This window comes from Myotis daubentonii, chromosome 15, assembly GCF_963259705.1.
Source record: "Myotis daubentonii chromosome 15, mMyoDau2.1, whole genome shotgun sequence".
Lineage (NCBI taxonomy): Eukaryota > Metazoa > Chordata > Mammalia > Chiroptera > Vespertilionidae > Myotis > Myotis daubentonii.
This window is the reverse complement of record NC_081854.1, coordinates 56,401,961-56,472,015: the sequence shown is the minus strand read 5'-3', so window position 1 is coordinate 56,472,015 and position 70,055 is coordinate 56,401,961. Positions and strand designations below refer to the sequence as shown.

Genomic DNA, 70,055 nt, shown 5'->3' with positions numbered 1-70,055 from the left:
TCGTTTCTTCCCCCTTTCCTGAGCTCCCTTTTCCAGTTGATTTGCTTGGTGTTTTGCAGCCTGAGAGATAATAACATCTCGGACCGCGGCCTGTGCACGCTCGCCGAGCACGCCCTGCACTGTGAGGAGCTGCAGAAGCTCGCGTGAGTCGGGCTGGGCCACGGGCTGGGCTAAGTCCCAGGAGCGGCTGTGAGCTGGGGCGGGCTGGGTGGGCGTTTGCGTGGCTGAAGGGTGCAGGTGCCTCCCGTCCTGGGGGAATGGGCTGCCCTGGGTTTGGGGGGGTCACTGTCTGCCGTGTCCGGTCTCCATGTCTCTCTTTTGAACTTTCCAGTTTATTCAACAACAAGCTGACGGACGGCTGTGCCCAGGCCCTGGCGCGGCTCCTGGAGTGCCGGCAGAACTTCCTGGCACTGAGGTGAGCCTGGCTCCCCCCACAGCTCCGTCCTTCTGGGCTCGGCCCCTGCTAGGTGCGTGACTCCTGCCGAATACAGAGGGAGGGGAGCAGGGTTTTCCTAGTGCTGTGACCTCCCAGCAAACCCTGGGCCTGCTGGGCTGAGGACTGACCCGGGAGGAAAGTGTGACAGTGAGTCACCTCGCTTCCCTGGGAAACCACCCGCTGGGACCTCTGCCTCCTGTGGCTCCTGCCCATGCCCATCTCCCCCCCGCCCCCCGCTCTGCCCCTCCCGCTCTGCCCCTCCTGTCCCTGTGCTGGTGGAGAATGGAGTCTCAGAAGCCATAGGCAGGCCCCCAGCACGGATAGCACACACGCATCCTGCAGGCGGGGCAGGCTCCCACATGGAGAGCACACACGCATCCTGCAGGCAGGGCAGGCTCCCACACGGATAGCACACACGCATCCTGTAGGCAGGGCAGGCTCCCACACGGATAGCACACACGCATCCTGCAGGCAGGGCAGGCTCCCACACGGATAGCACACACATATCCTGCAGGCAGGGCAGGCTCCCACATGGATAGCACACATGCATCCTGCAGGCAGTGCCCAAGGCGTCTGTCCAGGCTGCACTGTCCCCAGCAGACCCCCCTCCCCGTGCCTTGCTCTCCCAGCCTCCGCTCCTTCCCTCCAGGCTGGGGAACAACCACATCACCGAGGCGGGGGCCCAGGTGCTGGCCCGGGGGCTCAGGGCCAACACGTCGCTGCAGTTCCTGGGGTAGGTTGGGGTCTGGGCTTGGGGCCTGCAGAGGCGTGTGGGGCCGGGGAAGCTCCTGAGCCTGAAGGCCCATGGGCAGCCCGGGCTCTGGTGGGGGGGCGGGGGGCGAGTGGGGAGCCAGTAGCGTCCTTGGCTGCCTGGCACTTGCTTTCCCCCCAGTAAACAGGAAGCTGAGGACAGCAGGGAGGGGGAGGGCAGTGCCCACGAGGTGGCAGGAAGCTCAGGTCCTTGCTTCTCACCTCAGTCTGTGCCTGGGAACCAGCGGGGCTTTGAAGCAGCCCTGGCCGGGGCCCCTCCGCAGACCAGTTAGGGGAGCCCCCTAAGGGCAGGGCCCCGGAATCAGTCACGTTCGAAAGCTCCCAGAGGAGGTGCTGATGGAGGAGAGAGAAGGACGCGGGGGAGGCCGGCGGCTGGACCAGGCCCTTCGGAGCTCCTGCTGGGAGGCTCGCCAGGCCTGCGGCGAGGGGAGGGGCGTCTGACAGGCTGGGGTGCACAGCTCCACAGGCCCCGGGCCCCGGAGTGGAGCCGCCTGTGTGCGGGACGGGGCCACACCCCCCGGCAGGTCCAGGCACTCGTGGGCACAGCTCCCAGGAAGCTGATCTGACCTAAATGCCAACCATGGGGACTGCCGTGGGGAGTGAGTTCCCCGGCCCCGGGGTGTGCGTGGGGTGGGCCTCTGCGGTCCTGTAAGTCTAACGTGAAGCAGCCGAAAAGTCAGAGGGAAAAGTTTGGCCGTCCCGTGGGAACAACGGAGGCAGGCCCGCCTGGCTGGGAGCCGGGAGCCCCACTGAGACCCTTCTGGGATTGGGGGGCTGGTGCTGCCCCCGGGCGGCTGCAGAGAGGGAGGAGCCACTGGGGCACACAGCCTGGCTGGAGCACACGGCGTCCACCCTGACACTGCTGACTCTCTGGCCTTTTCAGGTTCTGGGGCAACGAGGTGGGGGACAAGGGGGCGCAGGCCTTGGCGGAAGCCCTGAGCGACCACCAGAGCTTGCGGTGGCTCAGGTAAGCTTCCGTGTCTGTCCCGCCGTCCTCCTGGGGAGCCGGCATGAGGAGGGGGGAGCCGGGCCAGTTCCGAAGGTCTCGGAACTTCATTTTTACCCCCACCCCCCACCCCCCGGTGCTGGGCAGAGGGATGAGAGGGAGAGGCCAGAGGGTTTGGAGTCTGGACACTGCAGTCTTTCTGGGTGACTTTGGAGCGGCCCCTTCTCCTCTCAAGGGTCTTGCTTCCCTGTCTGTAAGTTGGAGGTCTTGGGATGGATCAAATATTAAAAAAAAATTCTCACCAGAGGATATTTTTTCAATTGATTTCTGGAGAGAGAGTGGAAGGGAGGGAGGAAGGAAGGACAGAGAGAGAGAGAGAGAGAGAGAGAGAGAGAGAGAGAGAGAGAGAGGGAGAAACATTGATGTGAGAGACACATCGATTGGTTGCCTCGGCTTGGTGGAAAAGAATGCGATAATCAATTATTGATTGATGTCTGGAATGGAGCAGAGCGGGAAGTGGGGCTGTGTGTGGTGTGTGTGTGTGTGTGTGTATGTGTGTGTGTGTGTATATGTGTGGGGTGTGTGTATGTATGTATGTGTGTATGTGTGGGGTGTGTGTGTGGTGTGTGTATGTATGTGTGTATATGTATATGTGTGGTGTGTGTGTGGTGTGTGTATGTATGTATATGTGTGGTGTGTGTATATATGTGTGGGTATGTATATGTTGTGTGTGGGGTGTGTGTATGTGTATGTATGTATATGTGGTGTGTGTGTGGTGTGTGTGGTGTGTGTATGTATGTGTGTATATGTATATGTGTGGTGTGTGTGGTGTGTGTATGTATGTATATGTGTGGTGTGTGTATATATGTGTGGGTATGTATATGTTGTGTGTGGGGTGTGTGTGTGTATGTGTATGTATGTATATGTGGTGTGTGTGGTGTGTGTATGTGTATGTATGTATATGTGGTGTGTGTATGTGTGTGTATGTGTGAGGGGTGTGTGTATGTATATGTGTGTGTGTGTATACGTGGTGTGTGTGTGTGTGTGGTGTGTGTGTATGTGTGTGTGTGTGTGGTGTGTGTGTATGTGTGTGTGTGTATGTGTGTGTGTGTATGTGTGTGCCACGCATCCTGGCTTAGCTCATCTCCCAGGCCCCTCCCCGCTCTGACCCGTTCTTGTTCCTGATGGCATCCAGCCTGGTGGGGAACCGCATTGGCAGTGTGGGTGCCCGAGCCTTAGCCTCGATGCTGGAGAAGAACATGGCACTGGAGGAACTCTGGTGAGTTTGGGGGAGTCTCGGCTCTGGGGGGCAGAGGCCAGCCTCTCTTCCTTCCCTGGCCTCGTTGGGGAAGCAGCCGTGTGGACGAGACAAAGGTCTCTGATGGAGTGATTGCTTGATCGCACTCATCTCTCAGTGTCCTGGCGAACGAAGCTTACCGAGTCAGCATAGAGGTGCTCGTCTCCCCTTTTTTTAAAAAAAAAAAAATTAAATATATTTTTATTGATTTCAGAGAGAGAGAAGCATCAATGATGAGAGAGAATCATCCATCGGCTGCCTCCCCCTCACCCCCCTACTGGGGATGGAGCCCGCAACCCGGGAATTGAACTGTGACCTCCTGGTTCATAGGTCGATGCTCAACCCCTGAGCCACGCAGGCCGGGTGGCGTGCTCGCTCTCCTTACTGAACTGCACCGTGGGTCCCTTGGTGTGTGTACTGCCTCCGGGCGGCCTCCTGGGTGAGAGCACGGATTCCGGAATCAAGGGGCTGAGCTGCTAGGCCAGCTGTGATCAGAGGCCAGTTCAGTGCAGAGTTCGTTTTCTCCAACTAGAAACACGTTTGTAAGAATTACACGAGGCGATGCCCGGGACGCTTAGTAAGTGCTTCACACACGTTCTCCCGTCACAGTGCCGGTGTGGCCGCTGCTGTCGCCGCTGCCGCACCCGCCGTAGCCACCTGTAGCCACTACTGACAGCGGCCCATCAGGTCAGTGTGGCCGGAGCTCAGCGGCCGTGAGAGGCAGGGCCGCCCTGGCAGGCGGGGGGCAGGGGTATGTGTGTGTGGAGTTGAAAGATGGACCGTGAATCGTACAGGCAGGGCCCATCTGAGGTGGATACCAGGCTTTCCATCCGTCAGTTGCCACCAGCTTAGCCTCCTTATGACGCACGCTGGGCGGCCCCGTGTTCTCTCGGGCAGATGAGTCGCTGATTCATCCAGGAAGCAGAAGGGACCGGGACCTCAGGCAGCGCCACGGAGTGGAGGTGGGGTGGGCCCTGGCTGTCCGTAGGGCTCGCTGGCTCCGCCCACGGACCAGGGATTCTGTCCTGCCGGGGTTTGGCCACCTGGAACTTCTTGGGAGAGGGGTGCCTCGCTGCCAGTGCGCCAGTTATGACTTCCGTGGGCTGCAGGTGAGGGAGAGCCTCCCCTACGGTGGCTTCAACCAGGAGAGGACTCCGTTTTCCACCTGCAGGCGTCCTGGAGGCAGGCGGCACAGGGCCGGTGGGTGGCCACGGCCAGCGGGGCTCTGGACTCTCTCTCTGTCCCATCACATCCTCCGCCTGTGGCTTCACCCTCACAGTCGGTTGCCTCATGACCACAAGAGGGCTGCAGCACCTCCAACATTCCGTGTGCATTCCAGGGTGCAGTCTACTTTTCCAGGGAGGGCCAAGGCACGGGCCGGCTGGGTCTCTCCCCTTTTGAGAGCGTTCCCAGGGGCCCATCGGCCATGGCCACGGGGAGGTCTCTTGGCCGGCCCTGGCTGCAGTGCAGAGTGGGAAATTGGGGGGTTTGTTGTTGTTTGTTTGACCAAGCACATGGCTGCCCCTAATGAAATGAGGCTTCCATTCATAAGAAAGAAAGAGAAGGCCAGCTGGTGTTGCTCAGTGGTTGAGCATCAGCCTATGAACCAGGAGGTCATGATTCGATTCCCGGTCAGGGCACAGGCCCGGGTTGAGGGCTCGATCCCCAGTGTGGGGCGTGCAGGAGGCAGCCGATCCATGATTCTCTCTCATTGTTGATGTTTCTCTCTCTCTCTCTCTCTCTCTCTCTCTCTCTCTCTCTCCCTCTCCCTTCCTCTCTGAAACCAATAAAAATATATTTAAAAAAAAAAAAAGAAAAAAGAAAGAGGAAATGGATATTGAGTCCCTGGGACAGGAGGGGATCTCTTACGTCCTGGAGAATTTGGGGACATTCTCTCCCCAAAATGTCCCTGGGACGGAGCCCCCCACACCTGCCTTCTCTGCTCTTACTTTATTTGCAAGTGTGGATTGGGGGTGTTGGCCTTGCTAAGTGGGGGGACCCGGCTCCTCTCCAGCGACCTCCCCTTCCATGACGACTGTTCCCGCCTCGACAGAGCCCTCTCTCTTGTCCGCAGCCTGGAGGAGAACCAGCTCGGAGACGAAGGCGTCTGCTCTCTCGCCGAAGGGCTCAGGAGAAATCCCAGCTTGAAAGTCCTCAAGTAAGGGGCCCGCACAGGCCTGAGCGGCGGGGAGGGGCGCTCTGAACCAGAGACCCGGGCAGGGGCCCCGCCTGGCTACCTCCCAGCAGGCGGCCTGGCGGAACCAGCTGGTATTGCTGGGGGTGTCCCCCAAAACGCAGGCAGGGATTGCAAGGCCAGGCGGGCCCAGCAAACCCTGGTGACAGAGCCGTGAAGGGAGGCGGGGAAGGGAAAGGAAGATAACGGTGACGGCGTGTCCCCAAGTCTGGTATCCCCAAGGCGTCTCGGGCTCCATCCGCTGGTGCCGGGCTGTGGGGTGCTGCCCGTCCACCTCATGTTGACGTGAGCATCTTCCGCGGTCGGCAGCAAGGCCTCGGGCGGGGACGGGGCCTTCCCAGCGAGCAGCCGTCGGAGCGGGAGGTGGGAGCTGAGGGGACACGGCTGGTTGCTGGCAGCAGGTGCCACGGCCCCTCATCTCCAGGCCTCTCTGGCCCAGGCGAGAGGCGTCTCATGATGTCACCTCCAGGGTGTCTCTCATGTGAGGCGGGCAGGCGCGCTTGGTCTTTCGTGGGTGCGTGCGCCCGTGCCTGTGTGGACACGAGAATGTTCCGCCTCCCCCCCTCCCCGGTGCCAGGCGCTCGCTGAGGCACGGAGGGCATCGCGATGGCTCCTTTCGCTGGAGGAGGGGCGCTTTCCCTGGAAGCGAGGCCGAGGGAAGCAGAGCGCTGCTTTGCCCACATGCCCGCCGCTCTGGGGACGCTGTGTGTGTCGCTTTGAGGGGCCGGGCAGTTGCCAAATATTTGGGGAAATCGCTTCCGCTCATTACGGGGGAAGTGGCTGGGAGCCCAGTGCAGCCGGGATGTGCCTGGCGGGACACCTGGCCTCAAGGACAGGGAGACCGGTGGCCTTGCCCCCTCCATCCCGGACCCGGTGTGCGGGAGGGGGTGCTGTGCTCTCTCATGGCCACGGACTTGCCCGGTCGGCCCCGAGGGAGGCCAGGCCGTGCACCAGGGGCTGTCCCACCCTGCCTTGGCGTGGCTTATCATTCAGCGTCTCTAAGCGATACCCCCCTCTCGGTTTCCCATAGAAAGACGCCTACATCTTTCTTGTAACCAAACTGACAAGCGTTGGTTGAGTGTGGGCCGTGGACCAATGCCTGGGTTTGGACCCGCCCCACCAGCCCCGGCTCAGCCCCGGCTCTGCCCCTTGGACCAGGGCCCGGCCACGCAGGGGTGAACGGGGATGACCATCGGGCCTGCCCCTCGGGGTCTGAGCGGGAGAGGGTGGAGGTAACAGCGGGCACACAGTAGGACTCCACCCGATGGGCTGTTATTACTCATGGCATGGCCTCGGCGTCCGTTTCTGAGAAGTCGCCGCCGTGGTGGAGGGCATGGAGGCCGGGGGGGAGGTGATTTGACTAGCTGAGCTATGAGAAGGGCAGGGTTATGAGAAGGACAGGATGGGGAACGCGTGCCTCTTCCCCCCCCCACCCCCCGGCCCTGACAGCCTGACACCTCCCTTCCCCATCCCTAACCTGTCTCCCAAGACCCCCGAGATGAAATGTCCCTGTTCATTGATTCTTTTTTTATGAATTCTCCCCCAAGGATGTTTTCCCACTGATTTTTAGAGAGAGTGGAAGAGAGAGGGAGAGACAGAGAGAAACATTGATGTGAGAGAGAGACACATCGATTGGTTGCCTCCTGCACGAGCTCCGACCAGGACCAGGGCCCGGTCCGGGGAGGAGCCTGCAACCAAGGCACATGCTCTTGATGGGAATCGAACCCGGGACCCTTGGGTCCGCAGGCCGACGCTCTATCCCCTGAGCCAAACTGGCTGGGGCCATTGATTCTTTTCCACCCGTTAAGTACGGTGCCACGCGGTTCAGAACAAACCGTCCTTTAATTCTGATCCCTTGTGAGGGGGACACTCCTTTAGGCCCATGTCAGAGGGGAGGAAGGTGGGACTCATGTGCTTGAGATCAGAAAGGAAGTTGGACCGGGACCCAGGAAGTCTGGCACTGAGATGCTTGTACTAGCCACCGTGCTTAGCACCTTCCCGAGGGCGCAGCCCGAGTCAGATCAACGAACCTGGCGTGCGGGGGAGAGAGCCGCCGTCTCACCGTTGGCCCCGCGCCTCTATGGGGAGCTCCCTGGGCATCTCAGCAGGAGAGGGGCGTGAGGAGGGGTGGCGGGCGGCATTAGCAGGCCGGCCAGCTCCCAACGCCTCCTGCGACAGGACAGGCCCACGGGGACAACCGAGCATCCGGGAAGCTCACCGGTGCCTCTTCCTCTGCAGGCTGTCCAACAACTGCGTCACCTACCGAGGCGCGGAAGCCCTCCTGCGGGCCCTGGAAAGGAATGACACCGTCCAGGAAGTCTGGTGAGCGCCCCGGGCAGGCCTCTCTCCCTCTCCGAGCCTCGGTTTTCCAATCTGTGAAATGGGGCGAGGGGAGAGGGGAGCTTGAGACTTTCTAAGTTCTCACATTCGGTGGCTTTCTGCACGTGGCGGATGTCGTTCTTTGTCTGGGAGAGACGCCTTCACGTCTCTGAGGAGGGACCCATTTTTTTATTTTAAAACCATGAGTATTTATTTGGAACAGCTGTGTTGTAGGCAGGAGTATGGGAAGAGTAACAGAGGAGTCAGGCCGGTGTGGCTCAGCGGTTGAGCATCGACCTAGGAACCGGGAGGTCAGGGTTCAATTCCCGGCTGGGTCCCATGCCTGGGTTGCAGCCTCAGGCCCCTCCCTGTAGGGAGCATGTGGCAGGCAACTGATCAATGATCCTCTCTCATCACTCATGTTTCACTCTCTCTCTCCTTCTCTCTTCCTCTCTGAGATCAATAAAAACATATATTTTTTAAAAAGTGCATGGGATATACTGACCATGACAGCTTAGCCCAGACCGCCTTAAACATGCTCAGGACACGTCCACTAGCCTCCAGGCAGGCACGCTCCTCCCACTGCCCAGCATCCCGCGAGGCCATCGAGCCACAGCCACTGGCCCCGGAGAAGATCGCATTCAGAGTGCGGCTTCCCCTGAACGCCTGTCGCGTTTGCACCGTCGTGAAGTCGAAAAATCATGTCGAGCCGTTCTAAGGTGGGGCCTGTCTGTATTTTACAACTAGGAGATTCCCCCCTAAAAGTCTATACTTCAGCCCTAGCCAGTCTGGCTCCGTGGTTGGAGTGTCAGCCCGAGGACTGAAAGGTTCTGGGTTCGATTCCGGTTAAGGGCCCGTACCTCCATCTCCAGCCCTGGTTGGGGCGTGTGTGGGAGGCAACCAATCAATGTGTCTCTCTCACATCGATGTTTCTCTCTCTGTCTCTCCCCCTCTCTTCCACTCTCTCTAAAAGTCAATAGAAAAAATATCCTCAGATGAGGATGAACAAAATTAACATATCTATACTTCAGGGTTTTCTCTAAAAAAAAAAAAAAAAGGAAAAAAAAACAGAAGCTGGTCGGTACCTCTGAACCCCCAGTGAAAGTGCCAGGAATGAAACAGTAGGGGAAGGACAGACCCCACTTCGCCGGCCCTGCTGACTCACGCCCGCCACGCCTGCCCGCACCAGGGCCCCGGCCTGCGGTCCCTCACCCGCCTCCTCCCCGGGAGCTGGCGGCCCTGCTCTCAAGGGGCAGACTCTCCCCTCCCTCGAAACCCACGGCAAGGCGGCAGCCACGGCAGGTATCAAATGGCGAAGTTAAAAATAACGATCCTCAAAGCGGCCTGTGGTGGAGAGCGTGCCTCTGTCCGAGCGGGTCATCCCTGGGGCCGTGAGGTCCGCAGCGCCCGGGCGCACGCAAGGAGGGGCGTGCGTTGTTTTTGTTTTGAAGTCATTGCACAGCCCTCGGGAATGTCACGCTCTGTGTCCGGGACGAGCAGGCCCGCGTCAGGCGGATATTTTAAGGGTTCTGATGCGATTTGCTTCCTGCTGCTGCAGCTGGGGACGTGCTCCCTGCGCCTGGACTGATCTGCTGCCGCCTTACGGAGAGCGGCGGGCCGGCCAGGGCCAGCGGGGACTCCGAGCCGCCCCCCGAGCGCTGTGCCATCACCCCCAGGGACGCGGGGCAAAACCAGCAGACTTCCCTCCCCGGGAGCCAGCGTTACCAGCTTTTAAAAAAAGTTTATTTTATTTAAAAACCCTGAAGTATAGACTTTTAGGGGGGAATCTCCTAGTTGTAAAATACAGACTGGCCCCACCTTACAACGGCTCCACATGATTTTTCGACTTCACGACGGTGCAAAGGTGACAGGCGTTCAGGGGAAGCCGCACTCTGAATGCGATCTTCTCCCGGGCCAGTGGCTGTGGCGCGACGCCCTCGCGGGATGCTGGGCAGTGGGGAGAGGGTGCCCGCCCGGAGGCTGTGGGGCCGCGGGGGCAGGCCGTGGCTTTAGGGGTTCCGCTTCCATCGTCGTGGGAAAGTGATGCCGGGGTTCCGCCCTCACTCCGCCCTCTCTTTGCTTTGTCCCCCGAAGGCTCCGGGGAAACGCCTTCTCTCGGGAGGAAATGGAGACGCTGGGCCCCAGGGATGCCAGGCTCCTGCTGTGATGTTTCCCGCCCGAGGATCCCCTCGGTGTGTGTGAGAGCAGCCGGGCGGGCCCCAGGGGCTGGATGACACCTGCGCCCACCCGCCCGCCCGTCCGGACGGAGCCCTGTCCTGCCCAGGCCAGCTCAGCAGCGACCTTTGTTCTGGCACAGAAGGGGCATCCGTGCCCTCGGAGTGGACGTCTCCACGGTCCCCGTGGGCCACCGAGTTCTTCCCACGCTTCACAGCTGCAGAGAGGAGCAGCCCCTCCGTGTGGCGGGGAGGCCTCCGGCGGATGCAGCGCGTCAGGGGGCCCGCGAAGGCTCCCGAGAGCCTATTGGTGGGGACCTGGATCCCCGTGAGGAGCCCCTTCCCACGCCTCTCACAATGGGGGCCGGGGGCGTTCGGGGAGAAACTCTCTCTTTTTGGTATATGTTGTTGTTGATTAAAGAGAGAGGAAGGGAGAGGGAGAGAGAAACATCAATGATGAGAGAGAATCATGGACCGGCTGCCTCCTGCACACCCCACGCTGGGGATCGAGCCCGCCACCCAGGCATGTGCCCTGACCGGGAATCGAACCGTGACCTCCTGGTTCATAGGTCGACGCTCAACCCCTGAGCCCTGAGGGCCGGGCAGGAAGGAACTTTATGCTGTGGGCCAACCATCCAGGCTGCTCCCCCATCCGGTCCCTCCACCCACCCTGGACGCGCACGTGGCGTTTCCTCTGGGGCCAAGGACTGCGGAGACCAGTGTCCTCCGCTCTGCTATCCTCACCTCCCGGCCCCACCATGGGAGGGGCTGCCATTCGCCCTGCGCTCCTTTCCGGTCCTTAAGACGTTAATGGAGGGGACACACGGCAGCTATTGAGTCCCCGGGATCGTCTAGATCTGCGGGAAGAATGTGACCACACGGCAGCTGGTGCCACACGCGGACTTTCATTTCCTGTGACGTCCGGTCCTCCAGGGAAGCCGGTGGCATCACCTCGCCATCCGGAGGCAGCTTTGAAAGAATCCGTCCGCGCCAGGATTTGGAACGCCCTCCCCAGGTCTCCCTCCGGGGGCTGCCTGTGAGCTGGACTCGGACATCAGACTCCCAACTATCCTCCTGAGAGACGATTGATTTTTAAAAGAATTGATTTCAGAGAGGAAGGAAGAGGGAGAGAGAGAGAGAGAAGCATCAATGATGAGAATCACTCATCGGCTGCCTCTTGCACGCCCCCTACTGGGGGCACAGCGCAACCGGACATGCGCCTGGCTGGGAAATGGAACTGGTGACCTGTTGGTTCCTGGGTCAGCGCTCAACCACTGAGCCACACCGGCTGGGCGAGGCAATTGGTTTTTGCCAGATGGTCCGGGATGTAAAGTCACGGATGAAAAGTTTACAGAAGCAAATCAGAGCCCCTTCCTCACCAAGCCGACGCTCTCCGCTCTCCGGGGTTTCCCGAAGGGCGCACAGAGCCTTTGTGAGCCAGCAGGTGCCGTGCACGCGTGATTATGCTCAACAGCGTTGCTCGTGGAAACTGGTTACTATTTATACACCTCTTTATTTTATTCTCCCAAGTTTATATTTTTATTAAAAAAAGACGCATGAGAAAACTCTGGTTTCCCCCAAGCTGTCTTCGTCGCGACCGAACGTGGTTTTTGTCCTGTCCCTGCAGCTTGTCAAGGATTAAAGCAACGCTATGTTTCCGACCAGGTGAGTTATTGCTGCAGGCGAGAGCAAGTCTTAGAAACAGCCTCGCCATCCAAGCAGACTGGGCCCCGGCCTGGCAGAGCCTAACCCGGCGTGACGTGCTGAGCTGTGCCGGACCCTCCGGGGCCGCGGCGAAAGGCCCCCGGGCCCCCCTCCGTGCCCTCCACGTGGCTCCGGGCGCCTTTTAACCGGAGAAGGAGGGAGACGACTGGGCACAGCAGTCCCCTGCCAGCCTCCGCCGGGTGGGCCGAGGGGGAAGAATTCTGAGCTGCGGTTAATGAGCAGGGGCGCAGGTGGCTGCTCACCAGCGAGAAACCCGCTCCTTTGGAAGGTTCCGTGCGCCTGGCTCGTTAGCCAGGCGGCACCCCGCGGGACTCCTGTGTGTGAGCGTGTCTGCGGTTCTCCAGGTGGGTGGCCGTGGCTCTGTCCAGACAGTGGTTGCTGACAGAGGAGACCAGGAGGGAGAGAGGATGGGCCTGCTTCCTCTCGACCAGCGCACACAGCAGCCTCTTCACGCATCTTGGGTTGGGAATGCATCTTCCTGTTTTTCTTTTGTTGTTAATCCTCACCCGAGGATATTTTTTCCACGGATTTTTCTTAGAGAGAGAGAGAGGGAGAGAGGGAAGGAAGGAGGGAGGGAGGAAGAGAGAAACATCCATGTGAGAGACACACATCGATTGGTTGCCTCCTGCACACACCCCAACCGGGGCCTGGGATGGAGGTATAGGCCCTTGACCTGGAATTGAGCCCGTGACCTTTTGGGGTGTGAGTTGATGCTTTAACCACTGAGCACACCAGTGCATCTGAGTGTCTCTCCCTCCCCGCTCCCTCCCAGATAGGGAGAGCAGGGCCTAATGCATCTTCCCTCATTTCAGTTTGCAATCATATCAGCCAGGCATCTTGGGACGATCGGTGGGTGGGCAAAGGAGACACGGTTCCCGCCTCCCAGGCGGTTGTGGGGAGGAGCGGGGAAGGGGAGGGAGAGGCAGGGAACAGGTGGCCAGGCGACAAGCAGTACAGAGACCCTGTCGTGGGAAGGAGCTTGGTCTGTGTGGTTGGCTAAGTCATGGCCCCTGAAGGTCCTAATCCCGGGGCACGTGAATGTTGCTTAGATGGCGAACGGGACTGTAACGATGCGATGAAGTTAGGGGTCTTGCGATGAGGAGAGCCTCTTGGATGATCTGGACAGACCCCCAAACGCAGCCAGAGAGAGAGGCCAAGGGAGTCTGACCCAGGAGAACAAGGCAGTGTGGCCGCTGACGTAAGATGCTCCCCGGCTGGCCTTGAAGGTGGAGGAAGGGCCGAGGGATGCAGCTCTAGAGGCCGGAAAAGGCCAGGACACACTTGTCCCTGGAATCGCTGGGCACGTCCAGCCTTGCCACCCTTTCGGGACTGTGGCCTCCGGGACTGCAAGAAAATAAATCCGTGCCATGGTAAGCCACCGCGTTCATGGCAATCTGTTGCAGCAGCCACGGGAAACTCACACCGCACGTCTGAGACGAGCTGAAGGCGGAGTGTAGCCAGATGGGATTGAAGAGGTGGGTAGGACCAGTCGCGAAGGACCTCGCTGGCCAAGGTCAGGGGCTGGGGCTTGACCTTAGAATAACCGCAGGCCACTGGAGAGTTCTAAGCAGGGGAGAAGTGACCCAGTGATATTTAAAGAGGACCTCCCTTGCCCCTGGGTGGAGTACGGGCTGGAATGCATGGGGCTGAGGAAGTGGGGAGACCGCCTGGGAGCTATTGCAGGTAAGCGGTGGTGGGCCTGCCGGAGGTGGCCTCCGTGGGGATGGAGAGGAGATGGATTTCAGAGGTAGACGGCCAAGGGTTTACAAATGGACTGGATGAGGAGGAGGAGGAGGGAAAGGGAGGAATCCAGATGACTCCTAGGTTTTGGACTGGGAGATGGGAGGCCACAGGTCGGAAACAAACATGGAAGTAGGCGGGGCTTGCGCTTGGAACTGTCAAGTCTGAGACACCCGAGGGGAGAGGTCAGGTGAAGACCTCAGGTCACGTGCAGGTCTGGACCCTGTGGGAGAGGTCACGGCCACGTCGGACAGCCGGGGCGTCCTCAGCATCAAGAGGGGCGAGGGGTCCTTGGGCCTGGAGGGGTGACCCAGGGGAGACTGTGGAGAAAGAGGAGCCGGAGAGGGCTCAGGGAAGACGGGTCCTGAGAACCGGGTGTGCGATTGCTGTCAGGGCTCCGAGCAGAAGGTTCCTAACTTTGAAAAATCCAGCAGGTCCACGCACAGCGTTCTGGGCCCGTGCAGGTCGCTCATGAGGGAGGACTCCTCGTCTTAGAGTTCTCGGATTGGGAGGTCACCTGAAAGGCGGGTGCCGGGGGCCAGTGGCTTACCCAGGGGCAGGCAGAGGCCTCCTTGTGGCTAAGGAGACATCATTCTTACGTGTAGAAAACAAGGTAGCAGACAGGAGAATTTTTTTAGTGTATATTTTAAAAATATATATTTTTATTGATTTCAGAGAGGAAGGGAGCAGGAGAGAGAGACAGACACATCAACGATGAGAGAGAATCATGGATCCACTGCCTCCTGCACGCCCCTACTGGGGACCCAGCCTGCCACTGGGCATGTGCCCTGACCCTGAATCAAACCAGGACCTCCTGGGCTCCTGGGTCATAGGCTGATGCTCAACCACTGAGCCACGCCGGCCAAGATGGAGAATGTTTTAAAAGAGCTTTAGACTTTCATCATGTTCACCATCATCCTAGAGCGGGGAAAAAAAAAGTGAATCTGCGTGTCTTCTCCCCCCGCACCCCCCACCGCCCCCCCAGCACCAAAAACAGATGCCGCAATGAATACACCCCCAGAAGGGTGGGCGGTAGCCTCGGGTTCCAAGCGGGCTGAGTTGAGACCACAGCGTCATTTCACTATTGCACCAACACGTCTGCGGGAGCCTCCCTCCCCACGCGGGATGCTGCAGCCCAGTGGGCGAAGCGCACAGCCATCGGACACAGCCATCGGGCACGCACCTGGCAAGGGAACGCGGGGCCTCAGGCCCGGGCTGGCAGGTCCCAGGGGAAGGGCAAGGTCACCAACGCCATTGGGGACCGGCCTGGGCAGTTTCCCCTGGAGAATTACGTGGGGGCGGGCCTACCGCTGTGCAGACTGGCAACCCGAGATCTGTGGCTTCCCCCTTTTGGCTCTAAGTTTAACCCCCTCTATCATCATTTCTGGAACAACCCACAAATCCTATCTCCTAAGCATTGCTGCTCCCCCATCAGCCACCCTGAAAATCCTTCTGACAAGAGCTCCACACCCCCCCTTTTTTTTTTAAAACTTGGAATAACTTCTTTCTTGACATTTTCAGCCTCACACCCCCCTCCTCTCAAATGCTCTCCCCACCCCCAGGAAACCAGGGGCTCCTTGGCGGGGGGTCCCTTGACCCCATGGCTGCATTGGTCTCCTCACGTGTCCAGTCAGCCATTACCAGTGGGGAGGAGATGGTGATTAAGATAAGCCCCGGCTATCGGCCTGGCTTGGAAGAATAGCTCTCCGCTGAAGCCAACACCGGATACCCTGTGATTCAGGGGACGTGCGACAGGAGGACTGACCCCCAGCTGGTAGGAAGAAAGCCCAGCGGCTCCAAACACCACCATCACCGAGGAAGCCAAGATGCCCTCAAGATGCCCTCGTCCAGGCATGGCCAACTCAAGTGCCTCAGAGCCAGTAATGAATGTCAATGGCAGAAGTGTGCCAGGGGGAACAATAGGGAGTGGTGAGGGGTGTGGCAAAGGGAGGAAGGGGGAGTGTCGCCCTGTCTAAAGGGACTTAACATCTTTCGCTCCCACTCCACGTCCTCTTTGGCCCCACTCTGTGGGTCAGGCAAAAAAGGTCTTCAGGCAGAATTTTTCTTTTCTTTTTTAAAATCTTTATTGATGTCAGGGAGGAAGGGAGAGGAAGAGAGAGAGATAGAAACATCAATGATGAGAGAGAATCATTGATGGGCTGCCTCCTGTACATCCCCAACTGAGGATCGAGCCCGAAACCCAGGCATGTGCCCTGATGGGAATCGAAGGGCAACCTCCCGGTTCATAGGTTGATGCTTAACCACTGAGCAACACGGGCCGGGCCGAGCAGAACTTCTCTCGTAGACAGCCAGACTGTGACCTCTGACACCTCCGACTCTATGGAAGAATCTGGACCTAGAAGGAGAATGGTGTCACCTAAGGCCACACTGCAAGCAGGACTGTGGCTTCCTATTTCATTGTTTTCTAGGCAGTGTGGTCATGAAGCTTGGGAAACAGGATAAGGGTGGACTAGGGAGGCACGAGCGTGGATTGAGGCTTAGGTTTTCAAAAGACGTCCATTTCATTCTAGTTGCTTATGTCAAGGAACATGGGAGGCCTGTGTACTGGGACTGTGAGTAATCACTCGTGTGACTTCTTTTATGTACTCACTGGTTTCAACCCCCTCGATCTTCAGAGAGATCACTTTCCACGGGGGAAATTTCCCCTCTCACAATTAAACACACACACACACACACACACACACACACACACACCTCTTCCTCCCTCACTATTAATCACCTTCTCCTATAATTGGTACTTAGAATGTCAAAGGAGAAGGAATTAATTAACAGGAGTATCCAGTGCCGCAAAGCATGCTGCAAGGCCCTGGGACTGATTATAAAAAGCACTTCCTTAAATATTTTGAGCGCTTTTGGGAATCACAAACCTCCCTTGTAATTGAGAGATCCTTAACTACACCCCAAGTCCTGGCTGGTGGCCAGAGGGCGCAGAGCTGAGTGAGGCGGCATGCGGATACCCCGTCCTCAGCACCTCAGGGAGAACTCTTTCCCACCTGGGAGAGGTGGCCACCCGGGTTCAGAAGCGGCACAGGTCCCAGGAAGAGGTCTGACATGACTGAGCGCCTGCTGTGCATTTCACAACACTCCTTGCAAGACAGGTGTTACGATGATCTCCACTTTACAGATGCGGACATGGAGGCTCAGCGTGGTTGTGAGTTCCCCCTGCCACGCGTCTCCTTATTGAAAGCGCAAAGGATTCACACTTCGGTTTGATTCCAAAGCTTTGCTTTTCCCCGGAACCCTGAGATGCTATTCCCAGCCCTCCTCTGGACTGCTCTCTACCCACAGCCCCAAACTCAGCCTGCAAGTGTTTTGACAGCTAAGCCTACTGCCAGAACCCGGGCATGGGAGGTGGAGCCCGGGAAGCACGACGCCCCGCCCCCGCTCAGGTGTCAGCCAATGGGGACGCGGAACCCAGAGTCTTCCGTCCAATCCCCGCCCTCATCCTCCGGGGCCCCTCCCCTTCCCTCCACTTTCCCTTTGGCTCCACCGAGCTTGATGGAGCGGAAAGTCCCGACAGACCGCTCCGGGTCTGCAGCCATTGGAGGAAGGTCTGTCACTGGGAGACCCAATCAGAGCGTGCGCAAGAACGCACCTCGGGCTGTGATTGGTCAGCGCGGCGGTTGCGCCCTCCGCCCCCGCTCTCTCCCGCCTCCTCCAGTGCTTCGGAGGCGGGGCAGGTGGGGGCGGGCCCAGGTAGCAGGTTCGGCTGCGCGGGGGCCGGGCGTCGGAGGTAAATACTGGGGCGGTGGGCGCTGGGCGTCGGGGCCGGTCCGGGACGCGGGCGAACCAGGCCGGGGAAGAGGCGCCGTCCCGCTGTCCGAGGTGAGTGAGCGAGGGGGCGGGTGAACCGGCGAGCGGTGGGCAGCCGGGGCCTCTCGGGCGCCCCTCCCCGGCCCCTGGACGCCTCCGGCCGTGGCCGTGACCATTGGGCCCTCGGCGCCAGCCCGTTAGCTGCCCCGGCCCCGAGCCGGTCCGGCCAGCGGGACACCGAGCCCGCTGACGTCAGCCCGGCTTCCCCTCGCCCGGGGCTTCCCCACCCCCCGGGCCTTCCCGAGAAGGCTCCCGAGTGGTGGTGGGCGCCTGGCCGCCCCGCCGGGACCCCCGGGGAAGACAGGACTTGGAGCGGGAGCCGCGCAGGAACCCCTCTCCCCCTTGGACCCCGTGTTTACAAATGGGGAAACCGAGGCACGGGCCGCCGGCCGGCTCCTGACCGCCCGGGCTGGCCTCGGGAGCCCCCCGGCTGTGCCATCTCCCCTCGGCGGGGTGGCGCGTCTGGCATCCGTCGGTCCATGGGTGTCGGGGTGTCTGTGGCTTCCGTCCAGGAAGAGCAGCCGGGGTTCGGGCCTCGCTGATGGCGTGTTCTGCTTTTCCTTTCAGTTTCCCCGTTCCCAGGGAGAGGATGGTCTCTGCCCGGCCCCGGGTTCTTCGGCTGACAGGTGCACCCCGTTGAATGAAACAAGGTACACTTTCCTTTTCCTTCCTGTTTACTATCGTTTTTTTTCAACCATCTGCTGAGCTGGGTCAGCTGCCCGGTTATTCACGTCCTTGGCATCTTTTCTGTCCCACCCCGTGGCCCTGGCATGATTTAGAGCGGTTGTCACCTTCCAGCCACCAAGCCTCACAGCCTCCCGGTCCCCATCATCCCTGCCCCCCAGGAGGCGCATCCCCCCACCTTGCTGTCCAGTTCGGGCTAATGGGGATCTTCATAAGGTTGTCCCTTTTGCAGCCCTCGGCTCCCGGAGAAAACCCCAGGCCTCGAGAGCGGGTGGGTGTTCATTCACGTCTTGGTTTTTCCGTCCACCCCCTCATGTCCCAAGTAGACTGAATGGCCCTAAGAATGCAGCTGCCAAGTTCCCACTGGGTAGTGGGTGGATTGGAACTAGAATATTAGTACTGGGACAAGATGGTTGGCTGGAAATCCTGGCGGAAGTTCAGGTACTGTGAACGCCGACTACACCCAGAACGTCCTCTGACGTTCGGCGACAGATTTTTACGGAGTTCTGGCGAAGGAGCCGCCTCCGGGCGGTGGTGACTCTTGTGAAGAGCCGCGAAGACCCGGGCCCTGGTCGTATAAACCATCAGACGCTCAGCCTCAGCCGCAGCGGTTGCGTGTGGCTGCGTCCTGCCTAGGTTGTGATTTCGTTTGATTTGAGGAAGTCTTCCGTGCAAGACGAGAGAAAGGAGTAATTATCTTACTCATCAAACTGTTAATGTTTTGTTCTGACTGTCACACCACGGTTTTCAGTCTGTCGAGGTCTTTTCAATCGTTACAGGGAATCCATAGGCACCAGTCACGGCGCGAGAATCTAGGAAGCCAGTTTCAAATGAACCCCAAACGAGTGGTTTTCGTAATTGTGAAATAGTCCTTTTTTTTTTTTTTATAATATAACTAACAACGAGGAGGTGTAAACATTGGCCGTGACTTCATTATGAATTAGAGCTATTTTCCAGAGAATTAGGTAAAAATCATTAAAATACTCCCAGCTCCAGAATCTTTTTCTTTCTTTCTTTTAACCTGGAACAATAGTAAAAGGAGGGAATGGAATTTTGGTTTTCACTGTTATCATTTGAGTTAACCAAGTCATTCATTCATTTTGCACGCCCTCAACGCCTGCCATATTGTCAGGCGCGGGTTGGGGGATCAGAAATATAAACGTGAAGGACCTGGGGAATTCACAGTCTGGAAGTTCACTCCAGTGCAAGCATGTCAGAGTTGAGGCCCGCGGGCCGCGTGCCTCCTTTACTTGGCCCGAGGTAGACTTTGAGTTTGACATGCTTGCTCTAGTGACCACAGGAGTCCTTGTTTTTCTGCCACGAATTTCCAGGTGCGGGGGCCAGGTGTGTTTTTAACCTTATAAATCCCAGTTGTTTTAGGGACTGAACACTTGCCTGCTTGGGCCACAAGCTCATCCATGAGGAAGAGTAAAGCTGACCGTCTCTTTTCTCATCATCAAATCTCTCTATTTCAGTTCTTTAGCTGTTTGGGAATATAACAGCTTGTTGTTTTAACGAGAGATATTCTTTCTTAAAATGGTCATTATTCTAGCTATCCAGAAGCCTTTGGAAAACGTCCCATGGTCTTTCCTTTCTTTGGTCTTCACCCTGACCTTCTTCCCTCGGCCTTGTACGTTAGGGGCAGTATTTCAGCGTGGCCATTTTTATTCTGGCTTAGAGAGCCTCCTGAGGTTTTAGAGCAAGTCCCGATGGCTCAGGAGATGCAAACTGGTCTTGAATGAGATCTGTCTTTGTTTTCTTTAGTGAAGTTCTCTGAACAATTATAACTTGATAACCTGAGAATCAAAGTGGCGCAGTATGTTCTGGAGAGTTAACCACTATCAGTTTTTTGTTGCTAAGGCTGTTCAGTTGTACTAGGATTATCTTTAGAACAAGGTACTTCTGACCTGTAATATTTGCGTATAAAACTTCTTGATCACCTTTTTATTGCACTGATAGGAGACTGGTAAATATTTGCATCTCCCAACCCTCATCTCAGTTTAATGACTTTGTTTTAATATAATTAAATTCTCCTTTACTCAGGACTCAGACTGTCAGCAAGCTCAGATAACCAGATATAGTTTCCAATCTTTGTGACCTTGAACTGTTTCTCATCTCGAATGTTGTCAAAAGCAAGGCCTTCTGTTCAATAGGGTTTTGAGCTTAACTACATTTTGTATTCCAGTTCTTTGGTGATCTTCATTTAGTACCTACAGTAATTATCAGGCTGCTTGCAATCCCTCAGTTCTTCAGCCTGAAATCAGTGCCATGGTATTTAGATGAACCAGTTGTGGCCTATTAACCCTCAAAGTGAAGTGTCCTATTAGAGGCAGTTAAGCAATGAGACCTGAAAGGAAGGAAGAGAACGCAAGTGAAGGCAGCCATCCTACCTTACAAAGTCTGTATTTTTCAGGGTCCAACACTGAAAATACTAAAACACTAAAAATACTAAACAAATGGACAGACCTCCTTCAGTGATAAAGAACTCATGGACAATATGACGTAAATCTTTCCCACATCATCTGCAGTCAGTTTTCCCTGCTGGGGTGTCTTAAGACTTGATTGCTGTTCTACATACACCAGTGAAAGGAGAATGTTGGCATTATATTCTTTCTGACGAGACAGAAAGTCTCTTTATTGACAGATTTCTGCAGTAATGCCGTTATATTGATCCGTTCAAGATCAAGAAGCTCATCAGCGTGTATAACTCTAGACCGCAGCTAAGGTTCCCCATTCAACTCTCTCTGATGATCAGTTGCAATGAAGAGAATCAATTTTTAATATGATAGTTCCTAACCTATTCTTAATGTATTCTCTCTGAAAGAAGAAAGACCACATGCTTTGTGGTTTTGGAGGATGCTTCTTAAATGTTTTATAACTTTTGCTTTGGCAATCTTCTGCTATGGAGTCTCGGCTGACGCGCACTGGTGCTAACGCAAGTTAGAAAGGCGGTACTGCCCCTTCTGGAGTTCGCTGTGAAACATGGTTCGTGGTAACTCTTGTTAGATTGTCCTCAGCCTTTTTAAACCAAAGCATTATGTCCAATTTTACCAGGGACTGTGTCTTAAATGATTTGTAGAAAATACTTTAAATAAAATTCACTTAAAATATAGTATCCTAATGCAGTCACATAGTAATTTAGTTCAGTCTTAGTAATAGTTCATTGGCACTGATGGTTTTATTTTAAATTGGGACATGAATTGTTAAGCTAGGGAGCCAGTAGAGTAGGTGCTGTTGGCATATAGTAATTATTACGACTCAAGAAGTCCTTAATTTTACTATTTGAAGGTATAATTTTTAGAAATTAAAAAATTTCTTTTCAAAATAGAATTGCCATACTTAAAAAGTTTTTGTGTGTTGTGGGGTGTGCCAAAATATTTGGATCCCTGGTACAGAGAACAGAAGAAGGGCTCACATTTCAAAGGTTGCTGTTCGACCATCTCAGCCCCTGGGAGCCACCCAGTGCCCATGCAGGTTAATATCCCACCACCTGGCTTCCAAGAAGTGACTGGAAGCAGCAAGGCCGTGGAAGGAGGCCTGTGCACGCTGCAGGAGGCCGCGGGAGGTGGCTGAGGGCAAGGGACAACGGCCGTCTGTCCGTCTGTGGAAGCAGGCACAGGGCTCAGGCGCATGGTCTGAATAGGGCCTGCTCACAAGGCAGCAGACACCTCTGCCCTTTGAGAGTCTCAGATAACCCTTTATGCTCATATGGGTAATTCGATGGGCAAGGAAAATAGTGCTATTTCCTTGTTGAATGAAGGCTTTGGGTGGCTGCTGGGGTCGCCCCTAGAGGTTTTGTTTATTTGGTGCTGAGATCCGGTGTCCACAGGTGTCTTACGTAAGTGGCAGATATAAATGGACGCTGTTCCTGCTGAAGTAGACAGCGCCCTCAAGTGGAATAAAGACAAACACATGATCAAAAAAGAAAAGGAAAAGGGAGAGAAGCAGCCATGCTCCCGGCCCGGCCCTCACCTTGTTGCGCAGACAGCTCAGTGCTGCTGGTGAGGGTGCGGACTCCCTGCCTCGTCCGTGCGGACTCCCTGCCTCGTCTGACGGGCTTTTGAATACTTATCGTTATAGATGCCTCGTTACCCTGCAGCGCATCCTAAAGGAAATGCTGTCCTGTGCATAGATGTGCCAGATCCCTTAATCATTAAGTGATGAAACCTAAAATCCGGTTCTTTAGTTTTAGGAGGGTTTGCGTTTTAATTCCAAGAACAAAAGGGTGAATATGATAGTGCTATCAGCTGCCACTGTTACCTGGGACAATGGTAATGGATACCTGTCAGAGGGGAGGGAGTAAATACCGTATGTAGACACCACAGAGCCCATTCATGCGACAGGGAATAGATCGGAACTATTGTTGGCAGTAAGACAATGAATTAAAATGACAGATTAAAGTCCTAATTTGAATTAATGAAATTGTATAGTTTTTAATCATCAATTAGAGTTGAGTAGGCTATTTTAATTTCAAAAGATTAGTATACTTGAAACATTTAAAATGAAAATTGGAAGCTGAAAATTATCTTTTGTGTATTCCTTTCTAGTATACATAGTTAGGTATACAAACATGTATATTTGCTACTATACGGCTATATTTCCTTGGTATGTAGTCCAAGTTTTGATGTCTGCAGAACTGATTTTTTTCAGATATCTTTAATATAATCAGAGTTACTGTATCTTGATGATTTTGATTGTGAGAAATTAAATGATAGCTATGATTAATATGATTAACATTTGCCTATCGAATGTACAAGATAAGGAAATGAAACAGTCAGAGATAAAATGTTCCGTTATCAAAATATGGTACATAGATAAATGAATTGTGGCTCAGGATGTGATTTTATGATACTTGATTGAGAAAAGATGTTGAACATAATAGTTATGATGGATAACTTTTTACATAAACTAGGTATACATACAGAAATAATAGTTTATTTGATTTATGTTATTTTTTTCTTTTTTAAATTAAATCTTTATTGTTCAGATTATTACATTTGTTCCTCTTTTTTCCCCCCATAACTCCCCTCCTCCCAGTTCCCGCCCCACCCTCCGCCCTCACTCCCCACCCACTGTCCTCATCCATAGGTGCACGATTTTTGTCCAGTCTCTTCCTGCATCTCCCACACCCCTTTCCCCCCCAAGAATAGTCAGTCCATTCCCTTTCTATGTCCCTGATTCTATTATGATCACCAGAATATTTATTCACTTGATTCTTAGATTCACTTGTTGATAGATGCATATTTGTTGTTCATAATATGTATCTTTACCTTTTTCTTCTTCTTCCTCTTCTTAAAGGATACCTTTCAGCATTTCATATAATCCTGGTTTGGTGGTGATGAACTCCTTTAGCTTTTCCTTATCTGTGAAGCTCTTTATCTGACTTTCAGTTCTGAATGATAGCTTTGCTGGATAAAGTAATCTTGGTTGTAGGTTCTTGGTATTCATAACTTTGAATATTTCTTGCCACTCCCTCCTGGCCTGCAAAGTTTCTATTGAGAAATCAGCTGACAGTCGTATGGGTACACCCTTGTAGGTAACTGACTATCTTTCTCTTGCTGCTTTTAAGATTCTCTCTTTGTCTTTTGCTCTTGGCATTTTAATGATGATGTGTCTTGGTGTGGTCCTCTTTGGATTCCTTTTGTTTGGGGTTCTCTGCGCTTCCTGGACCTGTAAGTCTATTTCTTTCACCAGGTGGGGGGAGTTTTCTGTCATTATTTCTTCAAATAGGTTTTCAATATCTTGCTCTCTCTCTTCTTCTGGCACCCCTATAATTCTGATGTTGGTACGCTTGAAGCTGTCCCAGAGGCTCCTTACACTATCTTCGTATTTTCGGATTCTTTTTTCATTTTGGTTTTCCGGTTGGGTGTTTTTTGCTTCTTTGCATTTCAAATCTTTGCCTTGATTCTTGCGCTCCTCTGGCCTGCTGTTGGGTGTCTGTATAATATTCTTTATTTCAGTCAGTGTATGCTTAATTTCTAGTTGGTTCTTTATCACAACATCGAGGGTCTCATTAGATTTCTTGAGGATCTCACTACATTTATCAGCGGTCTCACCAGTCTTTTCGAGGGCCTTACTAAGTTTATCGGCAGCTTCTAGACAGTTCTTGAGAGACCTTAAAAGTGTGGTTTTGAGCTCTATATCTACCATTTCTGACATTTGCATCCTGTTTCTTTGTCTCTGCATTTTTTTTATCTTTTCTTGGTGCACCCCCTAGTGGTCTTTGTGGGCAGTCTTGTTGTAGTTAAGCCTTGATTGTCAGCAATACCAGGGGTGATTTGACCTCCAGGCTAACTGGCTATGAGAGTCAGCTGTGTCTGCAGTGGGAGAGCTTCTGTGCTGGAAGCTCTCTAGGGCGGTGCTAATCTAGCCTTTGCCTGAGGCTATCTGGCAAATGGCTCTGCACAGGGCTTGGGCGGGGCGGGTCCCTGGGGATCTACAAGGCGGGTGGAACAAGCAGTTATGGCTGCTCTCAGTCCCGTCCACAGAGACTCTGCCTCTCAGAGTCCCAGCAACCGCTGCAAACCTCGGAGAGAAAGCTGCCTTCGAGTTCCGACCAAAGCCAGACAGTCCCGCTTCTCCCGTTTGAGTCTGGGTCCCTAAAGACTCGCCAGGATCTGGAGCTCAGAGTCTGAAACTCCCTCCCGATAGAAAACAACAACCGCGCACTCCGCACCTGAGTATTCACTTCAGCACTGCGCCTCCTCTGAGTCTGGGTATGATATTCTCTTTCCTCCTAGTTGTAGAATTTCCACTCAGCCAGCGTTCCTGTGGTTCTGGATGATGTCTGTTCTGTCCTTTCGTTATATCTCTGAAGTGGTTGTTCGAGGGCAGCAATCTCCGGCGTTAACCTATGCCGCCATCTTGGTTTCTCTGATTTATGTTATTTTTGTCCAAATACAGCAGCTATCCATTTACGTTAGGCATTTTCTATTGAAAGTGCTACTTTTTAAAGTTTAGAAATGTAAGGATATGCCTATAGCATCATCTTTTACTTAGAATTTGCTTTTACAAACACCAGTGCCTTGAAAACAAACATTATTATATTGTCTTTGAAGATGCTTTACAATCGGATCTCTTTAGTGAAATATGTAAAATTACAGTACGTACAAATAATATGTCTTTTAACCTTTTTAGGTATTTTGGGAGGAATTTTATTTGTGTGTGTTTTCCTGGTTGAGTGAGGTTTTAAAGCTTTTAACCTGAGTTCCGGCGCATGCAGAGCGAAGAGCTCCTTTCTGTTCTCCTCCAGGCTTTGTGTTTTCCTGTCATTCTGCAGCATGGACACCACGTCGCCCACACCATGCTTGCGGACGGCCAGTGAATTTATGTTTTGCGGTTTCGCCACAAACATCGTCGTTCCCCTTTTTTTGAGTTAATATTTTGGAGTTAATGTCACAATGAGTTCAGGCTTATGGAGCCAAGAAAAAGTTACTTCACCCTACTGGGAAGAGCGGATTTTCTACCTGCTCATCCAGGAATACAGCGTGACCGACAAGCAAACCCAGAAGGTCCTCAAAGTCCCCAAGGGGGCGATCGGGCAGTACGTCCAAGACCGCGCTGTGGGCCACTCGAGGGTCCCGTCGGCCAAAGGCAAGAAGAATCAGATCGGCTTGAAAATCCTGGAGCAGCCGCACGCGGTGCTCTTCGTGGACGAAAAGGATGTGGTGGAGATCAGTGAGAAGCACACCGAGCTGCTCCTGGCCATCACCAACTGCGAGGAGAGGCTCGTCCTGCTGGACAGCAAAGCCAGGCTGAGCAAGGGCCTCCACGTCGACGTGGGCAGCCGCGTGAAGGTGCAGCTGAGGCCCGGGGAGGAAAAGTTCCCCGGAGTCGTGCGCTTCCGGGGCCCCCTGCTAGCGGAGAGGACCGTGTCCGGAATATTCTTTGGAGTAGAGTTACTGGTGAGTGTGAGAGACCATGCTTGTGGGCCGTGTGTGTGTGTGTGTGTGTGTGTGTGTGTGTGTGTATCTGTATGCATGCATGCACTTTCCCCTTTAAATACCAAATGTCTGCCCAGGAATTTTCCAGAATTTTTACTGTTGATAATCCTGAGAATTTACTTCCTGGTGATAAATTGAGATGATGCCACAACTGATATGTTGGAAGCTTTAAAAACGTCCTCCTGCAGTAGGAAATGCAAACAGATCATGCAGTTGTTGAAGACGTGCATATCTCAGAATTAAAAAAAAAGTTAGTATTGATTTCAGAGGGGAAGGGAGAGAGAGAGAAAACATCAATGATGAGAGAGAATCATGGATCGGCTGCCTCCTGGGGATTGAGCCTGTAACCCTGGGCATGTGTCCTAAACAGGGAATTGAACCGTGACCTCCTGGTTCATGGGTTGATGTTCAACCACTGAGCTATACCAGCAAGGCAGGAATTTTAATATTGTCTGTGTTGAAAGGGAACTCTACTGATTGCACACTAATTAGTCACATCAGAAAATGGTTAGTTATCTTGTGACATTGCCATTTGTAGCTTTCTCAGCTTTTCTTACTGTGTGTTCGTAAGTGATGGAATTTGGAGAAAAGATTTTTTTCTGAATACATTGTGGCAACTTAAACTTGCTGATCGTTGTTCCTGTTAGTTATGTGAAAGTCATCTTGGAACTTCTTTCTACTGAAAAGAGAACCAAGAACTCGTGATAGGTTTTCAAAATGAATATCAATTCTTGAGAACTTAAATGTCGGTACATTCTTGACAGTCTTACAAATAGAATTTCAGGCCTTGTTTCTCCTTGATTTAATGGTCTAAAGCAGTGCGGGTAAAACAGTGGGAGATCTGAATCCCAGCTATGCCGGTTACTAGCTGGGTTACCAGGTTACTAACCAAGCTACTTCTCTAAGTCGGCTTCCTCGCCTATCAAATAGCACCCGACTTACGGGGTTTTAGTGATACCTCAATTCAGGACGTAGCATGCAGCTGGCATATAGTATGTGCTCAATAAATGGAGCTCGCGTTACGGTTATTTTAAAGTCAAATTTTCTTTCTATGACAATATTATTGTTCAAATGACAATGTAGAATTCATCCTGCTCTCTCATAGTAGAATTACAATTTGAAATGAAGTAGTTTTATTTCAGCATCAGATACAGCTTCTTCCTTATTTTCTTAAAAACGCCCTATATCCAGTAGCAACTGCTAATAATTCTATTCCTTATATGTGTCATTTAGAAATTTTTCAGTGATTTCCCGGAACGCGCCAGAGTGGATATATTTTTCTTACGGGTTGTCTCTGTCTGTCTGTTTGTCTATCGATCGATCTATCTTTTTTCCTTTAAAAACGACCACAAAAAACTAGGAAGAAGGTCGTGGCCAGGGCTTCACGGACGGGGTCTACCAAGGGAAGCAGCTCTTCCAGTGTGAGGAAGACTGCGGCGTGTTTGTGGCGTTGGACAAGCTAGAAATCGTAGACGAGGATGACAACGGATTGGAAAGTGACTACGCAGGCCCCGGGGATGCAGCGCAGATGGATTTCCCTCCTCTGGAAATAAACTCGAGGGTTTCTCTGAAAATCGGAGAAGGCTTAGAGTCTGGCACGGTTATCTTCTGTGGCACTTTGCCGGGAAAAGAAAACTTAGGCTATTTCGTTGGTGTGGACATGGTAAGTAAGAAGCTTTTGGGTTACATGATCTCCCTGGATATGGCTGTTAGTTCTGTGACCCATTTAGGTACCGATTAGATGCTTTGAATACCAGGTTTCAAATGGACTAATTTGGAGTAATGTAAAGAGCAGGTTCTAATGGATCGCTGGTAAAGGAGCATTGATATGGGATGGGAGACTAGATAGAGAATTGCATGTCCTCTTTTTATCAGTTTGAATAAACTAAAATGACATTTCCCATCTTTAAATTTGCTGTATGATAGCTGACCAGTAGACAGAAAAACACACCAAAATATATTACATAATACCTTATTTTTCTTTATTTTGAAAAGGTGGTGTTTTTTTTTCGGGGGTGGGGGTTCTATTTCTCTTTCTTTAATATTTTGCAAAATTGTATTGGCTGGCCTGATTTTAATGAGTAGTGTAAAGATCACCCATGGAAAATACCTGGCTAGAGGAATAGCCCTTGCTCTAGAGGAAGAGACAATTAGAGTATTTTCTGACGATATAACTCACTCAAAAAAAAAATTAAACAAAAATTTTTTATCGTGACAAAATACACATGACATACCATTTACCATCTTAACCGTTTTCACGTGTCCAGGTCAGTGGCAGTAAGTACATCCACATTGTGCATACATCGCCCCATCCATCTCCAGAACTTTCTCGTCATCCCAAACTGGAACTCCATCCCCCTTAAACATTAACTCCCCACACTCACTCCCCGCAGCCCGCGTTCCCTTGGTAACCTCTGTTCTACTCCCTGTCTCTGGGAATTTGCCGATTCTAGGTACCTCATAGAAGTGCGTCACACAGTGTTTGGTTTTTGTTTGTCTCACTCATTTTTCATGTCCCCTACCCCGCTATTTGTTAGTAATGGCACATTCCAATTCAGTGAGTTGAATGAGACCCGTGGGATTCAGAGGAGGAGGAGAAAAGGCTGAGAACATTTGTGTCACAGATTGAAAATATGGACAAGAATTTGTTAGATATAAAGGAAGAAATCCATACAGAGTTCTGACACATTAGCCCAGCGATGGGCAAACTACGGCCCGCAGGCCGGATACGGCCCGTTTGAAATGAATAAAACTAAAAAAAAAAAAGACCGTACCCTTTTATGTAATGATGTTTACTTTGCATTTATATTAGTTCCCACAAACACTCCATCCATGCTTTTGTTCCGGCCTCCGGTCCAGTTTAAGAACCCATTGTGGCCCTCAAGTCAAAAAGTTTGCCCACCCCTGCACTAGCCTGAGTGAGGAGCGGATGTGAGGAACAGACTCTGTACTCACGATGCTCGCGGCGATTACTCCTCCCTGTTCAGGTGTGCTTGTTGGTGGGGTATGAATGTTGGGGCCTAAGTTTCTCTTATCCTGTGCTGGGAAATTCTAGGAAATTCCCCTCCACAGCCCTTAGTTAGACAAACATGACTGTGCTGTTTAGACCAACATTTAGTGGATATTTAACATGAACAAAGTTAGAGCCAGATCAAACCCGTGGGTCCCTCGGGAGAGCTAACAGTTAAGCACGCCTTCACACCATTCTTCTTTTTAAAAAAATACATTTTTATTGATTTCAGAGAGAGAGGAAGGGAGAGGGATAGAGAGATAGAAACATCAATGATGAGAAAGACTCATTGATCACCTGCCTCCTGCACGCACCCTACTGGGGATCGAGCCTGCAACCCCTGCATGTGCCCTGACCGGGAATCGACCCGATGACCTCTTGGTTCCTGGTCCACACTCAACCACTGAGCCACATCAGCCGGGCCAAACCATTATTCTTTACATACTGAGTATTAATTTAGAGGAAAGACGGTGAGCTGGGTGAAGGGAGGTTGAGAAGGAGGGCAGCTGGTCAGTGGGTTAGTCTCCCTTTGCTTCAGGTCATTGAGGCCTCAAACTTGGCAAAAGCCGGGGAGGCCTTGCCGTCCTTAGCTGGCAGTCTGGGCCTCGCCTGGCTCACTGGGGCAGGCTGCCTAACGGTTAGACCCTCCCGCCCCCCGCCTCTCCCCTGCCTGTGTCCGTGCTCGGCTGGCTGTGTGAGCATCCTTCTAACCCCTCTCAGGCATTCCTGGAAAGGCGCGTCCTGGCACCGCACTCTCCTCAGTTCCGCCTGTCCCGGTGACATTGAGCGTGCCGTCCACAGGGGTGCTCAGCGCGGTTCTCTGGCCGGCCCAAAGAAACAGTTCACCGTGACAGTGTGAGCGGGTTGGGGAATCTTTTATGGAACCTGCAGGCTGTGATCTTGAAGTTGGTTCTGTCACTTCACTTCCAGGATAACCCCATCGGCAACTGGGACGGCAGGTTCGACGGCGTGCCGCTCTGCAGCTTCGCGAGCGTGGAGAGCACGCTCCTCCTGCACATCAACGACATCATCCCAGGTCTGTGCCTTCCGTTTCCGGAGGAAGTGGGTGGCGCTGGAAGGATGTGCTTTGTTATGAGGATGCAAATACAAGCTTCGAGGTGCATTGTTGGAGCTTTTATAAAATTGGGAATTGCTATTCAATAGACGGTGCCTTCTTACCCCCACATGGAAACAAGACGGACAGCGTTTCTCTCTGAGGATATGTGAGCGCGGGTGCCATTCACCTTTCCTCACCTGTCCATTCTGCGTGTGTGCGTGTGTGTGTGTGTGTGTGTGTGTGTGTGTGTGTGTGTGTGGCAGGCCCTGTCCATTTGAGACGCTGTGATTGATCAGGCTTCCTGCCCCTGCAGTCGGCAATGGCTCACTCAGCTTTACGTCTTTAAAAAATCCCAACAGTCCTTTATTTCACCCAAACAAGTCGAACCTGATGGCTGTTGTCAGCTGTTGGGTACATCCCTCCCGGCGGCTGCCCCGCAGCACCGTCCCGCTCCTGGTAGATTTCCAGGCATCGCCAGCCCGTCTGTCGGTCAGATGCTCACTGTACACTGACAGGCGGCTGGGCGGGCGACTTACTGAGCGCTATGCCATCGGGATAAAATGCCAGGAGGCCTGCGTGCAGCAGCCACAAGTGCCCGAACCCCGAATTAGATGACTTAGACTCTTGCATTCTTGACAGACTTACCAGGTAGGTCTGAATTGTCCCCGTTTTGCTGATAAAAAACACGGGGGCTTAGATCGGGCCCGAGGGGACCACAGTTGACCTGGGTGAAGTCCAGACCGGTCAGATCCGAAAGCTCCGTTCACGTGGCCGCCTCACCCCATCCTGTGTGTACACGTGGGCTGTGGAGACCAGCCTGGAAAAATATACTTCGCGGCCTCGCTCGTGTGCTTGAGATGCTGTTTCCATGGAGATGTATTTTGTCTCTAATTCTATGGAAGCTAAATTTTACTGGAACAAGGATGACAAGTGAGCAAGCGGTTTGTTTGCTCCCAGTGCTTTTCCATCTCTGCTGATTCTGACACAGAACACTGCGAGTCCCCCCTGGTCATCTCAGGCCTCGGCTTCTTCTTCTGTAAACACGGAGGGGCCGATACTGGATGGTCCTGAGGGTCCTTCTGCCTGCACGGCCCGGCCCCTCTCCTGCTGGCTGACGATGTGAAGTGCTTGTTTGGCGGCGTTAGGAAGCGCTTTCTACCTTGGACTGTAGCTTTACGGCGAGAGCACATTGACTTAGTTGGAGGCATTGAAGTGACAGCTGCCTCTCCGTTTTACTTTGGAAAGTCTGACATACCGTGACCTTGATTTCTCTGAAATCAGTTCTCACTTTCCTGTAAATGGGCTTTCTAGCGATTTCCCTGCTTCTCTTTGGAGCCTGGGTTGTGTTCATAGGCGAGCATACATGTGGTCAGACTGTACCCAGGAATATTTAATTGACCTTTTCAAGCCTGTTTATGGAAAGAACATAATTTATGATCTGGTAAATCGCAGTGCTTTTTAATGGCGCGATGCATGCTTATGTTCAGTTTTGTACAAGGCCATTCGTTCCTTCAAACACAGTCAGCCGCACTCAGGCTTCCGGTGGGGGTGGAGGTCTAGTACGAACAAGACATGAAGCCGCCCACACGGAGCTTTCACCCCCGAGGGCGGCCGGACGGACGCAGTAGACACAGGGCCAGTTAGATGTGCGCGGTGGGGAGTGGGAAGCGAGGTGAGGGGAAGGCAGTGCTGGGCCTGGGCGGAGGGGCGGAAGGCGAGTACATTTTCTAGAAGTTGGAGCATTTAGCTGAGTTGTACTTGGGGTGTATTATCGTGTAGTAATTCCGCTTCAGAATACAGCACTGATTCTGACACTTTCGATGGCCTTTAATCGTTTGTAAAACTATTGTGTAAATACTGCTTCTTTGTTGGGAAGAGCCTTCTGCTGCTCTGTCGTTATTTGCTGGTTGTTTACCTTCTGTGAGGATTTGCTTTTACCATTAAAGATCGTGTTTTCCCGTTTCAGATAGCGTGACCCCGGAGAGGAGGCCTCCCAAGCTGGCCTTTGCATCAAGAGGCGCTGGGGACAAAGGTTCCTCCAGTCACAACAAACCAAAGGTGACAGGTATGGGTGACCAGAGCGCAGTGCTCAGCTGTAACTGGGCGGCCGCCTGCCCGTGGCCTTGAGAAGAGGCTCAGGTGTTAGCCGGCCAGGCGGGGAGACTTGCTCCGTTCAGCTGGTTTTAGTCATTTCCTGACATTTTTTATGGATGGTGTTGACCAAGCCAAGGGTTCCAACCCGTTTTGGTTGGAGAAGCGTTTCCGGCGAGGACCTGTGTCTTGCTGGTCCGTATCCGCTGGCTTCTGGAACTCCCTGCTCGCGACATTCGTACCTTGTTTAGAGGTGCAGCTGTACAAACGAATCATTCATGGCGGGCAAACGTAGTTTTGTAGTTGTGAGCGCGTGAAACACAGAGTTTATTCTTCTTTTGTTATTGTTGATTAATGATGGCATTATTTGTCACCTGAACGACAGTGACCTGTCTTTGCCCTCCCTGCATGTGGCTAAGATGCTACATGGGATTAAGTACACTAGAGGCTAGCTGTGTGGCTCTCACTAACTAGATGTGCACAAATGAAATTCCAGACTGCTAAGCAAACAGTTTGTTCCTCTTCCAGAAGCTCCCCCAAAATAGATGCGGAGTTCTTAGCTCTTTCTGTCAGCTGCCACATATTTCATAGATGTATGGATGGTAGTTATATAAGCTGAAGAGCTCATTTAAAAAGCTGTAAGAACTTTTGCTAACTCAGAAGTGAGTTAGGGGAAGAGTATGTTCTCCTCGGTCACCTAGAGAACAAAACTCTTTTGGCTCATTTGAAAGGAAATTGTGCTTGAGAAATATTTTATCTGACGTTGGACCTTGGGATACTTAGAATGAAACAGACTGTGTAGGTGATATATTCTCTGTGCTAACCTTTAGGTCTAGATAGGGTGCCTCAAACACGCGGCCCTCACTTACATAAATAACCTAAGTATTCTCGTAAGATGTGTGTTGCTTATGTTGCAGCAGACCTGGTTGTAGGCATAAGCACGGAGCTGGCTGCTGTGAATGGAGGGAAAGCCAGGTTTTGTCTGGTTGCTAGCGTCTGCAGCAGCCCCCTCGGTGCTGGGGCGGGTCCTGTCTTAAATGTCTGAGGCATAGCAACACCGACCCTTTCTTACGGCGAGTGAACCTACGATGCAGGAAATAGCGCAGCTTCACTCTCTCCGGAACCAAAGACACTCAGCCAGGAATCCAATGCCCAGCGGTTCCAAATGCTTAAACCTTGCATTTTTAAAACTGAATTTGTTCAACGTTTGAAGGTTCCCTCCTTCTGAGAGCAACTCTTCTAAATATTAGAGGCTAAATCTGTGAGCCCACGGGTTTGTCAAATGAAATTGGGGAATGGTGATGTTGACATTCGGATATAAGCCAGTACATGAGATGATTAAAAAAACATTTTCTAAAAGCAGTTTGTTTAAACTTACTTGTTTCCCCTCCTATGTTGAGTCTTGTTTGGAAGAATCTTTCAGGTTCTTCCAAAATGGTTACCAGAGTTTGAAAAGCCGCCGGCGCTGATGAAGCAGGGTCCGTGGGCATCGATGGGCTGTGTACAGAGTTAACACCACGCGCGTGTTTATTTCAGTGATGGGAACGCTTCCACACCAGATTGCCTTTGTGTTTAAAAGTAGCTTTTCCTGTTCCATAGGCTCTACCTCAGACCCTGGAAGTAGAAACCGATCGGAATTATTTTATACCTTAAATGGGTCTTCTGTGGACTCACAGCTGCCACCCAAGTCAAAAAACACGTGGTACATCGATGAAGGTAATCCCAGCCTTAACTCAGCAGAGAGGAATGGCGTCGCCACCCAGAGCTGCAGTTTGGGGAAATTGAATGAGTAATATTGCTGAACTGAAATATTGTGCACAGCTTGAACTGCACGGCTGAGATTGGTAAAACTTTTAGAAAATGTATTAGCAGCTGTTCTCTTGGCCCAGCGGACCTGCGGGTAGAAGGTCTCTAGAATCAGTGAGTCATTTAAAGACCTCTCCGTCGGGGTCTTCGTCTCTTTAACACACGCCCTTTGAAAACCCTTCCTTCCCGTGGTTCTGGGCCATCGTGTTCTCCTGGTTCCTCCTTTTCTTCTTCGTTTGTTCAACACGTGTGTTCGGGTGCTTACTATGTGCCAGGCATTCTTCTTGGCGCCGGGGTTACATGTGAGAAAATAGGCTTGGTCCTCGCCCTGGCTGTGTTTACGATCAGGTTGTTAAAGTAGATCAGGGTGGTCAGTGATCAGACGCAGGTAGAGTTGCAGCGGTGGGGATGGGGGAGGTGCGTGGCCTTGCATGAGGCCTGACTTTACTTGGGGCTCAGGCTGTTTCCCCAGGAAGTGACAGGCGCTAGATTCACCGGAGCAGTGCGGTGGGTGAAGGGAAGGGTGAGGAGGGCCTTGCAGGCGGAGGGAACAGCGTATGGGAAGCTTCGTGGGCAATGGAGCCTGGGGTTCAAGGGCGAAAGAGCCAGAGCAGCTAGAACAGAGGGGCCTAACTCTCCTGGGAAGGCACCAGGCCCAGGGCACGTGAGGCCTGGCCCTAGTGGAAGGCACAGGAAGCCCCAGAAGGGCTTGCAGCGAGGCGTGACCCGACCAAACTTCCGTTTTGAAAGGCTCACCCTTGCTGCAGCGTGGGCAGGGGTCGGAGCAGGCGTGTGTGAACGCCTGGGCCCGGGATGGCTGCTGGGGCTCGGTCCCGGATGGTGGGAGCGGGGACGGGGCTGCTGGGGAAGAGCTGGGAGCGGGTGGCTCTGAGCCATGTGGGAGGGAGTTGACAGGACTCCCGGAGAGTCTGGGCGTGAGAGCTGAGGAGGAGAGGTGTCGTGCCGACTCCGTGGTTTCTGGTTTGCACACTTGGGTGATTGTGGAGGAAGGCGAGGGGTTGCTTTTGACTATGAGGGTTGGAGGGCCTTTTAGACTCCAGGGGTGACTTGTCACACAGGCAGTTGGAGATACAGATCTGGGGCTTCGAAGAGAGGGAAGAGCTGGAGAAAGGGAGTAGGCTGCCTTCATGCATGTGGCGATCGAAGTCCCAGGATAGTGTCGTAAGGAGAGAGTGGATGGAGGGCGCGGGCGAAGGCTGAGCCTCGAGGAACTTAATGGCTGGAAGGTATCATTCTCTCCACTCTCTCCTCTGAGCCTCCAGCATCTTTAATTTAATCTTTCTCTTCTGTTCTTTTTAAAATTAGAGTTCTTTAAGTTTGCATATGTAGACTCCTAGTTCTGCATATTTTGAGCTTTATATACAAGGAATTGGACTGTATGTATCTGTGTAGTTTCCCCACTCAACATTAGGTCCCTAAGATTCCTCCCAGTTCTAGTGATGAGTATAAATTTTCATTGCCGTATAGTATTCCGTCCCATTAGGTTTCTTCTTTTTGCCTTTTTTTTTCTTTCTGATTTATAGACCTTTTCTAACTTCCAATCCTTTGTCAGATACAAGGATGGAAGTAATTTCTCCTTGTTTGGGCTCATATTTTCAGTCTTACTGTGATGCCTCTTACTGAACAAGCAGCTCTTCATTTTCACGTGACCATGTTTGTCCGTTTTTTCCGTTGCTGTGTGTATACTCATGTTTAAGAACTTTCTCTCCAACCTACCGTCGTAAGAACACTCCCCTCTGCTGACTCCCCAAAAGTCACAGGTTTGCCGTTCACGCTGTTTCTGAGCCACTGGGAGTGACTTCGGGCGGAGCGTGGATGACTGGTGGTCCCGCACTACATACTAGAGCAGGGGTGGGCAAACTTTTTGACTCGAGGGCCACAATGGGTTCTTAAACTGGACCGGAGACCGGAACAAAAGCATGGATGGAGTGTTTGTGTGAACTAATATAAATTCACAGTAAACATCATTACATAAAAGGGTACGGTCTTTTTTTTTTTTTTTTTAGTTTTATTCATTTCAAACGGGCCGTAGTTTGCCCACGGCTGTACTAGACGCTCCTCCCTCCCCACCGGCCGCAGTGCTGCCGGCAGCTGTGCTAGTCACTCAGCAAAAGAGCTTTCGGCTTCGGTTCTCTCTACTGTGTTTTCTCCCTCATTCATTTCTGGTTTTATTTAAAATTTCCTTTTGACTACTTTTTGGTTCTAGCTTCTTCAGTTGTATGCTGAGGTCATTAATATCATCTTTCTTTTTTCTAAAATAAACGATTAAGTCCGTACATTTCCTTGAAAGGTATGACTTTAGACATGTTCCACGGATGTTGGTTTTCTCTGTCTTTTTTCTTTACTTTAAACACTTACACCAGTTTTCCTTTGGTCTGTTTGTTACAGAGAAGCATCTTTCTTAAATGTCGTGGCGTCTTTTGTGGTGGTTTCTACCCTCACTGTGCCATGGACAGGGAGGAGAACCCGTCCCACCCTAATCAATACTAGATGTTTATGGATTGGACAGCGGGGTGGTGTTTACTGAGGTGGAAACGGGGAGGTGGGCGGAGGCTGAAGACGTGGTGAGGAGACATCGAGGCTGTGTGCGGTGACGTCCCGCCAGGGGGCGGGCGGGCAGTGGGGCCCCGTGTGCGGGCATCTGCGGGGCGGTGGGGCCTGCCTACCACCCTGCGATGCGTTCCTCTAACGGAGAACGCCTCTCTCTAGTTGCCGAGGACTCTGCCAAGTCGCTTACCGAGCTGCCTCCAGAGCTGGGACAGGCGTCGCCCCCTCTGCAGCCCCCGACCATGAACTCGCTGTCCAGCGAGAACCGATTCCACTCCTTACCCTTCAGCCTGACCAAGATGCCCAATGCCAACGGCACCATCGGCCACAGCCCGCTCTCCCTGTCCGTCCAGTCGGTGATGGGCGAGCTGAACACCACGCCCGTCCCGGACAGCCCGCCGGTGGCCGCGTCCCCCGGGAGCTGCCACGGGCTGGAGGTGGGCTCGCTGGCGGAAGTCAAGGAGAACCCTCCTTTCTACGGGGTGATCCGCTGGATCGGGCAGCCGCCGGGCCTCAGCGAAGTCCTCGCCGGGCTGGAGCTGGTAACGCCCCCCTCTGCTAGCGGGACGGGCGGGTCTCCCCTGCTCCGCGCTTTGCTGAAATGTATGTTCAGTCACGTGAGAGCAGTTTTACTCCCGTGTCGCCTGACTTCCCCTGCCACCCAGTGACCTCTGGTCACCTGTTCCGAAGTGACAGCCGATCAGCGGCCGGGAGTGGAAATGGAGCGCGAGGTTCATGTGTAGGCTCATTGTGTGAAACCCGACGTGAGGGACGCAGCCCCTGGTCAGCCCCTGCTTTCCTTCCCGGCCTCCCTCCCCAGTCAGCGCTAATGTCCGCATCACTGGCTGTAGATTCATCCCCATTTTAAGAAATCTTTTGGGGTCTTCGCCAGAAGGAGAGGTTTTCCCTTTGGAGATTCGGACAGTGTATCGCTTGACATTTCATAATCGGAAGAGGAGAATTGAGCGCGTTGAGCTTTATTTAGATGGGGCCTGTGGTATCTGCATGCTCGTTAATGCTGCTTTGGGGGGGGAATTGGTAAAATGAACAGCCTCTCCCCCCTTCCCCCCTCCCCCCCCACACGCGGAGTTTTAATATTTTAGGAAAAGGTACAGGAAGGTCAGTTAGCCGGGGAAGGTTCCACATGGATTCTGAGGGGACCACTGAGGGCTTCGTGCCGGATTAAGGAGCGAATTTCTGAAATCGTTAGCTGTGGGCCGCAATGCTGATGAGCCAGCCTTTTCCGGAGGGGTCCTCAGTACAGGGGTGCGGGGTTCCGGGAAAGGGTGCAGGCACACAGCCTTAGCTCTTGGCACGCTACCCCTGCACGAGGCAGTGAGGCCTGGGCCCCTCTCTCTCCCAGGAGGACGAGTGCACGGGCTGCACGGACGGCACCTTCCGGGGCACCCGCTACTTCACCTGCGCCCTGAAGAAGGCCCTCTTCGTCAAGCTGAAGAGCTGCCGGCCGGACTCGAGGTTCGCGTCCCTGCAGCCGGTGTCCAACCAGATCGAGCGCTGCAACTCTCTAGGTACCTGCCCTCCCTGCGTCTCTGGGCTCGGTCTGACCTCAGCCGCGGGCAGGGGACGGCGGGGCCGTGGCAGGCGGCGGGGGCCGTGGCAGGCTGCGGGGCCGCGGGCAGGGGACGGCGGGGCCGTGGCAGGCGGCGGGGCCGTGGTTGGCGGCGGGGCCGTGACAGATGTGTGTCTTACAGCCTTCATCAGGCCTCTGAAGCGGTCAGAGTTGTTGCCTGGTGTGTAAGGAAGCTACAGTTATCCTAAGCGGGGACGTTTAAGAAAAGGAAAAGCCAGGCAAATGCGTTGGAGGCTTAGGAAGTGAAAATCGTGGGACTTATATTTGTCTTCCTGTGGACGACAGGCATGTGGTTTTCAACAGCCGGGGAGGTAGATGTGTGCGTTTGGGGCACGACTCCCTGCTCAGCCTCGTTCCGGGGCGTCGGTGAGCGTGTGCTGTCAGCAGTGCCGCCCCTACGTGCCAAGTGCACGAGTCCGCGCCTGGCACGCAGGCAGCGCTCACAGCGGCAGCGCAGCTGGCTCCACGCAGGGCGGAGCGCGTCCCCGTGGCGGCGGCGACTCCCGGGCCGCCCCTCCGGGTGACCGTGGGGAGCATTCCGGGGCCAGGCAGGCCGCGCAGGAAAACCCTCCTGGGAAGACATTTCTCATGCGGCTGAGATAGTACCTCGGAATTTCTGTTTTCTTTTCCAACTTGAAAGGACACATCTTCAGACAAATAGTGAAGTATTTGGGGAACAAAATACCCTGCGTGGCAGGTGCTTTTTCGCATTAACTCCTTCGTATTCCGCAGCGATTTCTATCTTGTGGAGGCAGTTAGGCTGGAAATGCGCAGCAACAGTAACCCCAACCTACCCTTACCTTTGCTTTGAGCTGAGAAACAAATTTTGCCTCAAAATACAAAAGAATATTTTAAGTGAAGACATATGCAGGGATGCCTGTGGTCATAGTTTAAAAGAACGACCGTCTCCACCTCTGTCTTCTTTTCAGCCTTTGGAGGCTACTTGAGTGAAGTTGTGGAGGAAAACACTCCACCGAGAATGGAAAAGGAAGGTCTGGAGATCATGATGGGGAAGAAGAAAGGCATCCAGGGCCATTACAATTCTTGTTACCTGGACTCGACCTTATTCTGGTAAGTTTACAGTGAACCCCGGAGGAAGAGAGCGCCCTGGGTAGTGAGTGTGTGTGAGAGAGAGAGGGAGAGAGGGAGAGAGGGAGAGGGAGAGACTGCTCACTGCCTTTGCGTAGAGCGACTGGGTGTCTCACCTGGGATGGAAGGGAGGCTTGCATTTCATTCTGTGCGGCCTATACTCCTTGGGAGCCGGGCTCTGGGACCCCGCATCATGGACAGCACGGATTTCTCTGGTTTGTTCCCCAGCCGTGGCGGCTTGGTCTGCACATTCCCTTCAGTGTGTGTTTCTCGCAATGGTGACGGGTTTTCCGCCGAGGACAAGTCCTGTCTGTGTTTTGCAGCTTGTTCGCCTTCAGTTCCGTTCTGGACACCGTGCTGCTCAGGCCCAAGGACAAGGGCGACGTGGAGTATTACAGCGAGACGCAGGAGCTGCTGCGGACGGAGATCGTCAACCCGCTGCGGATGTGAGTAGGGCCGTTGTTGCTGCCTGGGCACGGCGTCCTAGCGGCCGTTTCTTGGTAAAGTTATTAGTTTCCGCCTGGTTTTTATTTAATACGAAACGGGTGGGATGTATTCTCTTGATGGAGTTTTAGTGATGTGTTTAGTCTTTGGTCCTGGTACTGCCTCTACTCATTTAATTTTGGATCTGGCCGAGGTGTGGCATGCAGCGTGTGTCCCGGAGCGTGGGCGCAGTGGGGGACGGCGCCACGGGGTGGCAAGGCAGGAGGCGCGGGAGAGCCGAGCCGGCGGGCCCCTCTCTCCTCACAGAACCGAGTGCAGCCGCGGCAGTCACTGTGCCTCTTAGTCCAAATGATACTCCGGCTGCTTAAGCCTGATTTCATTTGGGAGAAAAGGAGCCAAGGAGAGTTTTATTGGTTGGGTAGTGAGTGTTCGTGCATTCTTTATCTCTGCAGCCAACATATAGTGAGCACCTAGCACTTAACATAAAAAATTTAAAAAAGATCAGCCAGTTCTGAGCGGCCCTTGGGCAGCCCACAGCGGCCTCTCGCGTCTCTTCTGCAGCCGCTGGAGAAGAGTTTGTCGCGGGTGGACGGTGTGGAATGTACCCTGTGCTCAGATAGACACGAGCAAAAGTGTCACATGACGATGGCGCGTTTGAGAGCACGTTTTAGATTTTCAGTGTCTTAGCACCACCCTTTGCCCTGCCTCCTGGTGGCTGTCTCATGCTTTAATACTAAAAGGACTCTCTCTCTCTCTCTCAAAGTTACATATTCGGTTCTATAAAGTTAGCTCTGATTTCTTAAGCAAATAGCATTAACCAGTCATCATAAAATCAAAGTATTTTTTCTTGTATTAGTATGTGGTAGTTAATTTTAGGGTATAATAGTGTCTGGGATAATTCTTATTCCAGATACTTAACTTTTCAAACTCACCCCCGTAAAGCAATAAAAAGGAAAAAAAGAAGCCTGTAAGTGTAGTTTTCAAAATAATTGTCTAGCCTATTGATTTATGACCTGCTGAAGTTATATAAGGAATTTGTGATTATCAAAATATGTTCTGTGAATTGAATGTGTGTGCCAGTATTAATTCATATTTTTACTAACATAGATATGGATATGTGTGTGCCACAAAGATTATGAAACTGAGGAAAATACTTGAAAAAGTTGGGGCTGCATCAGGATTTACCTCTGAAGAGAAAGGTGACTGTCTTCCCTCCCAGGACCTGCCCTAAGATGACCTGGCGCCCTGCCACGTGACGGCCCTGCAGCGCGGGGAGGAGGTTTTAAACAGACACGTCCATGCGGTGTACAATTTCCTCCCCTTTTATTTTTAATTTTTATTATTTTTTTAATATATACTTTTATTGATTTCAGAGAGGAAGGGAGAGGAGAGGGAGATAAAAACACCAACGATGAGAGAATCGTTGATCGGCTGCCTCCGGTACATCCCACACTGGGGATCAAGCCCGCAACCCAGCATGTGCCCTGACCAGGAATTGAACCTTGACCTCCTGGTTTGTAGGTCGACGCTCAACCACTGAGCCACGCCGGCCGGACTGCTCCCCCTTTTAAACTGCTGTCTCTCTTCTAAAGGGAGTGGCAATATGGAAGAGAGGGCTCCGTGAGCAGCGGGCGGGCTGTAGGCAGGCGGTGGGTCTCCGGGAGTGTTCCTTCCCAGCGTTCCCATCCAGCGGCCCATTCGACCCCTCTCCCCGGGAGGGTGGTCGGCTCAGCCACACCGTCCCACGGAGCCTCCTGCCGCCAAGGGTGACGTTACGGTCAGAGTCAGCGCTTTGTCTGTTCGTGGCTGCCGGCTTTCCTCCGAGATGCAGCTCCTGACTCTGACCGTGCTCACAGCATGGTGGAACTAGCGGTAATGCTTAGAGACTTGGTAATTATTTAAGTGTCAGGAAAATACAAGGTCGTACGTACTACAGGCTTCATTCCACTGACCTTAAACCCCTCAAAAGAAATTAAAATTATGTCATCATGCGTGAATGATTATACCTTTTCAAATGCAATAATATCATAACAAAGTTAGAACTTAATATTTTATCATATCCTTTGTATTTTTAGTTAGGAAAACATGAGAACTGTGCTTTTAATTGAAATAAGATTGACTATGAAACTGGATTCAGTATAGGTAGATGGCTGTTATAAAAAATAGAATGATTTAAAAGTTTGGCAGGGACTTATTTGATTTTTTATTTTCTCCTAGATCCTGAAGAATTCTTGAATATCTTGTTTCATCATATTTTAAGGGTGGAGCCATTGTTAAAAATAAGGTAACATTCACGTTTTTATAGACACCCTGGAAAAGAAACATCTTGTCCCCTCTGCCATCGGCTGCCGACGAGGCCCTCAGGGGTTACGTCACATCCGTGCGTTAGGGTCTCCCCGGGCTCCGTCCCACAAGCACATTAATTCCCACCGTCGTCTTCTCCGCAGCACTAACTTATTCACTCAGGGACGTATTGAATAAAAACAGAATCCCGAGACCTGGACTAATGGGTGGCTGGGGAGAGAGACGTTTAGTTATTTTATCTAAGTTATTGCCTTTGCCCTGTTGGTCTGATGTCAGAAGTTGCACATCAAATGCGCTGTTTTCTGTTCTCCGACACTGTTGGAGCCATTCACGTTGTGATGTAAGCATTTCACAAGGAAACTCTGGGGTTTTCTTTCAGGTCAGCAGGTCAAAAAGTACAAGATTGTTACTTCTATCAAATTTTTATGGAAAAAAATGAGAAAGTTGGCGTTCCTACAATCCAACAGTTGCTGGAATGGTCTTTCATCAACAGCAGCCTGAAGTTCGCCGAGGTCAGTGGGCATGGCTGGTGTTTTATAGGGAAGTTCTGACCGGGAGTCAAACCCTGACCTGGTTCACAGGTCGGCGCTCGGCCACTGAGCCACGCAGGCCGGGCGCGCAGGGAACGTTTCCCAGCGCTTGGATTCTAAAACACTCCCCTTTCCAGGCCCCGTCATGCCTGATCATCCAGATGCCTCGGTTCGGGAAGGACTTTAAGCTGTTTAAGAAGATCTTCCCTTCCCTGGAGCTGAACATCACAGACCTGCTGGAAGACAGTGAGTGGGAGCGCTGTTCGCTCTGCTGGTTCCACTGCGAGGGGAGCGGGTGCAGGCCTTCCGCAGGCATCCGTGTCTGCGCCGCTGGGAGTGCGCGGCTGAATGCATTCTGAGAACATTGTCAGAGAACACAGGTTCACTGGTGCCTGAGTAAGAGTTAGAAGCAATTTGTATGTGACCAAGGGGCGAGCTGTTAAATGAATTACGGTGTATCCGTCCTGTGTTAGAAGACCCGTAGTGTGAAAGTGATGATGTGACGTTAAGTAAAAGGTCATGTCGATATTTTGTAAAGAGGAGCTATAAACACACACACACACAGCATTGTACACGTGCAGATGTAAAGGCTGGAGAAAGGAGCTGTGGACACACACACACACACACACAGCATTGTACACGTGCAGATAGAAAGGCTGGAGAAAGGAGCTGTGAACACACACACACACACACACAGCATTGTACACGTGCAGATGTAAAGGCTGGAGAAAGGAGCTGTGAACACACACACACACACACACACACACACACAGCATTGTACACGTGCAGATGTAAAGGCTGGAGAAAGGAGCTGTGGACACACACACACACACACACACACACAGCATTGTACACGTGCAGATGTAAAGGCTGGAGAAAGGAGCTGTGGACACACACACACACACACACACACACACACACAGCATTGTACACGTGCAGATGTAAAGGCTGGAGAAAGGAGCTGTGAACACACACACACACACACACACACACACACACAGCATTGTACACGTGCAGATGTAAAGGCTGGAGAAAGGAGCTGTGAACACACACACACACACACACAGCATTGTACACGTGCAGATGTAAAGGCTGGAGAAAGGAGCTGTGGACACACACACACACACACACACACACAGCATTGTACACGTGCAGATGTAAAGGCTGGAGAAAGGAGCTGTGGACACACACACACACACACACACACACACACAGCATTGTACACGTGCAGATGTAAAGGCTGGAGAAAGGAGCTGTGAACACACACACACACACACACACACACACACAGCATTGTACACGTGCAGATGTAAAGGCTGGAGAAAGGAGCTGTGAACACACACACACACACACACACACACACACACACACAGCATTGTACACGTGCAGATGTAAAGGCTGGAGAAAGGAGCTGTGAACACACACACACACACACACAGCATTGTACACGTGCAGATGTAAAGGCTGGAGAAAGGAGCTGTGGACACACACACACACACACAGCATTGTACACGTGCAGATGTAAAGGCTGGAGAAAGGAGCTGTGGACACACACACACACACACACACACACACAGCATTGTACACGTGCAGATGTAAAGGCTGGAGAAAGGAGCTGTGGACACACACACACACACACACACACACACAGCATTGTACACGTGCAGATAGAAAGGCTGGAGAAAGGAGCTGTGGACACACACACACACACACACACAGCATTGTACACGTGCAGATGTAAAGGCTGGAGAAAGGAGCTGTGAACACACACACACACACACAGCATTGTACATGTGCAGATGTAAAGGCTGGAGAAAGGAGCTGTGAACACACACACACACACACACAGCATTGTACATGTGCAGATGTAAAGGCTGGAGAAAGGAGCTGTGGACACACACACACACACACACACACACAGCATTGTACACGTGCAGATGTAAAGGCTGGAGAAAGGAGCTGTGGACACACACACACACACACACACACACAGCATTGTACACGTGCAGATAGAAAGGCTGGAGAAAGGAGCTGTGGACACACACACACACACACACAGCATTGTACACGTGCAGATGTAAAGGCTGGAGAAAGGAGCTGTGGACACACACACACACACACACACACACAGCATTGTACACGTGCAGATGTAAAGGCTGGAGAAAGGAGCTGTGAACACACACACACACACACACAGCATTGTACACGTGCAGATGTAAAGGCTGGAGAAAGGAGCTGTGAACATACACACACACACACACACACACAGCATTGTACACGTGCAGATGTAAAGGCTGGAGAAAGGAGCTGTGGACACACACACACACACACACAGCATTGTACACGTGCAGATGTAAAGGCTGGAGAAAGGAGCTGTGAACACACACACACACACACACAGCATTGTACACGTGCAGATGTAAAGGCTGGAGAAAGGAGCTGTGAACATACACACACACACACACACACACAGCATTGTACACGTGCAGATGTAAAGGCTGGAGAAAGGAGCTGTGGACACACACACACACACACACACAGCATTGTACACGTGCAGATAGAAAGGCTGGAGAAAGGAGCTGTGGACACACACACACACACACACACACACAGCATTGTACACGTGCAGATGTAAAGGCTGGAGAAAGGAGCTGTGGACACACACACACACACACACACACACAGCATTGTACACGTGCAGATGTAAAGGCTGGAGAAAGGAGCTGTGGACACACACACACACACACACACACACACAGCATTGTACACGTGCAGATGTAAAGGCTGGAGAAAGGAGCTGTGGACACACACACACACACACACACACACACAGCATTGTACACGTGCAGATGTAAAGGCTGGAGAAAGGAGCTGTGGACACACACACACACACACAGCATTGTACACGTGCAGATGTAAAGGCTGGAGAAAGGAGCTGTGGACACACACACACACACACACACACACACACAGCATTGTACACGTGTAGATGTAAAGGCTGGAGAAAGGAGCTGTGGACACACACACACACACACACACACACAGCATTGTACACGTGCAGATGTAAAGGCTGGAGAAAGGAGCTGTGGACACACACACACACACACACACACACACACAGCATTGTACACGTGCAGATGTAAAGGCTGGAGAAAGGAGCTGTGGACACACACACACACACACACACACACACAGCATTGTACACGTGCAGATGTAAAGGCTGGAGAAAGGAGCTGTGGACACACACACACACACACACACACACACAGCATTGTACACGTGCAGATGTAAAGGCTGGAGAAAGGAGCTGTGGACACACACACACACACACACACACAGCATTGTACACGTGCAGATGTAAAGGCTGGAGAAAGGAGCTGTGAACACACACACACACACACAGCATTGTACATGTGCAGATAGAAAGGCTGGAGAAAGGAGCTGTGAAAACACACACACACACACACAGCATTGTACACGTGCAGATAGAAAGGCTGGAGAAAGGAGCTGTGAACACACACACACACACACAGCATTGTACATGTGCAGATAGAAAGGCTGGAGAAAGGAGCTGTGAAAACACACACACACACACACAGCATTGTACACGTGCAGATAGAAAGGCTGGAGAAAGGAGCTGTGGACACACACACACACACACACACACACAGCATTGTACACGTGCAGATGTAAAGGCTGGAGAAAGGAGCTGTGGACACACACACACACACACACACACACAGCATTGTACACGTGCAGATGTAAAGGCTGGAGAAAGGAGCTGTGGACACACACACACACACACACACACACACAGCATTGTACACGTGCAGATGTAAAGGCTGGAGAAAGGAGCTGTGGACACACACACACACACACACACACACAGCAATGTACACGTGCAGATGTAAAGGCTGGAGAAAGGAGCTGTGGACACACACACACACACACACACACACACAGCATTGTACACGTGCAGATGTAAAGGCTGGAGAAAGGAGCTGTGGACACACACACACACACACACACACACACACACAGCATTGTACACGTGCAGATGTAAAGGCTGGAGAAAGGAGCTGTGGACACACACACACACACACAGCATTGTACACGTGCAGATGTAAAGGCTGGAGAAAGGAGCTGTGGACACACACACACACACACACACACACACAGCATTGTACACGTGTAGATGTAAAGGCTGGAGAAAGGAGCTGTGGACACACACACACACACACACACACACAGCATTGTACACGTGCAGATGTAAAGGCTGGAGAAAGGAGCTGTGGACACACACACACACACACACACACACACAGCATTGTACACGTGCAGATGTAAAGGCTGGAGAAAGGAGCTGTGGACACACACACACACACACACACACACACAGCATTGTACACGTGCAGATGTAAAGGCTGGAGAAAGGAGCTGTGGACACACACACACACACACAGCATTGTACACGTGCAGATGTAAAGGCTGGAGAAAGGAGCTGTGGACACACACACACACACACACACACACACACAGCATTGTACACGTGCAGATGTAAAGGCTGGAGAAAGGAGCTGTGGACACACACACACACACACAGCATTGTACACGTGCAGATGTAAAGGCTGGAGAAAGGAGCTGTGGACACACACACACACACACACACACACACAGCATTGTACACGTGCAGATGTAAAGGCTGGAGAAAGGAGCTGTGAACACACACACACACACACAGCATTGTACACGTGCAGATGTAAAGGCTGGAGAAAGGAGCTGTGGACACACACACACACACACACACACACACACAGCATTGTACACGTGCAGATGTAAAGGCTGGAGAAAGGAGCTGTGGACACACACACACACACACACACACACACACAGCATTGTACACGTGCAGATGTAAAGGCTGGAGAAAGGAGCTGTGGACACACACACACACACACACACACACACACAGCATTGTACACGTGCAGATGTAAAGGCTGGAGAAAGGAGCTGTGGACACACACACACACACACACACACACACACAGCATTGTACACGTGCAGATGTAAAGGCTGGAGAAAGGAGCTGTGGACACACACACACACACACACACACACACACAGCATTGTACACGTGCAGATGTAAAGGCTGGAGAAAGGAGCTGTGGACACACACACACACACACACACAGCATTGTACACGTGCAGATGTAAAGGCTGGAGAAAGGAGCTGTGGACACAGAGCTGTGTAGACGTGCGAGGCGGGAGGATGGAGGCTGTGCCCGTGCTTTGCCGGTGGCCTCTCTCGCTAACTGAAACGGGGTGCTGTCAGCTTTCCCTGTGCCGCCTGCATCATTGAAAGTCCTTCAATAGACTCTTCATAGTTCGGGGGAAGCGCCCTAGAACATATTAATTTAAAAAATTGTCATTTGGTCAGATAAATTTTTAAAGTTATCCTGAATCCACGGAACTCCAGTTTAAAGCTTGAGGGCGTGTGTGTGGTGGGGGGAGAGCCTGTTTTGAGCCCATGAACATTGTCCTTTTTAGAGCTTAAGGTTTTAATCTTTTTCATGAAAGAGTGCATTTTAAAGGCCCCTCCCCCCCCCGCCCCAGCCCCCCGACAGTGCCGCATCTGCGGAGGGCTGGCCGTGTACGAGTGCCGCGAGTGCTACGAGGACCCCGACATCGCGGCCGGGACCATCAAGCAGTTCTGCAAGGACTGCAACACCCAGGTGAGCCCCCCGCGGCCGCGCGCACTCCGCAGGCGGCGGGCTCGGAGTTCTCCACTCATCATGAACGCCCGCAAGTTCACGGTCAGGGGGCAGGGTTCCTGCCTGTGTGCACCTGGCAGACTCCCGTGAGGACTGCGTTGCGGGCCCGGGAGGAGTCAGGGCGAGGGAGTGGAGCCATCAGCAGCCTCCCTGAGCCTGGCTCGTGCTGCTCCGTGTAGGTCCACCTTCACCCCAAGAGGCTGAACCACAAGTTTAACCCGGTGTCCCTGCCCAAAGACCTGCCCGACCGGGAGTGGAGGCACAGCTGCGTCCCCTGCCAGAAGATGGAGCTGTTCGCCGTGCTCTGCATCGAGACCAGCCACTACGTGGCCTTCGTCAAGTACGGCCGGGATGACTCCGCCTGGCTCTTCTTCGACAGCATGGCCGACCGGGACGGTAACCACTCACTCTCGGCTCCCGTGGGGCCACGTCCCGTCTGCGGGGACAGTGTGGGGAGGCCCCCAGGGACAGCGGGTGACAGCATGGCCGACCGGGACAGTAACCACTCACTCTCGGCTCCCGTGGGGCCGCGTCCCGTCTGCGGGGACAGTGTGGGGAGGCCCCCAGGGACAGCGGGTGACAGCATGGCTGACCGGGACGGTAACCACTCACTCGCAGCTCCTGTGGGGCTGCGTCCCGTCCGCGGGGACAGTGTGGGGAGGCCCCCAGGGACAGCAGGTGACAGCATGGCCAACCGGGACGGTAACCACTCACTCTCAGCTCCCGTGGGGCCACGTCCGTGGGGACAGTGTGGGGAGGCCCCAGGGACAGCGGGTGACAGCATGGCCAACCGGGACGGTAACCACTCACTCTCAGCTCCCGTGGGGCCACGTCCGTGGGGACAGTGTGGGGAGGCCCCAGGGACAGCGGGTGAGGGTCTGAGGCCTGGGCTGCACTCGCGGGCCTGCTGCTAAAGGGCGATGCTGTGCTGCCCCCCAGGCAGGGGGCGCCCCTGATGGAAGACCCTGAGCTTCTGTCAGCTGAGGGGCTTCCTTCGAAGCTTCGTCCCCCCGGGCCCAGGCTCCTCATTTCTGCACGAGCCTGGTCGCCGGGTGTTGAGGACCAGGCTCTGCGGGAAGGATATGGGGGTGCGGGAGCAGTTACATGGAGGAGAGAGAGTGCTCATTCCACTAGATCGCCCCCCGCCCCCTGCAGGGTCATGGCGAGGGGCGTGCGTGTCGGGCAGCTGAGCGCTGTGCATCTGTCTGTATCATTATCGCCCACTGAGCACAGGGGTCGCAGGGAGGCGGGTGAGGGCTTTGCTCAGGCTGTGTCCTCTCGCCAGTTTTCTTCACTCTTGGCCCCAGAATCCCCTCAGAAATAAAACAAAATAACACCGTTGAGAGCAAAAGAGGCTTTAACTTCTAGGAATCAGAAGTGAAGTCAGCCCAGATGCTGGCAGCTCCCCCTCCCTGGGCTGCAGGTGTGAGATGGCGCGGGCGGCGGGCAGCAGCGGGTGGAGAACTTGACCCTGAGCCGCGCTCTTCCTGTCCACAGGTGGTCAGAACGGCTTCAACATCCCTCAGGTGACCCCGTGCCCCGAGGTCCGGGAGTACCTGAAGATGTCGCCGGAGGACCTGCACTCCCTGGACACGCGGCGCATCCAGGGCTGTGCGCGCAGGCTGCTGTGCGACGCGTACATGTGCATGTACCAGAGCCCCACCATGAGCCTGTACAAGTAGCGGCGGGTGCAGAGCCGCCCCGACGGCCTGCCCTGCGCCCGGGGCTCCGCCCGCGTCCTGGCGGCAGGGGGGTCGCTGTGGGAGGACCCGTCAGAGAAGAGCTGCTCTGTGTTCCTGGAGTCTCTGATGAGAAGCGTGTGCACTCTGGCGTTTAAGATCTACATGCAGTTATTAAAGCGGAAGCTTTAAGTCCAGGGCGGTGATCACGTGATCTCTTTGGAACACATCGTCCTACTCGTGCCCGGGTCAGACCTCTTCTCGTCCACCGAGAATGTAAATAAACGCGTCTTCTTTACGGACCAAGGATGTGAAATCGCTGTCCTTTGTAGCTAACGGTTGCCGCGAGGAAGAAATGTTTGGTGTTGTTAAGAGACGGCTTTCCATCGGCTATTAAAGTTGTGTGGAGTTGACGCGTGCGTTTTCTTTGGGGCTGATCGATCGGCCCGTCGCTTCGGCGTCCCGTCGGCGTCCGGTGCTGCTGAAGGGGTCGGAACAGTGCCACCTCCCCAGGTGGGGCGGTCCCGTTTGTTCTGGGGTTGACATAAACGAGTGGTTCTGTCACAAAGCGTCCATTTTTGAGTGACGTTCATGGGGGACTAGCGTGTACAGCCGTCGGCGCTCCTCAGCATGGCGACGGGCTGCCGGCAGCGCTCGTCCTGAGGCTGTTCCATGGCGTGGGGCACGGGTTATTCAAGGCCTGGAGTGACAGGTGTCACCCTGCACAGATCCGTGGCCATAGGAGATGAACCTGGCCTAAGGCGTGGCTCAGTGACACGCCCTGGAGAGATGCCTGAGGTACCCAACCTCTGCCACGCGAGTCGGACTGCCCAGCGCTCGGGTCTGATCACCGGGCAGCCTGCCCCTCACCACGTTCAGCTGATCTCAGTTGAAGTAACGGCAGTTTTATTTACACGGTAGCAGCAGCTTTATCCTCCCGATTAAAGGAGCAGAAAATGGTGCTTTCGTAGCCAATATGCATGGTGTGTGTCTAGACAACAGTGGGTGTTGTGGACTAGCCCGTGGCTCGTGGGTGTCTGTGCTGTGGCGTGTGTCGTGGTGTGTGCTGTAGCGTGTGCCGTGGCATGTGTGGCTCCGAGCATGGTTTCCTGGAATGCCTTCCTAGCCATGCAGAAGGACAGAAGAGCTGTATGTCCATGTAACATATGATTACATAGAACAATGTCCAGAAGTCACAGAGAGAATCTTCTCAGACCTGCAGGTGTTTTTTAAAGGCAGGTCTACCCTGTGGTCTCATCATTCCACTTGCCAATACTCATTAGCTTCATCAGCCATAAGGGTGTACCAAAGTTCCCCCATCTTGTAATTTTCTCATTTTTGAATGAACGCACGTAACTTTTGCATGCGGGTTTGCGGAAAGCTTGGGTAGGTGCTGAGATGGATACTAGATTGGGGGTGCGGAGCCCTGGGTGGCAGGGTGACGTCGCTGGAGGCGGGGCCGGGAGGAGAGCCAGTAGGAGCCGCACGGGAGCACATAGCATTCCCGCCGCACAGGTGCCAGCGACAGCAGTCCCTGAGCCCGGCCCAGGCGCCGTCAGCAGTGGCGCAGGCCAGCCCCAGCCCACGCCGCTTGTCAATAACGTTTCCCCGGGACACGCGTGCGTTAACAGTGCAGTGTCACAGCCGGGCAGTTGTGACGGACACTGACGTCCCGCACGGCCTGAAATGCTTGCTCTCCGGTCCTTACGGAATTGGCTGGCCCCTGGCCTAGGTCACTGTCAAATGTAAAACGATTAGGAAGCGATGAGTTTTAAATATGACTTGCTTATTCAGAGCTTTGCCATAGAACTTATTTAATTGGGAGCGAATATCATTTAACTTTAATAATTGGAAGTGAATATCATTGACGAGCTGGCTCACACCATTCCTGACAGCTTATCAGCTGGCGCTGGCGAGCCAGGGGGATGGTCTGAAACGCGTCTGAGGCACCGGGGCCAGCTCTTCAGCGGAGGGTGCGCTGGGGTCTCTCGCCCCGGACGCAGGGACTCGGTTTTCTTAGCACAGGGATCAGTGCCTGGCGCACAGCAGGTGCTCAAATATTTGCTGAGTCAGAGAAGGAACTTTCAGCCTTGAAGGAAAGTATCTTTATTGATTTCATAGCAGAGGGTGGGGGGGGGGGGGAGAGAGACATCAATGGTGAGAGAGAAGCACCTGGACACGTGCCCTGACCTGGAATTGAACTGTGACCTCCTGGTCCATAGGTCAGCGCTCCACCACTGAGCCACACCAGCCGGGCAACTTTCAGCCTCTTTTGCATAGAGCCCTGCCCGCTCACTGCTGTGGGTGTGGCCAGAATGACTTCCCGGCCCCACATCTTGTCCCAGCCTCTGGGTCCCCATGGTTCCTCTCAGAAGTGGAGACATTGCAGCTCTTGCTCATCAGGATTTAGAACTGGAAACTGTGTTTGCGTGTGCACGGTTTGCGTGTGCACGGTTTGCGTGTGCACGGTTTGCGAGGTGCAAGTGTAACCGTGTCTCCTCCCAGGACCTGACCTTCTGGTCACACTCAAGTCTTTAGATCGCCTTTTTCCCGAGTTTTTTAAAAAAGGCCTCCCATCCTTCTGGCGCACCATCGCCATCGTGTGGCCGTAACAGGTTATGGCCACGTCATAGATCTTGGCTCCTGGCTGCAACCAGCCACCACGGGCTCCCAGGTTCCGGAAGCAGCAGGTGATGTTTGAAAGCAAATGCGGCAGATTTTAAAGTGCATCCAGGAGGCTCGACGCTTGCTCTGAGTCACTTCAGGGCAGCGGGGGTGCGGGCGGGGAGGGGGGTGTCGGTCCGCCTGCCTGTGTGTCGTTTCCTCCATCTCTCCCTCCACCTTGAGCTTGCGGGCTCCCTCCACAAACCGTGTTTCAGACGAGGTAGCGCCATCTGCTGGGCGCACGCCGTCCGCTCGGTGTGCGGTGGGTTCAGGATGCGCAGAGGAACGAAGGACAAGCCCACAGCTCCTGGGAGGACAGCAGGCGCACAGCAGGACCCCGGGGGCGTGGGAACCCACCTCTGCTGTGAGCCTCCTACGGTGCTAGCCTCTGCGGGGAGCCGGCAGGGCCTGAGGATGCAGACCAGCCCCCCTGTCCTCAGTGTCCCCTGAAGAGTGGTCTTTGGGCCCCTCCTCCGAGTCATGGGGGTGAGCTCAGAGCCTGCCCGAGTACAGGACCCGCCCTCACAGGGCCCTGGCACTGCATTCTCACCTCCCCAGTGGCTCTTGTGCACACCGCGTCCTGGAGCCCCGCCCTCGGTGGGAAAGACTCTTCCAGCAGAGCCCAGAGGGCGCGGGCCTTCAGGCGAGGCTGACGCAAGGCGCCCTGTGTGCGAGCCGGAGCGGGAGCACGTGCCCAGGTCCTGGCTCCCACCTTCGCTCGCCGCGCCGTGTGGATGAAGTGATGACAGACCCAAAGCCCACACCACAGGTGCTCACACGGAGGGCTGCTGTGGTCACCCCGTCTCCCCAGCGCTCCCACTCCCTGCACCCTGGCTCCTAGGCGGGGGGGGGGGGGGGGGGGCGGGGAGGGGGGGGGAGGCCAGTCCCCTCCCATCCCGAGGCTCAGCCACAACCTGCACTGAGAAGGTTCCAGAACCGGAGGCCACTGCCTTCCTGCCTGAGCGGCCTCTCTCTGAGCCTCAGTTCCTCCATCCCTGATACAAACGGGGTGTCCTAGCCAGCTCGGACCTGCAGGGGCCCTCTGCTGGCCTGGCCAGTGCTGCTCAGGTTAGAGCAGCGGCCCATGCACTCAAGGGTCTGGATTCGATTCCTGGTCAAGGCCATGTACCTGGGTTGCAGGTTCGATTCCCAGCCCGTGCGGGAAGCAACCAATTGATGTGTCTCTCACACCAATGTTTCTCTCTCTCTGTTTCCCTCCCTCCCTCCCACTCTCTCTAAAAATCAATGGGAAAGATAGCCTCAGGGGAGGATTAACCAAACAAACCACAGGCCCTCGCTGCTGTATGACACCCCCTGTGGCCCGCGTGAGGGTGTGAGGTCTGGTGGGTGCAGACCCTCCTTGGACCACCGACTTCCCTTGTGGGTTCCTCCCCCGCCCCCCGGCCCTAGACCAGTGGTCGGCAAACCGCGGCTCGCGAGCCACATGCGGCTCCTTGGCCCCTTGAGTGTGGCTCTTCCACAAAATACCACGTGCGGGCGCGCACGTACAGTGCGAAGTTGACTTAAAACTTTAATAAAGTTTATTAAGTTGATTTTAGGGAACGTTGTGGAGTGAAAGAAGATGGAGTGTTGAGGATTGAGAAAGGTATGTTGAGACTCACCTGCTGACCCAGCGACCCAGTGCGGACATGCTGCCCAGCGGTCGGGGCCCGCCTCACCCAGCCGCTCAGGAGCCCGGGAGCCTGGAGCGCGGGGCCACCCACAGTCTCCTCTCTCAGGCCCCCGCCGTCCAGGAGGGGGAGTGTCCACTCATGGGCAGGCCACCTCCCCTCGGTCCCTGAGCCCGCCTACATCCTCCGTGACACCAGCCCCGCCTGGGCCAGTGGAGCCTGGCCATCGGGGCTCCTGGGAGACTGTCTCTCTCGGGGCCTTGTTTCTCCGCGTGTCCCAGCCCCCCGGTCCTCAAGGCCACGTGCCTGGAGGGCCAGGCGGGCAACGGATGAGAGAGAAAGGGTCGGTGCGGGGCAGGGAGTGGGCGAGGCAGCCCCATGGGCTCTGATTCCTCAGCCAGAAACTTTCAGGAGACGCGAGCTTTCTGAATGTGCACGATTCTGGCAAAAATTGAGTTCCGTTTGTCTGTCCCTGGCATAGCCCCGACGGGCAGCCTGTGTTCCTCCCGCCCGGGGCCTGGGCCGCTGGAGGGAAACTCAGAACCGCTCCCTCCCCAGCCACCAGCCGCCCCTCCAGGCACCTTTGTTGTCCGAGCCTGGCCCTGGGGCGCCCGGGCTCCCCTATGAAGTTCTGATCAGACGCCTTTGAGCGAGTCCGCTGTCAGGAACGACAGGGCCAAGGGCCCGGCGTCGTGTCTCTAGCTGTAACTGTGCCGATTAGTGACGGGTTGAACGAGCGCACGTCGGGCGGCCCCGGAAGAGCGTCCGCGTGGCTGCGGAGGCCCCGGCAGCTGCTGCGGGAAGCGGGGCCCGGGCAGGGGGAGAGCTAGTTATTCATAAATTACTCCCATCGTCGGAGACCCCTCTTTAGACAAATTAGCAGGGGATACATAATCAACTCTAACTGTATAATTTATAATAATTGATCTCGTTTTGACTGACCACTCGTCGCTTCCCGAATACCCTCGGAAGAAAAATTGCCCTATTAGGGTAAGTTTAATCCTCAACATAGCTAATGAATCCTATTACTTTAAGGTCATATTTGAAGCTTTTGTTAATTGTCAGAACCATTTTAAATTGATTAGAGTTAAATTAAATCAATGTAATGTTTAGAAAAACAATATTTCTAATGGATGAGGCCGGGCTGACCTCAAATAAACATATTTATCAACCGATTCCTGGTGACGAGAAGGGGAACAGCTGGGCCCATACTTCACGTTTGTCTATAATATGGGAAATGTCACCAGGCAATTAGTTATGTCAGGTAATGAATGGGGAGCATGGGGACTCCCTTATGGCCGCTGGGGTGGGTGGGGGTAGAAGGTTCCAGACCCGGCCGCTCACCTCCCGATGGCTGTCCCTTCCCCCAACCCCCCGCACAGGGCTCCCCGCATCTCATTCCCATATCCCCCAGAGCTCACCTGGCCCACTGCGGCTCCAGCCCCGCCCCTCCCTCTCCCTGCTCCAGGAGCTGCGATGCTACCCCTTGGCCTGGTCCACGCCTACTCCTCCCACCACCCCCTGGGCTTTGCTAGGGCGTCACCACCTCCAGGAGGCCTTCCCTGATACACCCAGGCTCCATCAAGTCCCCCGAGCATGGGTTCTCTGGACAGCCCAGGTACCTGCCCCAGCTGTCGCATGACATGAGTGTGACTAGCGGGTGGCCGTCCGGCTCCTGCACCAGGTTGCCGGCTCTGTGGGAGCAGCCCTGTTGCTTTACTTAGGTCTGGGGCGCGGGGGCTGGGGGGGCAGGAGCCCTTGGCACCTGCCTACGAACAGCTCCTGTGGGCCAGCCACACACCCTGGCATTTCTCTAGGAAACCCTCTGGGAAGAGCTGGGAGGGCACATCCTCCCAAGGTTACAACTCGGGAGGGTGTGGTCGGTTTCCCAAAGGGACGGGGAGGACTTCCTCTTTAGTATTAGGTTTGGGGCGGTGACAACGTCAAGATGCCGTCACGCAGCCCGAACACACCCCCCGATTCTGTATTCTCTCCCAATTTCTTCTTGCCCCGCCCACGCCCACTTCCACAATAAGGTTCGTTCCAGGCACATTAGCAGGTGGCGTGTTACATTAGACACGTCCAAGTGCCTTGCAAACCGCTTTCCCCCGTGCACGTGGCACGGGCTGAAGAATATTTCATTCGTTTACGGCAGGCGCCTTGGTTGCAGGCTCGATCCTCGCCCCCCGAGTGCTTGTGGAGGCACCCAGTCCATATGTCTCTCTCACATCGATGTTTCTCTCTCCGTCTCTCCCTCCCCCTAAAAAAAAAAATCAATGGAAAAATACCCTCAGGTGAGGATTAACAACAACAAAAAAGTGTACAGTTCAGCGAGTTTTGACAGTACAGTCACGTGACAGGCACGATGGGGGGGGATATAGAACATTTCCCCCCCAAACCAATTCCCTCATATGTTTCCGCACTCAGTGCACGCCCAGTCCCTCGTCCCGGGCAACAGCTGTCTATGTGCCTGTTCGTACAGCGTTGCCCTTTCTCGAATAGCAGAGAAAGGACACACGATGGGCCCGGCGCCTCCCCTTCCCGGAACGCCTCGCGTGCCCTCATCGCCCCGTGGCCGCACTCGGCGAGGGGTCGTCCCTTCCAGCGCTCAGCAGCGCTCCATCCGGCCGCGCACTGGTTAACAGCTTGGGGTTGTTCTAGTCGAGGCCAATGTCAATAGCGCTGCCACAGGCCTGAGAACAGAGGGCCTTCTGTGGCCATGTTTCCGTTTCTCTTGGGGAAATGCCTGGCCGTGGGGTGGCTGAGTCATAGGTAAGGGTCTGTAGAGCTTTATCAAAGGCCGCGCGTGCCCACCGCCGCGGGGCCGCCAGCCTCCCGCGCTGCAGCCGCCCCCCCCCTCTCCCAGGTGCAGCGCCTTCGCACTGCAGTTCCCATCAGCAGCTCTTCTTCTTTTATAAAATACTAGAGGCCCGGTGCACAAAAATTTGTGCACTCGGGGGGGGGGGGAGGGGGGGTCCCTCAGCCCGGCCTGTGCCCTCTAGCAGTCTGGGACCCCTCGGGAGATAACGACCTGCTGGCTTAGGCCTGCTCCCGGGTGGCAGAGGGCAGGCCCAATCCCTAGGTGCAGCCCCTGGTCGGGCTCAGAGCAGGGCCAATTGGGGAGTTGGGGCGCCGCCCCCTGTCACACTCAAGGCAGGGTCGATGGGGAGGTTGTGGAGCAACCCCCTGTCACACACAGAGCAGGGCCCATCAGGGGGTTGTGGCGCTGCCCTCTATCACCCACAGAGCAGGGCGGATCAGGGGGTTGGGGCGCCGCCACTCTCACACTCAGGGCAGGGCCGAGGGGGAGGTTATGGCTCTACCCCGTCACACACAGAGCAGGGCTGATCAGAGGGTTGGGGAGCTCCCCCCTATCAGGCACAGAGCAGGGTGGATAGGGAGGTTGTGGCCCCGCCCCCTGTCACACACAGAGCCGCAGGGTGATCAGGGGGTTTGGGTGCTGCCCCCTGTCATGCTGATTCCAGTGCCGGGAGGCCTCACGGCTCCGCTGATCCCGGTTCTGGGAGGCATATTACCCTTTTACTATATAGGGTAGAGGCCTGGTGCACGGGTGGGGCCGGCTGGTTTGCCCTGAAGGGTGTCCTGGATCAGGGTGGGGGTCCCCACTGGGGTGCCTGGCCAGTCTGGGTGAGGGGCTGAGGGCTGTTTTCAGGCTGGGGGTGACTGAACTCCCAAACGCTCCTTTTTTCCTTTTTTTTTTTTTTAATTCTGGGCCAGCTTTAGCTTGAGGCTTGGCTCCAGCTCTTAGGCCTCCGGCTGAAAGTAGGTTTCTGGCCTTTGCTTACAATGTTGCGAATCTGCTGGCTGAAGTTGGGCGTATTTGTTACAGAGTTTCTTAAACTGCAGGCTCAGAGGCAGTGCAGGCGGGGAATGTTGGATTCCTCCGTCACTGAGGCAACCAAGCCTCATGTTAGTTTCAAGCTGCCTGGCTGCCGGCCGCCATCTTGGCTGACAGTTAATTTGCATATCTCGCTGATTAGCCAATGAAAAGGGTATCGGTCGTACGCCAATTACCATGTTTCTCTTTTATTAGATAGGATATTGTTATTGATTTCAGAGAGGAAGGGAGAGGGAGAGGGGGAGAGAGAAACATCAGTGATGAGAGAGCATCACCGCCTCGCACCGGGGATCGAGCCCGCAACCCGGGCATGTGCCCTTGACCGGAATAGAGCCCAGGACCCTTCAGTCCACAGGCCGGCGCGCTACCCACTGAGCCACACCAGCTAGGGCCTGTCGGCAGTTCTTTAAGGACCCACCACGGTGAGCATTTTCTCATGGACTTATTTGCCAACGTTTATCTTTCTTGGTGTAGTATCTGTTCAGATTTTCCCCCATTTTAAAATTGGATTCCTTGTCTTATTATTGAGTTCTGAGAGCGTTCTTTATAGATTCTAGATACAAGACTTTTATCCAGTGTGTGTGTGTATACACACACACACACACACACATATTTAAATATATTTTTATTGATTTCAGAGAGAGGAAGGGAGAGGGAGAGAGATAGAAGCATCAGTGATGAGGGAGAATGATTGATGGGTGCCTCCTGCACGCCCCACGCTGGGGATCGAGCCCACAACCTGGGCATGTGCCCTGACTGGGAATCAAACCGTGACCTCCGGGTTCAGGGTGATGCTAAATCACTGAGCCGTGCCAGCCGGGTTCAATATATTTTTTTATATTACCCCCACTGATCCCCACCATCAAGGAGCCTTTTAGACTTTATTTCCTAACGCCCCTCCCCGACATTTAAAACGCAGATATGCTGTGTCTGTGTCTGTCCCGTGGCTCTCTGAGGGGCCCCCAAATGTAACATTTAAGATGCTTTCAGTCCCCCGAGAACCCATTTTTGCCCCCTCAATGGTGACATCGCCTCAGTTGAAAATATTTAGCAAATATTTTTTCTCGATCAGTGGCTTGTCCTTCCATGTTCTTAGCTGTGTCTTCTGAAGAGCGGTTTTCCATTTTGACGACGGTGTATGCCTCTTGTTTTCTACCTAAGAGTCACAGGTCTACACCCAGGGTGCACACATGTCTTCTGTTTTCGTCTAGTCATTTCTCTTTTTATCTCTCAGGCTTATGATCCGTTTCAAGTTAATTTTTGCATACCGTCCAAAGTAAGGGTGGGGGTCCCTTCTCTTTGTAAAGGAAATGCCCTTTCTAGTGCCTCGTTGCAAATGGTATTATTTCCCCGCTCAATGACCTGGGCACCTCGGCAAAAAAAAAAAAAAATAAAAAAAATTGACCATTACGTGCGGGGCTATTTCTGAACTCTTCGATCCATTGATCTGACTATCATTATGCAAATACCGCCCCACCATGGTTACAGGAGGCAGCTTCATAGTACGGGTGAAATTAGTATGATTCCTGCACGATTTGCTCTTATTTTTCAAAACTGTTTCGGCTCCTCTAGGTCCTTCATTTTCCCTCCTGTGGGGGCCCTGACCGGGGGTACGCCAGAGGTTCCAGGCCCACTCGCCAGACCCACGCGTGCAGGCGAGGACACGGCGGCAGGGCTATGTTAAAGGCCCCTTCGCCCTACGTGTGTGGGAGGGCAGTGACTCAGCAGTAGCCATATAGGAGCTGTGCAGGCGCACCCCTGTGCAGCCTGCTGACGGTAATGCAGAACGGGCACCTCTCATTGGCGCGAGGCCTCGTTGGAGCGTGTCTATGAGGCGCCCCTGACCGGCCGGGGTCCGGCTGCTCTGTCTGTCATGCCTGCTGTCACCCGCGTGTCTTCCAGTCCCCTGCACCCACAGGGGCCGCGTCCCTGGCTGGGGAACTCGCCCCCGACACAGACACGTTGAGCCGATTGAGGAGCTGCCTGACCATGTCCACACGGAGCCTGTGGGAGCCGTGGTCGGAATGGAGTGGACTGAGTGCAGACGTCTGGGGGAAGTGGCCTGGGCAACGCCGAGGCTTCGGGTCCATGGACATGGTCTGTCTCTGCCTTATTTTGGCCTTTAACGTTTTTTCCTTTCAGCCACACTTCATCATTCTCAGCCCGCGAACTCCGCGCAGAGAGCGCTGGATTCACCCGTCACTCTCTCATCATGTTGGGAGCTATGGTTACGGAACTTTAAAATTTCAAATTCCCATTGTTCAGTGGTTCTCAACCTTCCGGCCCTTTAAATACAGTTCCTCATGTTGTGACCCCACCATAACATTATTTCCGTGGCTACTTCATCACTGTCATGTTGCTACTGTGATGAATCGTCATGTAAATATCTGGTATGCAGGATGGTCTTAGGCGACCCCTGGGAAAGGGTCGTTCGACCGCCAAAGGGGTCGCGACCCACAGGTTGAGAACCGCTGCCATTGTTTATTTCCAGCACATAGAAATAGAACTGATTATTATTATTATTATTATTATTATTTTGTATTGGTCTTGCATTCGGTGACTATGCTAAACTCACAGATCAGTTCTAATTGCTTTTGGTAGATTCTGTGGTAGAAAAAAAAAATCTCTGTGTCTAGGGTAGATTTTTTTCTTACGTAGATGATCATGGTAACTGTGGACAAAGCAGTTTTATCTCTCCCTTTCCAAGGTACAGTTCTTATTTCTTACTTTTCCTTGTTCCTATTGCATTCCTTGTTCCACTGCTGGAACCCCAGGACTGACTGTATGATTCAAAATAGGTTTTGGTCTTTTAACAACATCATCCGGGCATTTGTCATCACTGACTTGATGAGTAACCTCGTGACTGATTTTGTGATTCAAAATACGCTTTCGTCTTTTAACCACATCACCCCGGTATATTTGTTACAAGGGTGATAGTGGTGCTCCAGGGTGAGTTTAAAACAGACACACGCACACACACACACACACACACACGCACACACACACACCCCTAAACACCAGTGCCCTGGCTGGAGGATGGAGGGACCCATTTATTCTGAAGAAGAACAAACCAGCACCCTAACGCCTGCTCTGAGAAGCGCCGCAGGGGGCGGGAAGGCGTTCCCTGTTGTGGCCAGGCTGTGCTTCCCGAGGGGCAGCGTGTCCGCTCCTGGGACAGTTCGCGTGAGTTATGCGAGCTCTGCGTGAGATGGGCCTTCAGGATGCGGGCGTCTCCCCCTTAAGCCCTTTTCTGGGCCAGCAGCCGGGGGTGGGCTGGTAACCGCCCGCAGCTGCCGCTCCTCCAGAGAACCGCCCTCAGCTGATGGGAGGTGCGTGGCGTGGCCCCAGCGCAGCAAGGGCGGCTGCTACCAGGGCCTGGCTGGTCGGGGTGCAGAGGACCTTGGCGTCCAGGGGCCTGGCTGTGGTGTGAGTCATACCCCGAGCTCCCCTCCATCGCGTGGCGCAGGCAGCCTGCCCTTGGCCGCGGTCCCCTCCTCGCCCGGCCCCCCACTCCTCTCCTGTCTCCCTGAATCCCGGCGGGCAGTCGTGTGCACCTGAATCCTTGCCGCGGACCCGGCTTCCAGGGAACCTGGGCTGGGAGACTCGGTCCCGGGAGTGGTCCCAGGGACTCGAGGGGTGGGATACTGACACAACTCTTTATGTATTTATTATTATTTTTTAAAGTATGCTTTTACTGATTTCAGAGAGGAAGGGAGAGGGAGAGAGAGATAGAAACACCAAAGATGAGAGAGAACCATGGATCAGCTGCCTCCTGCAGGCCCCACACTGGGGATGGAGCTCCCAACCCGGGCCTGTGCCCTGACCAGGACTCGAACCGTGACCTCCTGGCTCATAGGTCGATGCTCAGCCACTGAGCCCCGCCGGCAGGGCTGTTACTTCTCTTTTAAACATGGCTTCTCTTTTCGGGGCGCTGGGCAGGAGGGCGGGGAGGGGGGATGTCGAGGTTTCCTCCAGGCCCCCGGGTTCTGTGTGTGTGTTTCTCTTAGCTGTGTCCCCAGGGTGACTGGCAGAGCCGGGGGAGGGGGGGGGGAGAGTCGAAGGTGCAGGGAAGAGGGGGTAACTGAGGGAGGGCGGTCCCTGGGGGAGCCTGAGGGGCTGGCCCGAAGGTGGGGGTGGGGCCGAGGGCAGGCACAGGTGCAGGCGTGTGCACAGGGCCGGCGGGGGCATGAGCTGTGTTCTCCTGTGCTCCTCGTGTTCTGTGGGGTGCAGGGTGTGACGTGATCGTGGGGACAGGGGGAGGGCGGAGGAGAGGAGCCGGGTCTGGAGAGGGGACGTGTGAAACCATCGCTGTGGAGCGTGTGGAGGGAGCCGACGGGGAGCCAGCTGCCTGCCCAGCCCCCAGGGGCTGCCCTGGCCGGGCCTAGGCCACTCTGGGCGGGTGCTGGTCTGGACGCTGGAGAACGAGGCAGGCCCGCTAACCCTGCCTATTGGGGTTCTCTTTGCAGACCCAGAGGCCCAGGACTCACAGGTCTGGGTTCGAGACCTCCCGCGACCTCGAGGAAGCTATGGGTTCGAGACCTCATGTGACCTCGCGGAAACCGTGGGACCCGGAAGCTTTTCGCTCTGAGCCCCGCGCTCTCCTGTCTGAAGGTAACGGCGACATCGGCCTCAGGGGGTGGCGGGACACGTTCGAGAATCGGGGGGGCCCTGCAATGAGCTGGGTTGTGATGATTCGTGCGGCTGCAGCGTTCCTTCCTGCTCCAGGCGGCATTGCTCAGGCCGGGGAAAGGGGGTGGGGGGTGAGAGGGCTGATGGTGTCACCCTCACCCATTGGCCCTTGTGTCCACCCGCTGTGAGGCCCTGTCCCCAATTCGGGGTGTCCCCTTAACTCTGTGCAATTTCTTGAACAAAATGTCCAATTTCTTTTTTTTAGAAAATATATATTTTTATTGATTTTAGAGAGAGGGAGGGAGAGAGAGAGAGAGAAACATCAATGGTGAGAATCATGGATCGGGTGCCTCCTGCCCGCCCCACCCTGGGACAGAGCCCGCAAGCAGGCATGCGCCCTGACCGGGAACGGAACCCTGACCTCCTGGTTCATGGTTCGGAAAATGTCCAACTTCTTTTCTTTCCTCCGCTCACGGATGAGGGCTGACATCAGCCACCTACGTGTCGGGGACAGGGCCTTAGACAGTCGGTGTGGGAGGGACACGGGGGGGGGGGGGCGCTCCCTGCTGGCGCGCTCACCGCTCCCTGGCCCCAGCGTCGGCTTCCACGTGGTGGCCTCTGGGCCGGTCCCTTTGGAAGGTGGTCCAAGCAGGTTGACCCCAGGTCGAAGACCAGGCCTTGGAAATGGCATTTCTGTTCAGACATAGGCTCCTCCCCGAGGCGAACCAGGCAGCCTCAGACCCCCGTCCCCCAGCCGGGCAGGTGCCTGCGGAGGGCACCCGGGGCTGCCCTGTGTGCCCCCCCGTGCGGGATCTTGCTGAGCCACGGTGACAGGGCCTTGTCTGCTTTGGGCACAAGTCACCGTATCCATAGCAACTCGCTCCCATCGTCCTTTATGCTGGGAGAGGGCTCCAGGGTGAGCTGCCCGGGTGGGCCCCGTGCGGGCATTGCCGGCGGCGTCTGCAAACTTCTCGCACCAGGAAAGTAGCTGGTCCAACAGGCGTCGGTGCCGGGGCAGGGAGACGGGCTGCGGACGGCACATGCGCGAGCCGGGCCCGAGCCCAAGCCGGACCCTGTGGGACGCCCCGAGAGTCCAAACACAAAGCCGGTCCTCACCAGAGGAGGGCCCACCGGTGCCCGGGGCGGGCCAGGTGGAGCACTTCCATGTCTGATTCCTACTCTCCCCCACTTCCTCTTTCCCCCCTTTTCAAAATCTCCCCCCCAAACGTGTGATTTCATATGCATGCATTAAACAGATTGCACAGCTGAATAGCTTTTCTTAAAACCTGGACATTCCCCAAGAAGAAGTTTGCCAGCACCACAATGCCGCTTTCTTCCCGAACAATGGCCGGCTGACGGGCACATTGGAAATGCGGGCGTGTGTGTGGGGGGGTGGTTTTTTTATTTTTTTATTCCACTGTTCATCCTTCAAGCTGATAAACAGCCACAATGGCAAACAGCTGGGACAGGAAAACATTCGCGTTTGTGTTTTCAGAGCGAGAAAGAACCCCGGTCGGTGCGGGCCAGATCCCCGTCTGCCGCCCGAGGGCGAGCGGCTCCGGGGGAGGGAAGATGCTATCCATATTTCTCATCAAACATTACATATTTATTAACGTGCAGCTGGCGCATTGTATTCCGAGGGTGGATGTTGGGGGGGGTCCCCCACCCCCGCACCATCCGCCTCTCCTCCGAAGTGTCTTGTCTAGCGGCGGGTATTGTTCTCGCACTGACATTACTTTATAAGAATCGGAGCCCCGCGCGTCTGACAGGCCGCGTGGAGACCATTGTTCCCGGAGCTCACGGAGAGTCCTGTCGTCTTTGCAAACCCTCTGAGCCTCGGTGTGCAGGTCGGGGTGGCGGGGGAGGGGGTGGGGGGGACGACGGAGGTGTTTTTCGGCAGGTGCAGTGGGGGCGCTGTCTGTGGGGGCGCCCGTCCCTTTGCTGCCACCCCACCTCCCTCCCACACGCGGGGCTCCCTCCTGTGAAGGCCACGCCCCCTGCCCACGAGTCCCCGTCCTTCCCGACGGGGGAGCACATTTCCTTTGATGCTTATTGCAACGGAGCTGGCCGCGCTTTTCACGGGAGCAAGGGTGGCTTCTGTTCATTAGCGGGGGAGGCCCACCTTGTCCATTGCCATCGCGCGCCGGCGCGAGCGGTCACTTTATCATCATTTGTCAGCCGCCCGGCAGGCCGTACTCAGCGCTGATTCCTCCCGGGCCGCCCTCCCCGCCGCCGTCACTTCCTCGGCTTTGCGGCCGCAGCCCGCTCCCGTGTGACTGTCTGATAGAGCCCCTCGCCTTCATGCTGGTCACACGTTAAGTGTGAGAGCACATGAGACACCAGGCAGCCGCACGCTCCTGCCACCGGCCAGCCCCACCCGGAACCGTGTCCCGTCCGCCTTTGCAAACCCAGTTGGACCGAGCCAGGGAGGGAATCGGCCTCTTCGAGCTTGGAGCCGAGACTTCCAATGGTCTTGTGGCCTCACAATAAGTTAGCGGGGGAGGTGGAGGGGCTCTGGGCGGGGCGTTGGGGGTCCGTGGCTGCTGGGGCCCGGCCGTGGCTTCAGGCTTCCCGTCCGTTTCCTGAGGGGAGCGAGTAGGATGTCAAGGTTCTCACACTCAGATTCACGCTGGGGCCAGGCAGCGGTAGGGGTGAGCTAGTGGGCCGGGTGGGGACTGTGGCGAGCTGGAGGGCACCTGCCCGCTCCCCGCAGCCCAGAGCTGCCGTGAGTGGATGCGGGGCCCAGGACGTGGAGGTGCGGGTTTTTTAAGGGGAACTGGGATTCTGGATTTTTATGTCAACTGTTTTAAGTTCCAGTGTTGGCACGGAACTGAAAGCATTTTTTAAAAAACCATCTGTTGATAACATCAAATGTTGGCCGGCTTTGTTGATGAGGCGGCGATTACCGACAGCTAACTTCACTGAGTGTTTGTCACACACGCGGGACGGTTTCGGACAGGGGTCACCCTCACGGCAGTGCTTCCCAGGTGAGGGTGTGGGCGCGCCGTGGGTCACCTGCCCGCGGTCACTGTCCTTGCCTCTCACGGGCCCGGGCGGTACCCCCGGAACTAGGAGGCCTGCTGGCAGGCACGCAGGCCGGTGTGGGAAATGCAGCAACTTATTTCCCTGTTCCATTCAAGTCAACCTCTGCTGCCCCTTAACACACACACACACCTGTTTCCTGGGATTTCCCACCTGGGGTGGCGATCTCGGGGTTCCCAGAAATGACCGTGTTAGTTTCTGAGTCGCAGGTAGGTGGCTTGGCGTGGGGTTTCCTGACTTAACGGAACCCCGCTTTCACTGGCAGCCCGCAGCGCTGACTAAGGTGGGCTGAGCGGCGGGAGGTGCCCGCCGCCGGCTCCCGGCCGTGGCTCAGCCCTAGGCCTGCTGACGGGACGCTGACGTGAAAATTCTGAGATCCCGAATAAACATTCCTGGGAGAAGAGTTGGGGGAAATAGAAGTTTGAGTGTCGGGTGTTTGACCCTTTTTACGCCATCAGCACCTATAGATGCTTTAAGATCATTTTTCGTGAGAATTTTCAGCTGAAAATATTCAAGAACACCCGAATAGTGGGTAATATACTTATTTTTATAATATTCATTGCAAATTGACTTTTTAAATTAAATTCAAACTATCATGGCGTGTGGGGATGGTTTCTATTTCGGACGCGTGGCAGTTAACTGGTTGAACAAGGATTCTTTTTCTCTTTTCTTTTTTTTTTTTGGTCACTGACTCTTTAATTCTCTTCTGGCATTGCCTCTGGTTGTCATTTTTTTGCACATACGCTCACAGACCAATACACACCTGTGGTTCAACACACACCTGAGCATGTACAGTGCTTACATGTGGACTAACACACATGTGCACACTTACACGGACCCAGTAGATACATGTGTGGGTGTGTGAATGCACACACGTGTGGTTCAGTGTGTAGGTGTGCATACACACGTGGCTTAGTACACAGATGCATACACACTTGCCTGTGGTTCGTCCTAACATGTGTATGTGCTTGGCGGGGTTCAGACATACCCGGGGAGTGGGGGGTCTCACTGTCCCCCGAGTGACCCCCCCATCCTGCCTGGGCCTCGAAGTGAAGTGAGAAGTTCTCTTGCGCTGGCGTGGGGAGGGGGAGGGGGCGCCTCCTGTTGGGAGTGGCTCCGTCCCTCACCTGAGCCAGGATCCCAGGCCGCCCCCGATGGTTGACATCGGCCGATCCCCAGCGTCCCTGGAAGGCAGGGCTCAGGGTCAGGGGTCAGTGCGACATTCCCAGGAGCGCCGTTGGCTGTGCAGGTTTGCCCTGTGAGTCCGTCAGGGAAGACCTGGCCCACCCTTGCAGTGGGCGGATGAAGGGGCGTGTGGGTTTTTCTGGGGTGCCATGTGGAGTCTGACCCCATCGTGCGTGTCCTTTGTGCACGAGTGTGCGTGTGCACGCCTACCATGCAGTGGGCGCCCGCACAGGTGTGCAGGCCGCCGTGGACGCCTGGGGGAGGAAGACTGGCTCCCCGCTTGCACCTGTGCGGGTGCACTGCGCCCTCTGCTGGCCGGGCCTGGGCACAGCGGCAGCGCCTGGCTGACCAGGTCCCGGCTCTGAGCCCCAGGTCAGCAGGCTGGCGGGGGAAGCGGGGTGGTCAGCGCCTTGTGGACTCGGGGCCTTTCACCTCCCACCCAGACTCGCATTTCACTCCAGGGGCTTCGCGGGGTCCCTGTCCTTTGGTAAAGAGGTGGCGGCTACTCGGCAGGTGGCAGGAGATGCTGTGAGACGGGCCCTGGACGTTGGCGTGTGGTGTGTGGGGAGCGGAGGGGGGATCTGTCTGTCCAAACTCGCTTCACATACAAGGGTGGGGAACCAAGGAGGTGGCGAGGGGAGAATGGCCAGTCGGGTAACCACGGAGGATAACACTGGTCCACGGTGCCGTCAGAGCTCTCAACCCCCCCCCCCCCCCCCATTTCTGTGCTCCTCACAGATACTCTCGAATCTCTGGGAGTCAGTATCTTCCATATCCGGGCCCACTTCCCAGATGATGTCACGGAGCTTAGCAATGCTGCACCAACCCCTGCAAGCGTCCACCGGAGGACCCGCGGTGCCTGCTTTTAAATGCCAGGCTGGGTGCTGCACAGCCCCCAGGAACCGGACCCCCTCGTGCTCCGCGGCCCCCAGCCGGCCTCCCGGGGCCTCCCTGCCTCTCGTCCTGTGGCCTCCTCCTCCAGGCTGGTGGCAAAAAAAACTTAGTCACCAGCGGGTCCTGCTCGGGACCCCAGCAGCCAGGGCTGTCCCCCCTTCTGTTGGGTGTTTGGGGAGAGCAAGCCCAACCTTTTCCAACACTTTGTCACTTCCTGGAGCAGAGAAGTTGGGAGCCGCCTCCGCCGGCCGGGCTGTCCGGCGTTCAAGGTTATCCAGATAGCGCACGGCTCATTTGCATGGCGCACGGAGCGCGCGTGGGCCGGGCGCGCAGATAAGGTCTGCGGGCCCAAGTTGCGGTTGTCCAGGCATTATCACGGGCTTCCTTAAGCCGGGATGAATATGTAAATCGCTCGCCCAGGCCTCCCTGTCCCCCGGTCCTGGGGGCCGCCTCCGCCGAGGCAATTCCGAGGGTAAAATTGATTAATATTTGTTTTCAAAATGACACGCGGTGATGTATGGGCCCTTTTACAACTTAAATTAATACTTTAAAGAGATGAATGGTCTCTACAGAGGGTGTTAAAGTTCAAGCCCAGGGAATTTGCATATTTATATTGCAGACAACTGATAGTAATTGTGGGAACGGGCTGGAAGGCTGTTCGTTTGTCAATTTCAGCGGGGTGCGCTCCAGCCGGGACCTCATTAACTCCGCAGCCTCGGCGCCCCCGCCCCCTGGACAGGGCTGGCGGCTGGGCACTCGGGGACTGTGTCCAGGCCACCGTCCCACCTCCTGGTCCCCGGGAGGCGGAACCCCCTCTGGTCCGAGCACCTGTTTTGGGGGACAAACATATACGGGGTGGAGGCGAGGGCAGGTGCCATGATGCTCGTGGAATCTCATCCAAGTGGAATCTTTTTGTACCTGGCTGATGTCACTCAGCATGATGTCCTACCATGCGGTCCCAGGTGGACTGTTGGACCTCTCGGAGCCTCGACTTTCCTCATCTGCAAAATGGGGAGAAGTCAGAGGTGGAATAAGGATCGAGTCGCCTCACGCGGTCACCGTGTCTAGCAGTGGCGAGAGCTCCATAAACAGCCCATGGGGACCCTCTCCCACCCCTGGCCAAGGCAGGGAGAGCTGCCGCCCGTGGGCCAGGCCAGCGGAGGATGGGGCGCTGATGGGAATCGCTCTGCTGGAGAGTCAGGGGCGGCCTAGTCCTTCTACCCAGGCTCAATCCCAGGTTGAGAACCTTGGAACCAGCGAAGGCCCTCAGGTACCCTCACTGCTCATCCTCTCTTCTCTCTCTCACCAACTGCTTTCTCCCCCTCCCTTGTGGGGACTGCCAGTCCAGGGGCCCACCTCTCCGCCCCAGGCCAGATCACATGCTTCCAGGCCTCTGTTCAGGAGACCTCGCCTGCCTGGGAACAGGGATGGGTCCAGAGCGGGGCCTGGGGTTCCTCAGCGTCAGTCCTCACCTGCGGGCCTTCTGCTGGGAGAGGCGCGGGCTGCGCTCACCCTCACTCGCCCCCTGCACTCAGCACGGCCAGGGGTGCCTGTGAGGACGCTGCCTCCCCCTCTGGCTGGTGGTCCCCAGGGCCGGCCCCCTCCTGCGGCTCCCAAACCCCCTCTTGGTCCCATGCGGCCTCCCAGGCCCCCTCTCCTGACACCCAGGCACACGCCTGTGGGGACAGCTGGTTGTGAGCGTCCCGGGACCCCTGCCTCTGGTACTTTTCCCACTGCTCTGTCCTTCCTCATGCGTCCTGCCCCAACCCCAGCTCGGCCGTGTCCCCTCCAGAGGCAGGGGGCGGGGGTCAGCCTGGCCAGGAGTCCTGTGGCCCGAGGAGGACATACAGCATCTCAAAGTGAAGGGCCCAGGGGCCGGGCTGCAGTGATGGAGTCCCGGCTTCATCGTGTCATTGGAAAGGGAAGGAGAAGCACCCAGCACTGAGGGCACTGGGTCAGCACAGGCGGCAGTCAGCCGGGCGGGCGGGCGAGCTCTCTGAGTGTGCGACTGCCCCCCCCCCCTTACCTTTAAAACATGAACAATGGGGCCGTGGAGGGGGTGTCGCTGCCTGGCCTCTGAGTCACCGCATACTTCCATGTGCTCAGCCACACGCCGTGTGAGTCACCCCCGCGCGGGGTATTTTGGGACTT

At 54.5% G+C, this 70,055-nt stretch overlaps 2 protein-coding genes across 8 annotated transcripts in view; both read left to right on the top strand.

Moving 5' to 3' along the window:
• NOD2 (nucleotide binding oligomerization domain containing 2) overlaps positions 1-11,702 on the top strand; it is a 24,319-nt gene extending 12,617 nt beyond the window's left edge. The window contains 8 exon segments of the mRNA XM_059668076.1: positions 60-143; positions 332-415; positions 1,086-1,169; positions 2,091-2,174; positions 3,349-3,432; positions 5,525-5,608; positions 7,883-7,966; positions 10,058-11,702. Coding sequence (XP_059524059.1) covers positions 60-143; positions 332-415; positions 1,086-1,169; positions 2,091-2,174; positions 3,349-3,432; positions 5,525-5,608; positions 7,883-7,966; positions 10,058-10,130 — 661 coding nt within the window. The 3' untranslated portion in view covers positions 10,131-11,702.
• Positions 11,703-17,288: 5,586 nt separating this feature from the next.
• CYLD (CYLD lysine 63 deubiquitinase) lies at positions 17,289-50,413 on the top strand. Of its 7 annotated transcripts, none has more exons than XM_059668078.1 (18): positions 17,290-17,448; positions 18,004-18,086; positions 25,400-26,024; positions 27,424-27,726; positions 30,004-30,109; positions 32,097-32,195; positions 33,821-33,937; positions 36,758-37,137; positions 37,959-38,124; positions 39,116-39,257; positions 39,599-39,721; positions 40,827-40,918; positions 41,937-42,003; positions 42,403-42,535; positions 42,691-42,799; positions 48,164-48,282; positions 48,501-48,717; positions 49,819-50,413. In XM_059668078.1, exons 3-18 carry the CDS (start codon positions 25,521-25,523, stop codon positions 50,001-50,003), a joined length of 2,862 nt encoding a protein of 953 aa, XP_059524061.1. In that variant the 5' UTR covers positions 17,290-17,448; positions 18,004-18,086; positions 25,400-25,520; the 3' UTR covers positions 50,004-50,413. The 7 variants fall into 7 exon arrangements, with proteins under 7 accessions (XP_059524065.1, XP_059524063.1, XP_059524064.1 ...); XM_059668077.1 differs by having other exon boundaries at positions 25,373-26,024; XM_059668082.1 differs by lacking the exon at positions 27,424-27,726 and having other exon boundaries at positions 17,289-17,448; positions 25,373-26,024.
• Positions 50,414-70,055: the final 19,642 nt, after the last annotated feature.

Bases quoted from the DNA above. Each gene is read 5' to 3' on its own strand.
- CYLD (XM_059668078.1), top strand. From the start codon at position 25,521: ATGAGTTCAGGCTTATGGAGCCAAGAAAAAGTTACTTCACCCTACTGG. The intron at 26,025-27,423 runs GTGAGTGTGAGA...ACAAAAAACTAG, and splicing joins TCTTTGGAGTAGAGTTACTG to GAAGAAGGTCGTGGCCAGGG. The intron at 42,800-48,163 runs GTGAGTGGGAGC...CCCCCGCCCCAG, and splicing joins CACAGACCTGCTGGAAGACA to CCCCCCGACAGTGCCGCATC.